The following is a 71,692-nucleotide window of genomic DNA, read 5'->3' as shown; positions in this document are numbered from 1 at the left end:
GGGGGATTGCTAGCTCCTGGCAACATTCCAGCACTCAGCATCCTCAGCCAGCAACACCAAGTGCTGGCTGGTCAGGATCTTGCAGCTCTGTCTCGCACTAAAGACGGCACTAGCCACAACTGGCCCTTACGGGCTCAGAATGCTCAGCTTCTTCGCTGATTGCCACAGGAGGCTTCTGGTCCTTTTGCGCCTCTTTTGCCTCGTCTCCAGGAATTGAGGTAGTCACTTCAGAGTCTGTAATCGGTTCAGGGCTCTGTGGACAGAGAGAAGCATCAGGGACAGGCCATTGCCTATCATTCCTAACCTTATTTCTCTTCAGCTCTACAAGTTGCTCCACTAAGGCAAAATCATCAACTGTCATAGCAATGGGACTCTGAAGTCACTCCAGCCCAGTGAGGACGGGCTGACTGAACAGACGTGCACATGGCTCCCAATTCAGTAGTCCACCCTGGCTACTACCAGCAAGCAACCTTCTCTCTGAAAACTGGGCTTTGACTTGTGTAAAGCTCTGAAATGGAAAATTAGGAAATAGCCAGCTGTTGCTGCTGCAGACATGGAAAACTAAAACACTCTCAGAATGTCAGCCGGTGCTGCCAAAGGGGAGGAAGTCTTCAGCAAAAGCACTTCTGCTTGCTGCAAAAAGACAAAATGAGCGGGGCTTCTCCGAATGGCAAAGGAAGGAGCCCACCAAGCAAAGGATCCAAGTGCCCCCTACTCCAGTGTCTAAAGCATCTGGATGCAGTGAGGGCATTCTTGGAATGAGAACGGCCCTTGCGGGGAGCACTGTCATGTAGGCATTTCTGGAAGTGAGCCTGCAAGGTTGCTGATGAGCCTCCCTTTCCTCTGCCTAAAGCTCCCGCAGCACCTCCTCATTGGGCTTGTGCTCCCACCTGTCCCCAGCTGCCGTGTCCTTCTCTGGACACGCTCCAGCCCCTCAATGTCTTTCTGCTTCAGATGGGCCCAGAACGGCTCACAGCACTCCAGCTGCGGCCACAGCACCGATGCCCAGCACAGGGCACAGGTCACTGCCCTGCTCCTGCTGCCCCACTACTGCTGACACAGGCCACCATGCCCTTGGCCTTCTTGGCCACCAGGGCACACGGCGCCTCATGGTCAGCTGCTATTGACCGCAAGCCCTGGCTCCTTTTTCTCCCAGGCGGCTCCCCAGGTGCAAAGTTGCACCTTGGATTTAGGATCCGGCATCCGCAATTGCGAGATGTCTTTCCTGCTCTTAGCAACACAAGAAAGCAATCCAAGTCTTTCCGCCTTCTCCCCTCTCCAGGCTGCAATGCACATTTTCAAGGGCACTTATCAAGGCAGACCACACCACAGAAAGTATCAAGAGACACATGTTGCCGCTGGGTTTTGCCTCACAAATGGGTCCACAACTATGCAGTTCTTTTGCCACACTGGACAGGAACAGGCCCACAAGGACTCGTGAACAACACAATCAACTCGTTGCAGCTTATCAAATGACAGGAGGACTCAGAGTGGACGCTGCTACTGAGCGCTCTGCCAGAAGAGGCAAAGGAAGGACTTGGCAAGAAAGGCACCAAATCTCTCACTTCTAGCGGCAACTCCACAGTGTGTCTCGGAAATGCTCCCAAGTAAGCACGGCCCAGAAGCTCGTGGGGACCAAGCACCCCAAAGAGCCTCTGGGGTCAGATCAAGCCTTTCTGTGCCTCCAACTCCTTGACCACATTCTGGAGAGGGACCGGTCTCTTCAGACCACACTGGCCCCTACATATCCAACACGGCTGAGCTCAGTGTCTTGGACATGCTCCCTCCTCTGGGGCCCGGAAGCCTTCATGCTTCAGGCCGGCCCCTATCAGAATCCCAGCAAGCTGAGACCTAAACGGCACAGGTCAAAGCCTATTCTCCAGCTCTCACTGGCTGGGGGGATTGCTAGCTCCTGGCAGCATTCCAGCACTCAGCATCCTCAGCCAGCAACACCAAGTGCTGGCTGGTCAGGATCTTGCAGCTCTGTCTTGCACTAAATACAGCACCAGCCACAACTGGCACTTACCGGCTCAGAATGCTCAGCTTCTTCCGTGACTGCAGCCAGAGGCTTACAGTCCTTTTGCACCTCTTTGGCCTCATCTCCAGGAACTGAGTGAGTCACTTCAGAGTCTGTTATCGGTTCAGGGCTCTGTGGACAGAGAGAAGCATCAGGGACAGGCCATTGCCTATCATTCCTAACCTTATTTCTCTTCAGCTCTACAAGTTGCTCCACTAAGGCAAAATCATCAACTCTCATAGCAATGGGACTCTGAAGTCACTCCAGCCCAGTGAGGACGGGCTGACTGAACAGACGTGCACATGGCTCCCAATTCAGTAGTCCACCCTGGCTACTACCAGCAAGCAACCTTCTCTCTGAAAACTGGGCTTTGACTTGTGTAAAGCTCTGAAATGGAAAATTAGGAAATAGCCAGCTGTTGCTGCTGCAGACATGGAAAACTAAAACACTCTCAGAATGTCAGCCGGTGCTGCCAAAGGGGAGGAAGTCTTCAGCAAAAGCACTTCTGCTTGAAGACAAAATGAGCGGGGCTTCTCCGACTGGCAAAGGGAGGAGCCCACCAAGCAAAGGATCCAAGTGCCCCCTACTCCAGTGTCTAAAGCATCTGGATGCAGTGAGGGCATTCTTGGAATGAGATCGGCCCTTGCGGGGAGCACTGTCATGTAGGCATTTCTGGAAGTGAGCCTGCAAGGTTGCTGATGAGCCTCCTTTTCCCCTGCCTAAAGTTCCCGCAGCACCTCCTCATTGGGCTTGTGCTCCCACCTGTCCCCAGCTGCCGTGTCCTTCTCTGGACACGCTCCAGCCCCTCAATGTCTTTCTGCTTCAGATGGGCCCAGAACTGCTCACAGCACTCCAGCTGCGGCCACAGCACCGATGCCCAGCACAGGGCACAGGGCACTGCCCTGCTCCTGCTGCCCCACTACTGCTGACACAGGCCACCATGCCCTTGGCCTTCTCGGCCAGCTGGGATCACACCGCCTCATGTTCAGCTGCTGTTGACCACAAGCCCTGACTCCTTTATCTCCCAGGTGGCTCCCCCAGTGCAGAGTTGCACCTTGGATTTAGGATGCAGCATCCGCAATTGCGAGATGCCTATCCTGTTCTTAGCAACACAAGAAAGCAGTCCAAGTCTTTCCGCCTTCTCCCCTCTCCAGGCTGCAATGCGCATTTTCAAGGGCAGTTATCAAGGCAGACCACACCACAGAAAGTATCAAGAGACACATGTTGCCGCTGGGTTTTGCCTCACAAATGGGTCCAGAACTATGCAGTTCTTTTGCCACACCGGACAGGACCAGGCCCACAAGGACTCGTGAACAACACAATCAACTCGTTGCAGCTTATCAAATGACAGGAGGACTCAGAGTGGATGCTGCTACTGAGCGCTCTGCCAGAAGAGGCAAAGGAAGGACTTGGCAAGAAAGGCACCAAATCTCTCACTTCTAGCGGCAACTCCACAGTGTGTCTCGGAAATGCTCCCAAGTAAGCATGGCCCAGAAGCTCGTGGGGACCAAGCACCTCAAAGAGCCTCTGGGGTCAGATCACGCCTTTCTCTGCCTGCAGCCCCTTGACCAGACTCTGGGGACGGACCGGTCTCTTCAGACCACACTGGCCCCTACATATCCAACACGGCTGAGCTCAGTGTCTTGGACATGCTCCCTCCTCTGGGGCCGGGAAGCCTTCATGCTTCAGGCCTGTCCCTATCAGAATCCCAGCAGGCAGGGACCTAAACGGCACAGGTCAAAGCCCATTCTCCAGCTCTCACTGGCTGGGGGGATTGCTAGCTCCTCGCAGTATTCCAGCACTCAGCATCCTCAGCCAGCAACACCAAGTGCTGGCTGGTCAGGATCTTGCAGCTCTGTCTCGCACTAAAGATGGCACCAGCCACAACTGGCACTTACGGGCTCAGAATGCTCAGCTTCTTCGCTGATTGCCACAGGAGGCTTCTGGTCCTTTTGTGCCTCTTTTGCCTCGTCTCCAGGAATTGAGGTAGTCACTTCAGAGTCTGTAATCGGTTCAGGGCTCTGTGGACAGAGAGAAGCATCAGGGACAGGCCATTGCCTATCATTCCTAACCTTATTTCTCTTCAGCTCTACAAGTTGCTCCACTAAGGCAAAATCATCAACTCTCATAGCAATGGGACTCTGAAGTCACTCCAGTCCAGTGAGGACGGGCTGACTGAACAGACGTGCACATGGCTCCCAATTCAGTAGTCCACCCTGGCTACTACCAGCAAGCAACCTTCTCTCTGAAAACTGGGCTTTGACTTGTGTAAAGCTCTGAAATGGAAAATTAGGAAATAGCCAGCTGTTGCTGCTGCAGACATGGAAAACTAAAACACTCTCAGAATGTCAGCCGGTGCTGCCAAAGGGGAGGAAGTCTTCAGCAAAAGCACTTCTGCTTGAAGACAAAATGAGCGGGACTTCTCCGACTGGCAAAGGAAGGAGCCCACCAAGCAAAGGATCCAAGTGCCCCCTACTCCAGTGTCTAAAGCATCTGGATGCAGTGAGGGCATTCTTGGAATGAGAACGGCCCTTGCGGGGAGCACTGTCATGTAGGCATTTCTGGAAGTGAGCCTGCAAGGTTGCTGATGAGCCTCCCTTTCCCCTGCCTAAAGCTCCCGCAGCACCTCCTCATTGGGCTTGTGCTCCCACCTGTCCCCAGCTGCCGTGTCCTTCTCTGGACACGCTCCAGCCCCTCAATGTCTTTCTGCTTCAGATGGGCCCAGAACGGCTCACAGCACTCCAGCTGCGGCCACAGCACCGATGCCCAGCACAGGGCACAGGTCACTGCCCTGCTCCTGCTGCCCCACTACTGCTGACACAGGCCACCATGCCCTTGGCCTTCTTGGCCACCAGGGCACACGGCGCCTCATGGTCAGCTGCTATTGACCGCAAGCCCTGGCTCCTTTTTCTCCCAGGCAGCTCCCCAGGTGCTACGTTGCACCTTGGATTTAGGATCCGGCATCCGGAATTCCGAGATGTCTTTCCTGCTCTTAGCAACACAAGAAAGCAATCCAAGTCTTTCCGCCTTCTCCCCTCTCCAGGCTGCAATGCACATTTTCAAGGGCACTTATCAAGGCAGACCACACCACAGAAAGTATCAAGAGACACATGTTGCCGCTGGGTTTTGCCTCACAAATGGGTCCACAACTATGCAGTTCTTTTGCCACACCGGACAGGAACAGGCCCACAAGGACTCGTGAACAACACAATCAACTCGTTGCAGCTTATCAAATGACAGGAGGACTCAGAGTGGACGCTGCTACTGAGCGCTCTGCCAGAAGAGGCAAAGGAAGGACTTGGCAAGAAAGGCACCAAATCTCTCACTTCTAGCGGCAACTCCACAGTGTGTCTCGGAAATGCTCCCAAGTAAGCACGGCCCAGAAGCTCGTGGGGACCAAGCACCCCAAAGAGCCTCTGGGGTCAGATCAAGCCTTTCTGTGCCTCCAACTCCTTGACCACATTCTGGAGAGGGACCGGTCGCTTCAGACCACACTGGCCCCTACATATCCAACACGGCTGAGCTCAGTGTCTTGGACATGCTCCCTCCTCTGGGGCCCGGAAGCCTTCATGCTTCAGGCCGGCCCCTATCAGAATCCCAGCAAGCTGAGACCTAAACGGCACAGGTCAAAGCCTATTCTCCATCTCTCACTGGCTGGGGGGATTGCTAGCTCCTGGCAGCATTCCAGCACTCAGCATCCTCAGCCAGCAACACCAAGTGCTGGCTGGTCAGGATCTTGCAGCTCTGTCTTGCACTAAATACAGCACCAGCCACAACTGGCACTTACCGGCTCAGAATGCTCAGCTTCTTCCGTGACTGCAGCCAGAGGCTTACAGTCCTTTTGCACCTCTTTGGCCTCATCTCCAGGAACTGAGTGAGTCACTTCAGAGTCTGTTATCGGTTCAGGGCTCTGTGGACAGAGAGAAGCATCAGGGACAGGCCATTGCCTATCATTCCTAACCTTATTTCTCTTCAGCTCTACAAGTTGCTCCACTAAGGCAAAATCATCAACTCTCATAGCAATGGGACTCTGAAGTCACTCCAGCCCAGTGAGGACGGGCTGACTGAACAGACGTGCACATGGCTCCCAATTCAGTAGTCCACCCTGGCTACTACCAGCAAGCAACCTTCTCTCTGAAAACTGGGCTTTGACTTGTGTAAAGCTCTGAAATGGAAAATTAGGAAATAGCCAGCTGTTGCTGCTGCAGACATGGAAAACTAAAACACTCTCAGAATGTCAGCCGGTGCTGCCAAAGGGGAGGAAGTCTTCAGCAAAAGCACTTCTGCTTGAAGACAAAATTAGCGGGGCTTCTCCGACTGGCAAAGGGAGGAGCCCACCAAGCAAAGGATCCAAGTGCCCCCTACTCCAGTGTCTAAAGCATCTGGATGCAGTGAGGGCATTCTTGGAATGAGATCGGCCCTTGCGGGGAGCACTGTCATGTAGGCATTTCTGGAAGTGAGCCTGCAAGGTTGCTGATGAGCCTCCTTTTCCCCTGCCTAAAGTTCCCGCAGCACCTCCTCATTGGGCTTGTGCTCCCACCTGTCCCCAGCTGCCGTGTCCTTCTCTGGACACGCTCCAGCCCCTCAATGTCTTTCTGCTTCAGATGGGCCCAGAACTGCTCACAGCACTCCAGCTGCGGCCACAGCACCGATGCCCAGCACAGGGCACAGGGCACTGCCCTGCTCCTGCTGCCCCACTACTGCTGACACAGGCCACCATGCCCTTGGCCTTCTCGGCCAGCTGGGATCACACCGCCTCATGTTCAGCTGCTGTTGACCACAAGCCCTGACTCCTTTTTCTCCCAGGCAGCTCCCCCAGTGCAGAGTTGCACCTTGGATTTAGGATGCAGCATCCGCAATTGCGAGATGCCTATCCTGTTCTTAGCAACACAAGAAAGCAGTCCAAGTCTTTCCGCCTTCTCCCCTCTCCAGGCTGCAATGCGCATTTTCAAGGGCAGTTATCAAGGCAGACCACACCACAGAAAGTATCAAGAGACACATGTTGCCGCTGGGTTTTGCCTCACAAATGGGTCCAGAACTATGCAGTTCTTTTGCCACACCGGACAGGACCAGGCCCACAAGGACTCGTGAACAACACAATCAACTCGTTGCAGCTTATCAAATGACAGGAGGACTCAGAGTGGATGCTGCTACTGAGCGCTCTGCCAGAAGAGGCAAAGGAAGGACTTGGCAAGAAAGGCACCAAATCTCTCACTTCTAGCGGCAACTCCACAGTGTGTCTCGGAAATGCTCCCAAGTAAGCACGGCCCAGAAGCTCGTGGGGACCAAGCACCTCAAAGAGCCTCTGGGGTCAGATCACACCTTTCTCTGCCTGCAGCCCCTTGACCAGACTCTGGGGACGGACCGGTCTCTTCAGACCACACTGGCCCCTACATATCCAACACGGCTGAGCTCAGTGTCTTGGACATGCTCCCTCCTCTGGGGCCGGGAAGCCTTCATGCTTCAGGCCTGTCCCTATCAGAATCCCAGCAGGCAGGGACCTAAACGGCACAGGTCAAAGCCCATTCTCCATCTCTCACTGGCTGGGGGGATTGCTAGCTCCTCGCAGTATTCCAGCACTCAGCATCCTCAGCCAGCAACACCAAGTGCTGGCTGGTCAGGATCTTGCAGCTCTGTCTCGCACTAAAGATGGCACCAGCCACAACTGGCACTTACGGGCTCAGAATGCTCAGCTTCTTCGCTGATTGCCACAGGAGGCTTCTGGTCCTTTTGTGCCTCTTTTGCCTCGTCTCCAGGAATTGAGGTAGTCACTTCAGAGTCTGTAATCGGTTCAGGGCTCTGTGGACAGAGAGAAGCATCAGGGACAGGCCATTGCCTATCATTCCTAACCTTATTTCTCTTCAGCTCTACAAGTTGCTCCACTAAGGCAAAATCATCAACTGTCATAGCAATGGGACTCTGAAGTCACTCCAGCCCAGTGAGGACGGGCTGACTGAACAGACGTGCACATGGCTCCCAATTCAGTAGTCCACCCTGGCTACTACCAGCAAGCAACCTTCTCTCTGAAAACTGGGCTTTGACTTGTGTAAAGCTCTGAAATGGAAAATTAGGAAATAGCCAGCTGTTGCTGCTGCAGACATGGAAAACTAAAACACTCTCAGAATGTCAGCCGGTGCTGCCAAAGGGGAGGAAGTCTTCAGCAAAAGCACTTCTGCTTGAAGACAAAATGAGCGGGACTTCTCCGACTGGCAAAGGAAGGAGCCCACCAAGCAAAGGATCCAAGTGCCCCCTACTCCAGTGTCTAAAGCATCTGGATGCAGTGAGGGCATTCTTGGAATGAGAACGGCCCTTGCGGGGAGCACTGTCATGTAGGCATTTCTGGAAGTGAGCCTGCAAGGTTGCTGATGAGCCTCCCTTTCCCCTGCCTAAAGCTCCCGCAGCACCTCCTCATTGGGCTTGTGCTCCCACCTGTCCCCAGCTGCCGTGTCCTTCTCTGGACACGCTCCAGCCCCTCAATGTCTTTCTGCTTCAGATGGGCCCAGAACGGCTCACAGCACTCCAGCTGCGGCCACAGCACCGATGCCCAGCACAGGGCACAGGTCACTGCCCTGCTCCTGCTGCCCCACTACTGCTGACACAGGCCACCATGCCCTTGGCCTTCTTGGCCACCAGGGCACACGGCGCCTCATGGTCAGCTGCTATTGACCGCAAGCCCTGGCTCCTTTTTCTCCCAGGCAGCTCCCCAGGTGCTACGTTGCACCTTGGATTTAGGATCCGGCATCCGGAATTCCGAGATGTCTTTCCTGCTCTTAGCAACACAAGAAAGCAATCCAAGTCTTTCCGCCTTCTCCCCTCTCCAGGCTGCAATGCACATTTTCAAGGGCACTTATCAAGGCAGACCACACCACAGAAAGTATCAAGAGACACATGTTGCCGCTGGGTTTTGCCTCACAAATGGGTCCACAACTATGCAGTTCTTTTGCCACACCGGACAGGACCAGGCCCACAAGGACTCGTGAACAACACAATCAACTTGTTGCAGCTTATCAAATGACAGGAGGACTCAGAGTGGACGCTGCTACTGAGCGCTCTGCCAGAAGAGGCAAAGGAAGGACTTGGCAAGAAAGGCACCAAATCTCTCACTTCTAGCGGCAACTCCACAGTGTGTCTCGGAAATGCTCCCAAGTAAGCACGGCCCAGAAGCTCGTGGGGACCAAGCACCCCAAAGAGCCTCTGGGGTCAGATCAAGCCTTTCTGTGCCTCCAACTCCTTGACCACATTCTGGAGAGGGACCGGTCGCTTCAGACCACACTGGCCCCTACATATCCAACACGGCTGAGCTCAGTGTCTTGGACATGCTCCCTCCTCTGGGGCCCGGAAGCCTTCATGCTTCAGGCCGGCCCCTATCAGAATCCCAGCAAGCTGAGACCTAAACGGCACAGGTCAAAGCCTATTCTCCAGCTCTCACTGGCTGGGGGGATTGCTAGCTCCTGGCAGCATTCCAGCACTCAGCATCCTCAGCCAGCAACACCAAGTGCTGGCTGGTCAGGATCTTGCAGCTCTGTCTTGCACTAAATACAGCACCAGCCACAACTGGCACTTACCGGCTCAGAATGCTCAGCTTCTTCCGTGACTGCAGCCAGAGGCTTACAGTCCTTTTGCACCTCTTTGGCCTCATCTCCAGGAACTGAGTGAGTCACTTCAGAGTCTGTTATCGGTTCAGGGCTCTGTGGACAGAGAGAAGCATCAGGGACAGGCCATTGCCTATCATTCCTAACCTTATTTCTCTTCAGCTCTACAAGTTGCTCCACTAAGGCAAAATCATCAACTGTCATAGCAATGGGACTCTGAAGTCACTCCAGCCCAGTGAGGACGGGCTGACTGAACAGACGTGCACATGGCTCCCAATTCAGTAGTCCACCCTGGCTACTACCAGCAAGCAACCTTCTCTCTGAAAACTGGGCTTTGACTTGTGTAAAGCTCTGAAATGGAAAATTAGGAAATAGCCAGCTGTTGCTGCTGCAGACATGGAAAACTAAAACACTCTCAGAATGTCAGCCGGTGCTGCCAAAGGGGAGGAAGTCTTCAGCAAAAGCACTTCTGCTTGAAGACAAAATGAGCGGGACTTCTCCGACTGGCAAAGGAAGGAGCCCACCAAGCAAAGGATCCAAGTGCCCCCTACTCCAGTGTCTAAAGCATCTGGATGCAGTGAGGGCATTCTTGGAATGAGAACGGCCCTTGCGGGGAGCACTGTCATGTAGGCATTTCTGGAAGTGAGCCTGCAAGGTTGCTGATGAGCCTCCCTTTCCCCTGCCTAAAGCTCCCGCAGCACCTCCTCATTGGGCTTGTGCTCCCACCTGTCCCCAGCTGCCGTGTCCTTCTCTGGACACGCTCCAGCCCCTCAATGTCTTTCTGCTTCAGATGGGCCCAGAACGGCTCACAGCACTCCAGCTGCGGCCACAGCACCGATGCCCAGCACAGGGCACAGGTCACTGCCCTGCTCCTGCTGCCCCACTACTGCTGACACAGGCCACCATGCCCTTGGCCTTCTTGGCCACCAGGGCACACGGCGCCTCATGGTCAGCTGCTATTGACCGCAAGCCCTGGCTCCTTTTTCTCCCAGGCAGCTCCCCAGGTGCTACGTTGCACCTTGGATTTAGGATCCGGCATCCGGAATTCCGAGATGTCTTTCCTGCTCTTAGCAACACAAGAAAGCAATCCAAGTCTTTCCGCCTTCTCCCCTCTCCAGGCTGCAATGCACATTTTCAAGGGCACTTATCAAGGCAGACCACACCACAGAAAGTATCAAGAGACACATGTTGCCGCTGGGTGTTGCCTCACAAATGGGTCCACAACTATGCAGTTCTTTTGCCACACCGGACAGGACCAGGCCCACAAGGACTCGTGAACAACACAATCAACTCGTTGCAGCTTATCAAATGACAGGAGGACTCAGAGTGGACGCTGCTACTGAGCGCTCTGCCAGAAGAGGCAAAGGAAGGACTTGGCAAGAAAGGCACCAAATCTCTCACTTCTAGCGGCAACTCCACAGTGTGTCTCGGAAATGCTCCCAAGTAAGCACGGCCCAGAAGCTCGTGGGGACCAAGCACCCCAAAGAGCCTCTGGGGTCAGATCAAGCCTTTCTGTGCCTCCAACTCCTTGACCACATTCTGGAGAGGGACCGGTCGCTTCAGACCACACTGGCCCCTACATATCCAACACGGCTGAGCTCAGTGTCTTGGACATGCTCCCTCCTCTGGGGCCCGGAAGCCTTCATGCTTCAGGCCGGCCCCTATCAGAATCCCAGCAAGCTGAGACCTAAACGGCACAGGTCAAAGCCTATTCTCCAGCTCTCACTGGCTGGGGGGATTGCTAGCTCCTGGCAGCATTCCAGCACTCAGCATCCTCAGCCAGCAACACCAAGTGCTGGCTGGTCAGGATCTTGCAGCTCTGTCTTGCACTAAATACAGCACCAGCCACAACTGGCACTTACCGGCTCAGAATGCTCAGCTTCTTCCGTGACTGCAGCCAGAGGCTTACAGTCCTTTTGCACCTCTTTGGCCTCATCTCCAGGAACTGAGTGAGTCACTTCAGAGTCTGTTATCGGTTCAGGGCTCTGTGGACAGAGAGAAGCATCAGGGACAGGCCATTGCCTATCATTCCTAACCTTATTTCTCTTCAGCTCTACAAGTTGCTCCACTAAGGCAAAATCATCAACTCTCATAGCAATGGGACTCTGAAGTCACTCCAGCCCAGTGAGGACGGGCTGACTGAACAGACGTGCACATGGCTCCCAATTCAGTAGTCCACCCTGGCTACTACCAGCAAGCAACCTTCTCTCTGAAAACTGGGCTTTGACTTGTGTAAAGCTCTGAAATGGAAAATTAGGAAATAGCCAGCTGTTGCTGCTGCAGACATGGAAAACTAAAACACTCTCAGAATGTCAGCCGGTGCTGCCAAAGGGGAGGAAGTCTTCAGCAAAAGCACTTCTGCTTGAAGACAAAATTAGCGGGGCTTCTCCGACTGGCAAAGGGAGGAGCCCACCAAGCAAAGGATCCAAGTGCCCCCTACTCCAGTGTCTAAAGCATCTGGATGCAGTGAGGGCATTCTTGGAATGAGATCGGCCCTTGCGGGGAGCACTGTCATGTAGGCATTTCTGGAAGTGAGCCTGCAAGGTTGCTGATGAGCCTCCTTTTCCCCTGCCTAAAGTTCCCGCAGCACCTCCTCATTGGGCTTGTGCTCCCACCTGTCCCCAGCTGCCGTGTCCTTCTCTGGACACGCTCCAGCCCCTCAATGTCTTTCTGCTTCAGATGGGCCCAGAACTGCTCACAGCACTCCAGCTGCGGCCACAGCACCGATGCCCAGCACAGGGCACAGGGCACTGCCCTGCTCCTGCTGCCCCACTACTGCTGACACAGGCCACCATGCCCTTGGCCTTCTCGGCCAGCTGGGATCACACCGCCTCATGTTCAGCTGCTGTTGACCACAAGCCCTGACTCCTTTATCTCCCAGGTGGCTCCCCCAGTGCAGAGTTGCACCTTGGATTTAGGATGCAGCATCCGCAATTGCGAGATGCCTATCCTGTTCTTAGCAACACAAGAAAGCAGTCCAAGTCTTTCCGCCTTCTCCCCTCTCCAGGCTGCAATGCGCATTTTCAAGGGCAGTTATCAAGGCAGACCACACCACAGAAAGTATCAAGAGACACATGTTGCCGCTGGGTTTTGCCTCACAAATGGGTCCAGAACTATGCAGTTCTTTTGCCACACCGGACAGGACCAGGCCCACAAGGACTCGTGAACAACACAATCAACTCGTTGCAGCTTATCAAATGACAGGAGGACTCAGAGTGGATGCTGCTACTGAGCGCTCTGCCAGAAGAGGCAAAGGAAGGACTTGGCAAGAAAGGCACCAAATCTCTCACTTCTAGCGGCAACTCCACAGTGTGTCTCGGAAATGCTCCCAAGTAAGCACGGCCCAGAAGCTCGTGGGGACCAAGCACCTCAAAGAGCCTCTGGGGTCAGATCACACCTTTCTCTGCCTGCAGCCCCTTGACCAGACTCTGGGGACGGACCGGTCTCTTCAGACCACACTGGCCCCTACATATCCAACACGGCTGAGCTCAGTGTCTTGGACATGCTCCCTCCTCTGGGGCCGGGAAGCCTTCATGCTTCAGGCCTGTCCCTATCAGAATCCCAGCAGGCAGGGACCTAAACGGCACAGGTCAAAGCCCATTCTCCAGCTCTCACTGGCTGGGGGGATTGCTAGCTCCTGGCAGCATTCCAGCACTCAGCATCCTCAGCCAGCAACACCAAGTGCTGGCTGGTCAGGATCTTGCAGCTCTGTCTCGCACTAAATACAGCACCAGCCACAACTGGCACTTACCGGCTCAGAATGCTCAGCTTCTTCGCTGATTGCCACAGGAGGCTTCTGGTCCTTTTGCGCCATTTTGGCCTCGTTCCCAGGAATTGAAAGAGTCACTTCAGAGTTTGTTATCGGTTCAGGGCTCTGTGGACAGAGAGAAGCATCAGGGACAGGCCATTGCCTATCATTCCTAACCTTATTTCTCTTCAGCTCTACAAGTTGCTCCACTAAGGCAAAATCATCAACTGTCATAGCAATGGGACTCTGAAGTCACTCCAGCCCAGTGAGGACGGGCTGACTGAACAGACGTGCACATGGCTCCCAATTCAGTAGTCCACCCTGGCTACTACCAGCAAGCAACCTTCTCTCTGAAAACTGGGCTTTGACTTGTGTAAAGCTCTGAAATGGAAAATTAGGAAATAGCCAGCTGTTGCTGCTGCAGACATGGAAAACTAAAACACTCTCAGAATGTCAGCCGGTGCTGCCAAAGGGGAGGAAGTCTTCAGCAAAAGCACTTCTGCTTGAAGACAAAATGAGCGGGACTTCTCCGACTGGCAAAGGAAGGAGCCCACCAAGCAAAGGATCCAAGTGCCCCCTACTCCAGTGTCTAAAGCATCTGGATGCAGTGAGGGCATTCTTGGAATGAGAACGGCCCTTGCGGGGAGCACTGTCATGTAGGCATTTCTGGAAGTGAGCCTGCAAGGTTGCTGATGAGCCTCCCTTTCCCCTGCCTAAAGCTCCCGCAGCACCTCCTCATTGGGCTTGTGCTCCCACCTGTCCCCAGCTGCCGTGTCCTTCTCTGGACACGCTCCAGCCCCTCAATGTCTTTCTGCTTCAGATGGGCCCAGAACTGCTCACAGCACTCCAGCTGCGGCCACAGCACCGATGCCCAGCACAGGGCACAGGTCACTGCCCTGCTCCTGCTGCCCCACTACTGCTGACACAGGCCACCATGCCCTTGGCCTTCTTGGCCACCAGGGCACACGGCGCCTCATGGTCAGCTGCTATTGACCGCAAGCCCTGGCTCCTTTTTCTCCCAGGCAGCTCCCCAGGTGCAAAGTTGCACCTTGGATTTAGGATCCGGCATCCGGAATTCCGAGATGTCTTTCCTGCTCTTAGCAACACAAGAAAGCAATCCAAGTCTTTCCGCCTTCTCCCCTCTCCAGGCTGCAATGCACATTTTCAAGGGCACTTATCAAGGCAGACCACACAACACAAAGTATCAAGAGACACATGTTGCCGCTGGGTTTTGCCTCACAAATGGGTCCAGAACTATGCAGTTCTTTTGCCACACTGGACAGGAACTGGCCCACAAGGACTCGTGAACAACACAATCAACTCGTTGCAGCTTATCAAAAGACAGGTGCACTCAGAGGGGACGCTGCTACTGAGCGCTCTGCCAGAAGAGGCAAAGGAAGGACTTGGCAAGAAAGGCACCAAATCTCTCACTTCTAGCGGCAACTCCACAGTGTGTCTCGGAAATGCTCCCAAGTAAGCACGGCCCAGAAGCTCGTGGGGACCAAGCACCCCAAAGAGCCTCTGGGGTCAGATCAAGCTTTTCTGTGCCTCCAACTCCTTGACCACATTCTGGAGAGGGACCGGTCGCTTCAGACCACACTGGCCCCTACGTATCCAACACGGCTGAGCTCAGTGTCTTGGACATGCTCCCTCCTCTGGGGCCCGGAAGCCTTCATGCTTCAGGCCGGCCCCTATCAGAATCCCAGCAATCTGAGACCTAAACGGCACAGGTCAAAGCCTATTCTCCATCTCTCACTGGCTGGGGGGATTGCTAGCTCCTGGCAGCATTCCAGCACTCAGCATCCTCAGCCAGCAACACCAAGTGCTGGCTGGTCAGGACCTTGCAGCTCTGTCTTGCACTAAATACAGCACCAGCCACAACTGGCACTTACCGGCTCAGAATGCTCAGCTTCTTCCGTGACTGCAGCCAGAGGCTTACAGTCCTTTTGCACCTCTTTGGCCTCATCTCCAGGAACTGAGTGAGTCACTTCAGAGTCTGTTATCGGTTCAGGGCTCTGTGGACAGAGAGAAGCATCAGGGACAGGCCATTGCCTATCATTCCTAAAGTTATTTCTCTTCAGCACTACAAGTTGCTCCACTAAGGCAAAATCATCAACTCTCATAGCAATGGGACTCTGAAGTCACTCCAGTCCAGTGAGGACGGGCTGACTGAACAGACGTGCACATGGCTCCCAATTCAGTAGTCCACCCTGGCTACTACCAGCAAGCAACCTTCTCTCTGAAAACTGGGCTTTGACTTGTGTAAAGCTCTGAAATGGAAAATTAGGAAATAGCCAGCTGTTGCTGCTGCAGACATGGAAAACTAAAACACTCTCAGAATGTCAGCCGGTGCTGCCAAAGGGGAGGAAGTCTTCAGCAAAAGCACTTCTGCTTGAAGACAAAATGAGCGGGACTTCTCCGACTGGCAAAGGAAGGAGCCCACCAAGCAAAGGATCCAAGTGCCCCCTACTCCAGTGTCTAAAGCATCTGGATGCAGTGAGGGCATTCTTGGAATGAGAACGGCCCTTGCGGGGAGCACTGTCATGTAGGCATTTCTGGAAGTGAGCCTGCAAGGTTGCTGATGAGCCTCCCTTTCCCCTGCCTAAAGCTCCCGCAGCACCTCCTCATTGGGCTTGCGCTCCCACCTGTCCCCAGCTGCCGTGTCCTTCTCTGGACACGCTCCAGCCCCTCAATGTCTTTCTGCTTCAGATGGGCCCAGAACGGCTCACAGCACTCCAGCTGCGGCCACAGCACCGATGCCCAGCACAGGGCACAGGTCACTGCCCTGCTCCTGCTGCCCCACTACTGCTGACACAGGCCACCATGCCCTTGGCTTCTTGGCCACCAGGGCACACGGCGCCTCATGGTCAGCTGCTATTGACCGCAAGCCCTGGCTCCTTTTTCTCCCAGGCAGCTCCCCAGGTGCAAAGTTGCACCTTGGATTTAGGATCCGGCATCCGGAATTCCGAGATGTCTTTCCTGCTCTTAGCAACACAAGAAAGCAATCCAAATCTTTCCGCCTGCTCCCCTCTCCAGGCTGCAATGCACATTTTCAAGGGCACTTATCAAGGCAGACCACACAACACAAAGTATCAAGAGACACATGTTGCCGCTGGGTTTTGCCTCACAAATGGGTCCACAACTATGCAGTTCTTTTGCCACACTGGACAGGAACAGGCCCACAAGGACTCGTGAACAACACAATCAACTCGTTGCAGCTTATCAAAAGACAGGTGCACTCAGAGGGGACGCTGCTACTGAGCGCTCTGCCAGAAGAGGCAAAGGAAGGACTTGGCAAGAAAGGCACCAAATCTCTCACTTCTAGCGGCAACTCCACAGTGTGTCTCGGAAATGCTCCCAAGTAAGCACGGCCCAGAAGCTCGTGGGGACCAAGCACCCCAAAGAGCCTCTGGGGTCAGATCAAGCTTTTCTGTGCCTCCAACTCCTTGACCACATTCTGGAGAGGGACCGGTCGCTTCAGACCACACTGGCCCCTACGTATCCAACACGGCTGAGCTCAGTGTCTTGGACATGCTCCCTCCTCTGGGGCCCGGAAGCCTTCATGCTTCAGGCCGGCCCCTATCAGAATCCCAGCAATCTGAGACCTAAACGGCACAGGTCAAAGCCTATTCTCCAGCTCTCACTGGCTGGGGGGATTGCTAGCTCCTGGCAGCATTCCAGCACTCAGCATCCTCAGCCAGCAACACCAAGTGCTGGCTGGTCAGGACCTTGCAGCTGTGTCTCGCACTAAATACAGCACCAGCCACAACTGGCACTTACCGGCTCAGAATGCTCAGCTTCTTCCGTGACTGCAGCCAGAGGCTTACAGTCCTTTTGCACCTCTTTGGCCTCATCTCCAGGAACTGAGTGAGTCACTTCAGAGTCTGTTATCGGTTCAGGGCTCTGTGGACAGAGAGAAGCATCAGGGACAGGCCATTGCCTATCATTCCTAAAGTTATTTCTCTTCAGCACTACAAGTTGCTCCACTAAGGCAAAATCATCAACTGTCATAGCAATGGGACTCTGAAGTCACTCCAGCCCAGTGAGGACGGGCTGACTGAACAGACGTGCACATGGCTCCCAATTCAGTAGTCCACCCTGGCTACTACCAGCAAGCAACCTTCTCTCTGAAAACTGGGCTTTGACTTGTGTAAAGCTCTGAAATGGAAAATTAGGAAATAGCCAGCTGTTGCTGCTGCAGACATGGAAAACTAAAACACTCTCAGAATGTCAGCCGGTGCTGCCAAAGGGGAGGAAGTCTTCAGCAAAAGCACTTCTGCTTGAAGACAAAATGAGCGGGGCTTCTCCGACTGGCAAAGGAAGGAGCCCACCAAGCAAAGGATCCAAGTGCCCCCTACTCCAGTGTCTAAAGCATCTGGATGCAGTGAGGGCATTCTTGGAATGAGAACGGCCCTTGCGGGGAGCACTGTCATGTAGGCATTTCTGGAAGTGAGCCTGCAAGGTTGCTGATGAGCCTCCCTTTCCCCTGCCTAAAGCTCCCGCAGCACCTCCTCATTGGGCTTGCGCTCCCACCTGTCCCCAGCTGCCGTGTCCTTCTCTGGACACGCTCCAGCCCCTCAATGTCTTTCTGCTTCAGATGGGCCCAGAACGGCTCACAGCACTCCAGCTGCGGCCACAGCACCGATGCCCAGCACAGGGCACAGGTCACTGCCCTGCTCCTGCTGCCCCACTACTGCTGACACAGGCCACCATGCCCTTGGCTTCTTGGCCACCAGGGCACACGGCGCCTCATGGTCAGCTGCTATTGACCGCAAGCCCTGGCTCCTTTTTCTCCCAGGCAGCTCCCCAGGTGCAAAGTTGCACCTTGGATTTAGGATCCGGCATCCGGAATTCCGAGATGTCTTTCCTGCTCTTAGCAACACAAGAAAGCAATCCAAATCTTTCCGCCTGCTCCCCTCTCCAGGCTGCAATGCACATTTTCAAGGGCACTTATCAAGGCAGACCACACCACAGAAAGTATCAAGAGACACATGTTGCCGCTGGGTTTTGCCTCACAAATGGGTCCAGAACTATGCCATTTCTGTCTCTTTTTTGCACACCAGACAGGACCAGGCCCACAAGGACTCGTGAACAACACAATCAACTCGTTGCAGCTTATCAAATGACAGGAGGACTCAGAGGGGACGCTGCTACTGAGCGCTCTGCCAGAAGAGGCAAAGGAAGGACTTGGCAAGAAAGGCACCAAATCTCTCACTTCTAGCGGCAACTCCACAGTGTGTCTCGGAAATGCTCCCAAGTAAGCACGGCCCAGAAGCTCGTGGGGACCAAGCACCCCAAAGAACCTCTGGGGTCAGATCACACCTTTCTCTGCCTGCAGCCCCTTGACCAGACTCTGGAGAGGGACCGGTCTCTTCAGACCACACTGGCCCCGACATATCCAACACGGCTGAGCTCAGTGTCTTGGACATGCTCCCTCCTCTGGGGCCGGGAAGCCTTCATGCTTCAGGCCTGTCCCTATCAGAATCCCAGCAGGCAGGGACCTAAACGGCACAGGTCAAAGCCCATTCTCCAGCTCTCACTGGCTGGGGGGATTGCTAGCTCCTGGCAGCATTCCAGCACTCAGCATCCTCAGCCAGCAACACCAAGTGCTGGCTGGTCAGGATCTTGCAGCTCTGTCTCGCACTAAATACAGCACCAGCCACAACTGGCACTTACCGGCTCAGAATGCTCAGCTTCTTCGCTGATTGCCACAGGAGGCTTCTGGTCCTTTTGCGCCATTTTGGCCTCGTTCCCAGGAATTGAAAGAGTCACTTCAGAGTTTGTTATCGGTTCAGGGCTCTGTGGACAGAGAGAAGCATCAGGGACAGGCCATTGCCTATCATTCCTAACCTTATTTCTCTTCAGCTCTACAAGTTGCTCCACTAAGGCAAAATCATCAACTCTCATAGCAATGGGACTCTGAAGTCACTCCAGCCCAGTGAGGACGGGCTGACTGAACAGACGTGCACATGGCTCCCAATTCAGTAGTCCACCCTGGCTACTACCAGCAAGCAACCTTCTCTCTGAAAACTGGGCTTTGACTTGTGTAAAGCTCTGAAATGGAAAATTAGGAAATAGCCAGCTGTTGCTGCTGCAGACATGGAAAACTAAAACACTCTCAGAATGTCAGCCGGTGCTGCCAAAGGGGAGGAAGTCTTCAGCAAAAGCACTTCTGCTTGAAGACAAAATGAGCGGGGCTTCTCCGACTGGCAAAGGGAGGAGCCCACCAAGCAAAGGATCCAAGTGCCCCCTACTCCAGTGTCTAAAGCATCTGGATGCAGTGAGGGCATTCTTGGAATGAGATCGGCCCTTGCGGGGAGCACTGTCATGTAGGCATTTCTGGAAGTGAGCCTGCAAGGTTGCTGATGAGCCTCCCTTTCCCCTGCCTAAAGCTCCCGCAGCACCTCCTCATTGGGCTTGTGCTCCCACCTGTCCCCAGCTGCCGTGTCCTTCTCTGGACACGCTCCAGCCCCTCAATGTCTTTCTGCTTCAGATGGGCCCAGAACTGCTCACAGCACTCCAGCTGCGGCCACAGCACCGATGCCCAGCACAGGGCACAGGGCACTGCCCTGCTCCTGCTGCCCCACTACTGCTGACACAGGCCACCATGCCCTTGGCCTTCTCGGCCAGCTGGGATCACACCGCCTCATGTTCAGCTGCTGTTGACCACAAGCCCTGACTCCTTTTTCTCCCAGGTGGCTCCCCCAGTGCAGAGTTGCACCTTGGATTTAGGATGCAGCATCCGCAATTGCGAGATGCCTTTCCTGTTCTTAGCAACACAAGAAAGCAGTCCAAGTCTTTCCGCCTTCTCCCCTCTCCAGGCTGCAATGCGCATTTTCAAGGGCAGTTATCAAGGCAGACCACACAACAGAACGTATCAAGAGACACATGTTGCCGCTGGGTTTTGCCTCACAAATGGGTCCAGAACTATGCAGTTCTTTTGCCACACCGGACAGGACCAGGCCCACAAGGACTCGTGAACAACACAATCAACTCGTTGCAGCTTATCAAATGACAGGAGGACTCAGAGTGGATGCTGCTACTGAGCGCTCTGCCAGAAGAGGCAAAGGAAGGACTTGGCAAGAAAGGCACCAAATCTCTCACTTCTAGCGGCAACTCCACAGTGTGTCTCGGAAATGCTCCCAAGTAAGCACGGCCCAGAAGCTCGTGGGGACCAAGCACCCCAAAGAGCCTCTGAGGTCAGATCACACCTTTCTCTGCCTGCAGCCCCTTGACCAGACTCTGGGGACGGACCGGTCTCTTCAGACCACACTGGCCCCTACATATCCAACACGGCTGAGCTCAGTGTCTTGGACATGCTCCCTCCTCTGGGGCCGGGAAGCCTTCATGCTTCAGGCCTGTCCCTATCAGAATCCCAGCAGGCAGGGACCTAAACGGCACAGGTCAAAGCCCATTCTCCATCTCTCACTGGCTGGGGGGATTGCTAGCTCCTGGCAGTATTCCAGCACTCAGCATCCTCAGCCAGCAACACCAAGTGCTGGCTGGTCAGGATCTTGCAGCTCTGTCTCGCACTAAAGACGGCACCAGCCACAACTGGCACTTACGGGCTCAGAATGCTCAGCTTCTTCGCTGATTGCCACAGGAGGCTTCTGGTCCTTTTGCGCCTCTTTTGCCTCGTCTCCAGGAATTGAGGTAGTCACTTCAGAGTCTGTAATCGGTTCAGGGCTCTGTGGACAGAGAGAAGCATCAGGGACAGGCCATTGCCTATCATTCCTAACCTTATTTCTCTTCAGCTCTACAAGTTGCTCCACTAAGGCAAAATCATCAACTCTCATAGCAATGGGACTCTGAAATCACTCCAGCCCAGTGAGGACGGGCTGACTGAACAGACGTGCACATGGCTCCCAATTCAGTAGTCCACCCTGGCTACTACCAGCAAGCAACCTTCTCTCTGAAAACTGGGCTTTGACTTGTGTAAAGCTCTGAAATGGAAAATTAGGAAATAGCCAGCTGTTGCTGCTGCAGACATGGAAAACTAAAACACTCTCAGAATGTCAGCCGGTGCTGCCAAAGGGGAGGAAGTCTTCAGCAAAAGCACTTCTGCTTGCTGCAAAAAGACAAAATGAGCGGGGCTTCTCCGAATGGCAAAGGAAGGAGCCCACCAAGCAAAGGATCCAAGTGCCCCCTACTCCAGTGTCTAAAGCATCTGGATGCAGTGAGGGCATTCTTGGAATGAGAACGGCCCTTGCGGGGAGCACTGTCATGTAGGCATTTCTGGAAGTGAGCCTGCAAGGTTGCTGATGAGCCTCCCTTTCCCCTGCCTAAAGCTCCCGCAGCACCTCCTCATTGGGCTTGTGCTCCCACCTGTCCCCAGCTGCCGTGTCTTTCTCTGGACACGCTCCAGCCCCTCAATGTCTTTCTGCTTCAGATGGGCCCAGAACTGCTCACAGCACTCCAGCTGCGGCCACAGCACCGATGCCCAGCACAGGGCACAGGTCACTGCCCTGCTCCTGCTGCCCCACTACTGCTGACACAGGCCACCATGCCCTTGGCCTTCTCGGCCAGCTGGGATTACACCGCCTCATGTTCAGCTGCTGTTGACCACAAGCCCTGGCTCCTTTTTCTCCCAGGTGGCTCCCCCAGTGCAAAGTTGCACCTTGGATTTAGGATGCAGCATCCGCAATTGCGAGATGCCTTTCCTGTTCTTAGCAACACAAGAAAGCAATCCAAGTCTTTCCGCCTTCTCCCCTCTCCAGGCTGCAATGCACATTTTCAAGGGCACTTATCAAGGCAGACCACACCACAGAAAGTATCAAGAGACACATGCAGCCTCTGGGTTTTGCCTCACAAATGGGTCCAGAACTATGCAGTTCTTTTGCCACACCGGACAGAAGTAGGCCCACAACGACTCGTGAACAACACAATCAACTCGTTGCAGCTTATCAAATGACAGGTGCACACACACTAGACTCTACTACTGAGTGCTCTGCCAGAAGAGGCAAAGGAAGGACTTGGCAAGAAGGCACCAAATCTCTCACTTCTAGCGGCAACTCCACAGTGTGTCTCGGAAATGCTCCCAAGTAAGCACGGCCCAGAAGCTCATGGGGACCAAGCACCCCAAAGAGCCTCTGGGGTCAGATCAAGCCTTTCTGTGCCTCCAACTCCTTGACCACATTCTGGAGAGGGACCGGTCTCTTCAGACCACACTGGCCCCTACATATCCATCTCGGCTGAGCTCAGTGTCTTGGACATGCTCCCTCCTCTGGGGCCGGGAAGCCTTCATGCTTCAGGCCGGCCCCTATCAGAATCCCAGCAGGCAGGGACCTAAACGGCACAGGTCAAAGCCCATTCTCCAGCGCTCACTGGCTGGGGGGATTGCTAGCTCCTGGCAGCATTCCAGCACTCAGCATCCTCAGCCAGCAACACCAAGTGCTGGCTGGTCAGGATCTTGCAGCTCTGTCTCGCACTAAAGACGGCACCAGCAACAACTGGCACTTACCAGCTCAGAATGCTCAGCTTCTTCCCTGACTGCAGCCAGAGGCTTGCGATCCTTTTGCACCTCTTTGGCCTCGTCTCCAGGAACTGAGTGAGTCACTTCAGAGGCTGTTATCGGTTCAGGGCTCTGTGGACAGAGAGAAGCATCAGGGACAGGCCATTGCCTATCATTCCTAACCTTATTTCTCTTCAGCTCTACAAGTTGCTCCACTAAGGCAAAATCATCAACTCTCATAGCAATGGGACTCTGAAGTCACTCCAGTCCAGTGAGGACGGGCTGATTGAACAGAATTGCACCTTGCTCCTAATTCAATAGTCCACCCTGGTTACTACCAGCAAGCAACGTTCCCTCTGAAAACTGAGCTTTGACTTGTGTAAAGCTCTGAAATGGAAAATTAGGAAATCGCCAGCTGTTGCTGCTGCAGGCATGGATATGTTTTGGCTTTCACTCCTCCCAGGTTAACCTCCACGCTCTCCTGCCATGGGCTAAGATTACTGTTTTCTTGTCATTTCTTAAACACGTGGATCATCAAACGTTCTTTTGTTACTCACCTCAGATTTGGCATCTATGTAGATATGTCTGAGGTGACCTGGAGTGGGCAAGGAAATTGAAGAAGTCTCTTTTAGACAAATGTCTGAACTGATGAATCCCACAGAGCCAGTCAACCCTATCGGAGAGCATTTTTTCATTCACCACAAGCATCCAGGTGGTGGATGAGAGAGAGGATGCGAATGACATAGATGAGGAGATGGTGGATAAAGAGATGATGGTTAAGGAGATATCTTTCACACTGCCATCAAGAGAACAGTGCAATATTCTTTGCTCTAATTATGCTTTGGCTTATCTTGCCAGCATATTTATGCAATTTTGACCACTATAATGGATATAGTTCTTTAACACTCAATGCTTCTTTTCTGCCCTATATCTAAAGCAGCCTTTTTTATGCTCTCCTTCAGGTACTTTTGGTTTTTTTAATTAGTTGCATCCACTAATTCTCATTGACTTGGTGAAAAGAGTTGGCCAGAAAATCTTGCCCAAAATCCCTCTGAGCTGTGGAAGTTCTGTTGGCAGCGAAGCAGGACAGCTGTTTTTCTGCCTGCAGCCCCCTGGCTACAGGCTCCTTGTTTTCAGCAGTACATGTTGACAGGAGCTTTGCCAGTGGCATCCTAATGCTCTTTCTGTTTCAAAATCAACCCAGTCACTAACAAAGAGCAGGAAGACATACAAAAGCCAGGTTAGGTTACACCCTGGGAAAATCTCTACTTACATGCCAGGTTAGTCAGGTAATAGGCCGAATAAGAGATACCATACACAGTGCAAACTGCAGCAACAAGTTGCTCAATCATTGTAGCACTGCTGTGCAAGTTTGCAGACTGTGCTGAAACACAAGAAAAAACAAGGCTCTTGTCAGTAGGCAGCTGCCCACTGACAATCAGGAGGATGCTCCTATGCTGAGCACACCCAAGGGCGGCTCTGGCACTGAGGCCTTCTGCACACCAAAGCAACCTTCTGATGTCACCACATCAACATGGCAACCATGCCCTGACATCACAAAGCAAACGTTCTGCATTGGTCTGTGAATTTATGCAAAGCAGCCCAACCTTCCACACAGCGAACACAAATTAGCATGGGAAGTTCTCAAAGCAGAACAAAGTCCCCTTGTGAGACAAACCCTGTTGTTCAAGGGATCCAAGAGCAACTCCAATAGTGCCCCAAGCACCCACAGCCTATACCTGAACTAAGCACTCAGATGGCACCAAATGGAAGGAAACCAGACCAAGAAAATGGCCCTAACCATTGCACGGAACTAGGAGAGAAGACACTGTTGGCATAAAATAATATTGTTGAAATAATTCCTAACAAATGTCTCCACGTAACTCCACGTTTATTGGACATGCCCAGGGCTCCTGTGTATGTACACCTCTTCCTTTATTCCACTTTGGAAGCAGTCAAACTGTCAAGATCTGCCAGGTAGGCAGTGAAATTTCAGGACATGCCCTGGATCAAATCAGTGTGCATCTCATCCTTCTCACCCCTCCACCCCCGAGCCAGGAGTGGAATTTTCCCAGTGCCAGCATCAGCTCACACATGGCTATCACGTGAGATGAGACCTCGACTGACTGCATGCCAACAATGGCTCCATCATGCATTGTTCCTTTTTCAAAGGTGAACTGACCACTGACTGAACAATACATTGCTTCTCTTTCAAGGACAACTTCCCAGTATTAAACAATACCGTTTTCTTCATTGTCTTGTCAACCTGCTGAAACATGGATCAAATATGGCAGGGCCTCAGTCACGACTCTGGTCCCTGAAACAATTGTTTGCGGACCATCCCATTCCTCAAATTCTCCTTTGGTGGTCAAGAGCCTCCTAAAATCACTTTCATCCCCTTGAATGCATTCCAGCTACCATCTTAACAGAACCACTCTCTTTATTCTCAAGGCAAAGACAGCCACTTGCACACTTTAATCACCGCAACGGAAGAATACAGGACTAAGCACTGTCTATTATAGGTAAAGGAATTCACAGTTTGCTACAGTCAAACATTTTCCCAACATTTTCCACTGCAATCTACTGTCAGCAGACATCCCCAGCCTTTTCCATTCCCCTGGCAGAACTCTGTACCGACTACCCATGGGCACCAGGGAAGGAGCAGCAGTCACAGAGGGGATGCATCCGCTGCCCTGGGCAGGAACCAAAATGTTCTTCAGAAACAGCTGCAGGCCTGTATCTGCACGGGATGCTCTGGCTCATTGGTTTTGGCATTTGGAAATGCAATTGCACTTTCTGTCTCATGGAGAAGCATCAAGGTTGCGAAAAAGTTGGGCAATGGGCTGCATTCCAAAGGCACTGCAGTGTGGAGGAAGCAATGCCCGAATGAGTGAGAAACAAAACACACTTTTGGGACAATATTAGTATAGGAAGTAATATCAAATCTGGTCTAACTGGAGGCCTCCAGGGGCAGATATGGAAAAATGTCCCCCCCACATAGGGCAAATTGGGTTTTCTAAGTTTGGAAAAGTAGCATAATTGACAAGAATTCCCAACTGTAAGCACAATAAGGAGGAAATCTCCCCCTTTTCATTCCACCTTCTCTGGAGTCCCTCTTTCTTGCTACTAACTGTACAGGCTACACCTACTTTATGAGAAAGTCTCCTGAGAACGTGTTTTACCCTTGGTTGCCAGAGGAGGCAAGATAGGATAGGAGCCTTTGGAATGTGTTTTGTCTTTCTGCCTATCAGAGGAGAAAAAGTACTGAACTGAACATAGGAACTCTGTAACTCTACAACAATAGTCATCTGTGAATATATATGAAGGAAATAAAATAGCAAAACTAATTTTGGCATCAGAAGGAGACCCCCAATTCCTAACCATACAAAAGCCACCACAAACAGGACTTTCCATCTTGAAAAAAAGCACTGAACAATCCAGGAAGTTAATGTAGAGCTTATTCACAGGATGACAAGGAAGGGAACCTTCCAACGGAGTTGATATAGTTTGATATAGTTTGAATTCTGAGTCCCACTCAGGACTTGAACTGGAGAGAGCCATCCTGAAATGGTCATCACCACCTCCTGAACCCTCTCCATTGATTCACTGAAATGATCAGATATCATGGGAGAGAAGCTCAGCTGGCTCCAAACAGGGATGCCATCTCAAATAGGCATGCTTTCCAAAGGGAAACAACAACAACAACAAAGGAACCATGACTTTGCAAACTCAGTGCCTCACAGGATCAAAAGAGATTCCTTGGTTTCCAGAAAAATGCAGAAATAGGACTGACAGGACCATCTGCACCTCTGCCTTCATGACCTTGCTATCACAGGCCAGTATGGCCCATAATCCCACTAATTCATTCATCAAGGCGTCAGCAGCAGCAGCAGCAGCAGCAGTGGCGCAGCTCAAAAAACATCAGGCAGCAGTTCCCATTCACTGTGAGGGCATAGCTGCAGGGCCAGGACTGCCAGGGCCAGGGTGGATAGAGAGCACGAGTAGCACCGATCCTAACGAGCCACTGCTCTGACACTGCCAACGGGATCCCCACTGAGACGAGGTGTCGGGAGGTGCCGCTGAGCACTGAGATGGTTTTTGCAGCGCAGCAAGGCAGCTCAGGTGCCTACCTGAGCCTTGAGTAGGCAACAGCCAGCTCTGCCAGCAGCACCATATGGCCAGAGAGCTCCTGTGTTTCAGACTCACAGCCAAGGCCACCCAGCAGGACAATTTCCACGTCAGAGCTGCAGAGACCTTTCCTCTTACCTTGCTGGATCCCTGGGAAAAATTCTAGAACCTGTGACAGAGAATCTGCTTCTCCAAGAGACTGATGACTCCACTCACAAGGAGCTCAGCACAACCAGATCTTGAGCAATCCCTGTGGGACCAGCTGAGGATTCCACTGCAGCTGAGGGGACAGGATCACTGCTTGTAAAAGGACAATTCCAGTGAAGTACTAAGGCCTGAACAACAAGGCCTAAGCCAAAGCTGGCTTCCAGATGAACTTTCCAACCAAACATTATATTTATATTCACTCATTAACAAAATATGCATGGTCATTACCAGTATATATATGAATCCACTTGTTAGTGAAACAGGTGTTTACCTTCCTACACTTAGAAGCCAGACAAGGCCACAAAATCAGATACCTCTATTTGGTTTTGTTGGAAGTTATATGGTCAAAGTAAACTCCTTTGGTTCCTCCCTGAGCCCAGGCCAAGAGGAGGATGAAACCAGATGTTCCCACACTAGAAGTTACGGTGGCTTGTTTATTCAACAGTATAAAATCTGGGCCCTCTTACAGCAACTTTGGCAGCCTCACCTGCAGGTGGGCAAACCGCACAGGAACTCCCAGTTACTGGGAGTGCCTCTGCAATCCTTTGCTATGACAGGGGCTGCCCAGGTGACGTGTGGGTCAGGACGATGGGCAGGTATTAGGGTAACTGGTGATGTATCTTTCTTAATCCCTATAGGCAAGTTTTTTGTAGTAATAATCAGGTTCATTGCTGAGCTTATCCATTTGTATTTCTTTGCTGCTTTGCACTTCATTAAACGACACTTATTCCATAAGCTGCTGGTGGTGACTTTGCTACTGATGCTGCCTGCTGGCCAATCAGCAACCCACTCCCTTCAGAGTTGGACTTGGTGGAGGCACCAGATGGTGGCCAGGGCTGAAGCAGCCACACACAAGATGGTGGCCAGGGCTGAGGCTATCGCTCCCTTCGTGCTCTGCAGCCTCTGCTGGCCCAGCCCTGACCCCGGAGCAGCGCAGGGTGGGCAGAGCCCCCCCCTTTCAGCCCTCTGTTTAAATGGACATTAACAGTCACCTGGGGGCAGACACAGTGTGGCACCTTTGGTCTGTGCACACAAACATGCACCAGACAGTTTGTAATATTGGCTGGCAGTATTTTGATGTCAAGGCAGTTCAAGTAGGTGAAAATAGGAAGAAACTCCAGGGTTTCAATATTTTTTTTCCCCCCAAAAGAGTGCCAAAAGCATCTCCTGTGCAAATGGACAGTATTTGGCACAAGGAGGCATCACAGACTGTTTTTCTCCATGCTGGAGCCATAGTGACTGTGAGGTGATGAAGACGGAGATGGCATCTACTTGAAGCAGACTACTAGAGCAGCGGGTGCTCACCTGGAATGTGTATCCCTCAGGGTACCTATTAATTTAGAACAGTACGAAGACTCTGTAGAATTGAAATGCAAACCAAATCTGTGCTTTAGGTTGTTCTTAATGAGATTCTTCAGGTGGAGCACAGACTTTCTCTTCAGCAGATGCACAGGCAGGGCCTTCTTGGACCACTGCTCTGGCAGCCATTAGTTTGAGTAGGGGATTGCAGGAATAAAAGAGTAGAAGCCCATCAACTACTGAAGAGAAACAGTCACTGACAGGAACCAGTGGGTGAAGAAATGTGAGGGGGAAAAAGGCAGAAAATGTGAGGTGACAAGTATGAGAAATGTGAGTGGAAGTAGGAGAGAAGCGGGAGGAAGAAAAGGGTAGGAAACCTGAGTGGGAAAGGGAGAGAAAACTGAGGTGAAAAATGCTGAGAAATATGAGTGAAAATAGGAGAGGAAGGTTAGAGGAGAAAAGGGCAGGAAATAGGATGGGAAAATTCTGAGAAACATGAGCAGAGAAGGGTGAGAAATATCAGAGAAAATGGAGGGAAATGTGAGGGGAAGAGAATGAGAAACTTTACTGGCAAAGAGAGAGAAACGGGCAGAAAATGTGAGGGGAACATTGAGAGAATACTGAGGGGGAAAGAGTGAGAAACCTGAGGGCAGAAAAAAGCAGAAAACATGAGTGAAACAAGGGCACAAACTGTGAGAGAGAAACTGCAAGGAAGTTGGGCGGAAAGAATGATAAATATGAAGGGGGAAGGTGTGAGAACTGTGAGAGGGAAAAGGGTGAAAAACATGACGGGAAAAGTGAGAAATGTGAGGAGAAAACTGAGAAACATGACTGAGAAAAGGAGACAAACATGAGGGCACAAAAGGACAGGATATGTGAGAGAAAATCTGTGAGAAACACGAGGGAAGGAAAAGAACAGGAAACGAATGGGATGGTGTGGAAATGTGAGATGAAAAGTGTGAGGAAACGGAGCTGAAAAGGGTGGGGGAAATGAGTGAAATTTGGGAGGGAAACATGACCAGAAAACTGTGAGAGTTGTGAGTGGGAACAGGTGGAAATGTGAAGAGAGAAAAGGGCAGGAGAGAAGGCAGTATTGGCATAACAGCTATAATAATTCCTAACGCATTCCCCTATACATCTGCCTATTTGGACAGGCCCAGGGCTTCTGTGTATGTATGTGTCTACCTCTGCCTTTATTCCTATTTGGAAGCAGTCAGGCAGGATTTGCCTGCCTGCAGGAGCTGCTCCAAGCTGGGAACATGACTGGCGGTGCTGATTTCCAGAGGCTTCCGTCTCCCAGGTGAAGCCAAGGCAGGAGTGAGTTGAAAGGTGCTGGCGCTGCTGCTGCTCTGTGGCAGAGAGCCCCGGCTGGGCAGGGCATGGCGCCCACTGCACGGTGGGCTCTTTCTGCTGCCAGAGCTGGGCACACCTGGGAACAGGTAAGGATGACCTGTGGGAAAGCCGAGGGGTTTGTGGGGCTGTGTTGCTCTGCACACACCCAGGCTACCTGCGGTACAGAGGTTTGGGTCGTAATAAATGTAACCCTGAGGGAACGGCTGGAAAAGATTTAATTTTCACCTTTCCACAGAAGTGACTACAATGAAAGTTACCCAAGCAGGGCCCCATCCCCACTGACAGGTCAGTGTGAGAAATGACACTTTATTTCAGCTCTGGGTGCATGGGGAATCACTTTTCTAACATGTGCTCACTCAGAAATCTCACTTACAAGCTTGTAACCATGGAATTAAGACACACTCATTGCTGAAACTCACAAGCTCAACATTTCCCCAAATTATTTGACAGATTTAAATCACTTCTCAGAAGTTATTGACACGAGAGTAGGGATCTCTTGAGGGACTCTGGTGGGCATTTGAGGAACTTGCCATTCCTCAAGTTCTCCTGTGATGGTCAAAAGCCTTCTCAAACCACTTTCTTCCCCTTGAATGCATTCCAGCTACCTTCTTAAGAGGACCAAACGCTTTATTCTCAAGGCTAAGTTAGCCACTTGCACACATTCATCACTGCACTGAAGGAATAGTGGGCTCAACACCGTCTTTTAAAGGTCAAGGGATTAATGACTTGTTAAACATTTTCACACCACCTTCCTTCTCTGGGAATTGTACACAAGCAATTTTTCAATGCACCTTGAAATTGCTTTTGCAGACTGAAACCACTTTGCATCATTCCTTCAGAAATTAATAACGAAAACAAATTGCCTACTGAAACCCTTCTGCTCCCTTCCAAATCAGTTCACTATTCAAGCACAAGCCTCAGGCTCATCCCCAATTCCCTCTTGTAAGATACGAGGTAATAGTTTGGTGCAGCCAAAAGGTTATTAGAAAAGAGAACAAAAGCTGATGCTTCTAGGCACTGTTATTTTTATGGTTTGGATTTGTTCTACTCAATTTCTCGGGCGTTCCTGTGAGCTGGGAGTGGGGCGGGATTGAACACCGGACCAAAAAGGAAGTAGGATAAGGGGGGAGGAGGGGACAGACAGAAAAGTAGGAAGCCAGGAGGGAATGTTGATTTCCCTCTGTATGCAGCGAATGGGAAAGGCAATAAAAAGAAGCATTTTGTTGGGAGTGTGAGTCTGAGTGTGTGTGTCTGTGTGCGTGTGCACCGGCGTGCGTGCCTGTGTGCGCGCGCGCTCCTGAGAGCACAAAGCAGGCTGGACTGCTGCCCCTGAATATTTCTGCAAAACACTCTGCATTTCCTACCTTTGCTCTGGCTCAGTGCACAACTCCAGGACTGCAGGCGCTTCCTCCCAGAGCTGTGGGAGGCAGTGTGTCCTGCAGATGTGACCTGCCGAGCTGACAGCGCCTCCCGCTGGCCTTGGTTTCCCTGGCAGAACTGCCGTGCCTGAAGGATGCTGCCCTGGGCTGGAGCCTGCGCAGCAGCCGGGCTCCCTCCCCCTGTGCCCAGAGTGCTGCACACACCGCTGACCTTTCCCAGGAGTTACAGGGCACCTGGCACAAGAGTAGCAATCCTCAGCCAGGGAGCTAGCCCTCGGCTGCTCTTTGCCTTTCTCTCCTCCTGGCCACACTCCAGACGGCCAATGCCAGCAGTCTGTGCTGTGCCCAGCACGGCTGCGCTTCCCCATGGGACCAGCCAGCTGCCAGTTCGGCTCTGAGAGCAGAGGATATGCCCGGTGCCAGGAGGAGGCACCCAGAGCCGGGCTGCTGCCTCTTGCAGCTACAAGGGCCTCCTTCAAGCCTGCCTCTGCCTGGGCTGAGGCTGCTCCGGGCTCTGCCAGGGCTCTGCTGGGGCTCCACCCTGGACAAGGCTGGGCTCACTCTCACCTTGCAGTCGTTGTCAGCTCTGCACCAGATCCTGGAGACCTTTCAGAGCACCCTCACCGGTCTTCCTGCTTTCTCAGTTGAGCAAGACTCTCCTCCAGCCAAAGAGATTGCACTGAGGGATGCAAATCCAAGTGGCAGGAACCCAAATGCTCTTGAGTCACGACCGAAGGCTGTCACAGTTGAGATGTACAAGACACGACACTCCGTAGTTCCCACAATAACAGCCAATTTTACTGAGTGCAGTTCTTTTTTATACGGTTGTCAAAAACCTGCGCGGTTGCTCTCCTAACTGGCTGAATGTGGTTACCACCACCCAGCTCAGTGGCCAAGAGCTTCCTGTGTCCACGCTTGCCAGGGATTGGCTGGCGTTGTTTGTATTTAAATCTCCCAGCTTTCAAATGCCTTCCTCCTAGGGATGTTTACATCTTTTCCCTAATGGCACAGACTGGTGGATATATAATTACGGTATCTCTGACTGTGAAGCCTCCAGGCCAGATGTTAGCCATCATGGAAGGCCTGCATCCACACAGGATGGCTTGGCTGCTGCCTCCTCCTTTGGTTTTGCCTGCAAATGCCATTGCCCTTTCTGCCTCAAAGAGAAGTTCCTTGGCTGGGCAAAAAAAAAAAAAAAACAAAAACAAACAGGCCAGTGGGCCATATTCCAAAGGCAGTGTATTCTGGTGAAGATAAATGAAGAAGAACCTTCCCCACATAGAAACCACAGCAAAAAAAAAAACAACAGGCCATAAGTGTGACTTAGCACCATTAAGAAACAACTGGCAATCCAGAAGGAAATGTTGAATTTTCTGAATGATTCAGAAGGTGGGGAATCTTCCAAGTGAGTTGAGGTTTGAGAAACTTTATTTATTTAAAATCCTATTGTACAGTCCTAATCTACAATCTTGCTCTGTGCTGGTTGTGAAGCTAATGTCTTGATGTGATTGTTACATTCTTGTCTCCACCTTCCTCTTCATTGAAATGATGAGTGGTGCCAGAGTTGATGCTGGCTTGGCTGATGTAACAAATGGATGCTGTCGACAGGAAAAACAAACAAACGAACAAACAATGAATCATGATTTTCCAAGTACAGTGCTTTATAGGCTCAATCAGGATTCCTCTGGTGCATGAAAGATGCAGCAAGAGGACCAACGGGGCCATTTGCACCTCAACCTTCATGTGCAGGACCTTGCCATCACAGGCAAACCTGGCCCAGAATCCCACTCATCTCTGTTCTGGTGTCTTCATCTTGCTAGGATTTTTGCCCTGCCAGGGCTCTGGAAATGGTGCTTTCTGTCCTTGGGGTTTCTTCCTTTCAGGAAACTCCAAAGACTCACATAGGTGCCTCTCTTTGAAAGACGGGCATCATGCTAATTTCCACAAAGTGAGAGAGCAGTGTCTACCTTTCCATGCCCTGCCCCTCCTGTGCTGGATGGCACAGGATGGCTCCTTTCCTTCTTTCCTTCCCAGCAGGGACAGCCGAGTGGCACTGGGTCCTGCAGTTCCCTCTCTGCCACACAACCTGGCAGTAACCCTGGGGCAGTTCCTGTCTGCTTGACCATGCCAGGCAGCAGATGGGGCTGGGAAAAGTCTCTTTCAGCTGCTTCTGTTTGTGTGGCAGAAACCTCTAAGAGTGGGGTGGGGGGCACAAAGCAGGGCCCCTCAGAGGCTCACAGTGAGCCTGCCACAGCCGCTCTTTCCCACAGCCAAATCTCTGACTGCTCGGCCAGGACTGGCTTCCTTGGGTTCTTCCACCACCATTTCATGCCTCTGGACCCTGCACTGCTCTACTTCAAGTCTTTTGCCGTTAGATAAAACTGAACACACCACCAAATTACACAATTGTAATGTGACAGAAACAGTCAGAGGACAGAGCACCTCTCCTCTTAGGACAGACTGAGAGACCTGGAGTTATTCAGCCTGGAGAAGAATAGGTCCCGGGGAGACTTTATTGACACCTTCCAAACCTTCAATGTGGTCTCTGAGGGAGTGCAAGACACCTTTTTTTAACAGGTCCAGTTACAATAGGATGTGGGCTACCATTTTTAAACAAAAAGGGAATCGAGTTACAGTAGGTCTGAGGAAGAACTTGTTTACTAGGAGCATGGTGCAACACTGGCACAAGATACCCTGAGAGCTGGTAGGTGCCCCATCCCTGGAACCGTCCCAGATCAGGTGGCACAGGGCTCAGAGCAACCTGATCTCCTTAAAGATGTCCCTGCTCGTTGCAGGCCACTTGGACCACATGACATATAGAGCTCCCTGCCAGCCCAGCCCAGCCCAGTCCAGGATTCCTCACCCATTTTCATTTTAGCAGCACCAAGATTGGAGGTGGGGAGGAGCGGGGCTTATCTGATGCCTTGGACTTCAGAGGAGGAGGAGCCCATCCCTTGGACACTGTTTCACCTGCAGCCCTTTCACATTTTACCTGCAGGAGCTCCATGGCAGACCAGCGCCGAGCCTCGTCAGTCTGCAGGCAGCAGCTCAGGAAGTCCCGCAGCTGAAGCGAGAAGAGGTTGGGCTGCTGCAGCTTTGGTCTCCCTCCTTTGGCTATCTGGAGTTGAGGCTGGAGAAAAAGGAAACACGAGGCTAGGCCTGCTTCTTTCACATCTGTAACTGCTCTCCCAGACCCCGTTGTTGAACCTCCACTCTGCAGTGGCAGTTTTTGTCCTGGCAGAGAGGCAGAGATGACTCTCCTGTACCAAGAAACACCATCTGCAAAGCGGCCACAGCTCTTCCGACATCCAGGAAATGGATGCCTTGGCAGCTGATTTCATGGACTGACCTGGTTAGGGGAAATTACATCACCAAAAGCGTGTTTGGTTCCTTGAGGATTCACACAGCTTGACAAGCTTTTTGGGAGAGGGATTTAGTTACATTAACTCTGTTTCAAAGAATTATTACAAGAAAGGCATTTCTGCAGGGATTGTTGGTCCCTTAAGTACAGCTGCCACAAACCGAAACTCATCAAGCTTTCTCTCCTGTTCTGGAAAACAATGGTAATTGGAAGAAAAAAAAAAGGGAAATCCACCAGGTATTCCTCAGGTAAGGAAACAAACATCTGGAATCTCTTATTCAACACAGACACATTAAGATGCATGCACAAATATATTGGGATGAAAATGCTTGTTTGGGCACACAAACGGGAAACACCTGCAGCTCTTTTTCTCAGCAGTCTGCAAGTTTCATCTTCTTTATGTGGCAAGAGGAAACCTTTTCATGGGCAAATCAGAAGAAGGAGAAGGGCTACCCCTATGGTTCCCCTCTGCTCATTTGGATGCTCTAGTTGATGCATTAATGGTATGCCATCTTAGAAAGTGCCAGGCAAGAAATGCGAGGTTTGGGCAAGCTCTCCATGATACCAGGCTCCAGCCTGGTCTTCATAAAAATGTCCATCGCAATACCAACAGCTCAGTGCTGGTGGCACTGAAATAGATGGTGACCAAAGAGACTCTGTTATTATCCTCTTCAACCCAGAGGGAAATTTCCAAGCCTAAAAAAGCAAACACACTCCCCTTGAGTAAAAATAATTATGGCAGCTTTCTTTCCTTTTCCCATACAGCCAGAGGTCACAAAGGGGGTTTTATCCTGTCCCTCTGCAGCTGAGCTCAGCCACTAGACATGGTGGGGAGCTGAAATCCTCACTGTCATTAGAACTGTGCAAGTCAGGGAATGACCCTGCTCCTGCAGTAAAGGAACACAGCACCCGCATCAACCCCACACCTTGGATCCCAGCCACAGGCACCTGACTGCAGCTCATCAACTTGTTAAAGTACCAAGAAACAGCCAAGGGTTTGGAGTGCAATTCTAACTGCAGTCAGAGAAAAATGCATCCTAAAGCTATCCAGGCCACCCAGAGACATGACAGAAGAATGTACAAATTATTTGAAAGACTGGAAGCTCCAAAGACACACAGGATTTGGAAAATGTGCTACAGTATGCAGGAAAATTGATGTGCTGTGGTTAGAAAATGAAAAAGCTAGCAGAATTGCTTGGGCACTGCTTTGGTGGTTGTTTTTGATCTATTTTTCATTTTCTTTTTTATCCTTTTTTCTTACTTTTTCTATAAAATTGAACCTCAGAAGATTCAACCTCCATTTTGAAGGATTTTTATCACATATCTAACCATTTCATTAAATAATTCCTTTCCTCCCGAAACAAAGCTCCAACAGTGTTCAAAAAGCAAATGAGAAATGTCAGGCATGGCTGGAGGCAAAAATGGCAGGCTGCTGAACTGGTTACCTGCCACTTCCCTTCTGATGCAACCAAAACTCTACAGCAGATGCCAATGTGCTGCAGGGACATATTTAGAAAGGGACATTGGTGGAAGTGGTGCCAGCACATGGCAATGGGATTTTGTCCAGTGGCACACAGAACATGGGACAGGTGAGAAGGGCAGTGAGATCAGTAAGTGTTTGCACCTTACCCAGACAGGAGTTTGCCTCTGGCAAGGAACTTCTTGTTCCACCATTTCAATGCCCATGATTCCAAAAGACCATATGTCTGCTTTGGGGCCATATGGTTGACCTGTCATGACTTCAGGTGCCATCCACTCAGAAGTGCTGGTCACTGAGCTCCATCTACTCTGCTCAGGGGTGAGCTGAGCAAAGAGGCCAAAATCAGCTGTGGAGAAAACAACACACCATAAAAGCCAGCTCAAATTATGAAAGCAAGCAAAAGAATTCCACACTCTCAGTCTAAGAATGTGCTGTTGATGAATCTCCTGGAGAACTGTCCATGCTCCGTTTCCCTGGGGCTTTAGCCAAGGAAGTAGGAAACTGGCCACTTCCAGAAAAACCGAGGTTTTTAAACGCAGCTCACAGCAGTAGCCTTTATTCCCCTGAAGGTTTAGATTGTGCCTCCCTCCCTCCGGAAGGGACACATGCAGACCAACGCCACTCTTGTCTGCTTTTGGTTCCTTATTGTACCTCTGTGCACATTGCAACTTCAAGCCTTCAGCTTGCAGCCTGGGCCCTTGCACTCCCACCAGCACCATTTTTGGAGAGCTGGCAGTCACTCAAAGAAGACCCACACCCCACATCCCTGGAATACTGCTCCTGACCAGGAATATACTGACCCAGCTTGACAGAGCCATCGGTGCTGAGAAGGATGTTGCGGCTCTTCACATTTCGATGGATCACACGGTTTCTGTGAAGAAAATCCAGTCCTTGCAGGCACTGGGAAGGAAAACAGAAACAGGAGGGCAAAAATTAGTGATGGGAGTTCATCACACAAGACGGGAAACAACTCTAAATGATTCCCCTTCCAGGGGAATGGGGAGTAATGGCAGAACACACGGTGCCATTGAGAGGAAGAGCTTGCTGCTCCAACACTAGCAGAGCAGGACCTTTCTAAGGAGAGGCATGTCAGCTTTTGAAAGAGCAACAGCAACTGCTGTTGTAGACTGGCCCCCCGCAAACCAGCCAGAATGACTGCTCCCGCAGTGGATGTGCCCTCCATGCAGAGGACAAACAAGGGTTTGCCAAGAAAGAAAACATCCCTCCCTTTGGTGTGAAGTGGGTTACTTTGAGGTGGGAGGCTGCATGACAAAGGATTTATTGTTGGCCTCAGCACAGACTTGGAAACATCACATCAGTCACCTTTCAGAAGCAAACGTCATCCTGGGTGCACTACTGTGCTTTTTGAGACCTGTGAGAAACGAGTTGCTCTTTCTTTGCTATTAATTTCAAATCCTACCACAAGCACCTTTGCTTTTACAGGCGATGAATGCAGCGCAGACAGGCTCGAGGTAAGCATTTAGAGAGGCGAAGTGGAGCATAGAAAATACAAACACAAGAGACAGAGCAAGGATTTAACAGCAGGAGATCAGAGTATAAGAACAGAGTACAGTGAATGCAGGCACACTGCCACGCAATTCACTTGAAAGGCTCTTGCTTGCCCATAGCATTCTAGTAATACAGAAACAAAGCTTGGCACATGAAATCTCTCCAGTTCTGAGCCCCAGTTTCCCAGACAATCCTGCCCAAGCCCTTGGAAGCCCAGGTGGGATCCCTGACCTCCCGACTGACAGCTGCCATCTCATCTTCAGATAGGTAGGTCTTGCTGATGATATCTCTCAGAGTGCCTCCATCCATGTACTCCATAACCAGCCAGAGTTCCTCATCCACAAGGTAGCTGAAAGAAGGAAACAAGGGCGTGGATATGAACGTGCATGGCTACGTTGCTGTTTGGAAACGACAAGGGTTGATTCTTGTTTCCGGGTCCCTTTCTGACAAGGACAGAATGAAAGGAGTAGACATTCCCTCTATGCCGTGCAGTGTTTGCAGTCTATGTCGTCTCAAGGAGAAAGGTACAGCTATGAAAAAGAGATGTGTTAGATGACCAGCAAGTGAAAAATGCAGTTTAGTAACAGATAAAAAGCCTCTCACACTATGTGTTTCTGGAAAAAAAAGCACCTAGTCTTCCTGGCATGCAAAGCAATAGAAAAGAGGGAACACAATCAAGGGAAATCCTTGTTAGTTGATCCGCATGTAAGAGGACACTTGAAATAAATCAAGCCCCAGAACAACATGGTGGCAGTGAACTTACAGGCTTACGATTCATGATGAACTTACGATTTGGTAAGATATGGGTGATCCAGGTTTTTGAACAATTTTCAAACTACGTGTGCCAGGGAAAACTCATGCAGACAAGATGCACTCTCTTCCCATCCATTGGAGATGAGAAGAACAATAAGAAGTAATAATTAACAGCTCTGTTTTCTGCCAGGGACCAAAGTGGGTTTTTACCTTGCATATTTGCAGTAGTAAACAAACAGTCATGGGACAAAAGCATGACTCACCAGTCTAAACAGTTAACCAGGTTGGGATTCTTATGCTTATTCATGAGCATGAGTTCATTGACTAGTAGTTCCTTCTCTTTCAGTCTGTGGAGATTTATTTTCTTTATGGCCACCTAAAATGACATTGAAATTCAGTAACTTCAGAAGTTGGTGGCACGAGACCACAACACACACGGAGTGAGTGATTTTGGAATGACACAGCCAAGCTGAGCCAAAGCACCTTGTGATTAGACATTGGAATAATTAGGAACTGTCATTCCAACAGCCCATTTCTCTGCTCCCTTGGAGGCCAGTTTCAGGATGTGTGGCCACCGACATTTTACAATGTCCACCTGGTAGCAAAGATGTCTTAACCATAACCCACAAGGCTCTGACCACATTCCTTCCTGGGATTCAAAAGTAATGCCTGCCTTGGTACTCGGTGGATACATCCTGGGCTGCAAGCGGGGCTTCGGGCTTTTAGGGATGCCTTGCAGGTCTCTCCCTATGTGCAGTTCCCAGGTGCAGCCCTGCAGATGGCTAAGGAACTGCCAGTAACATTCAGATGTATTTGCTGGCAGCCAGAAATGAGAATACAACTCTGAAGCTGTAGCCGCAAAGAGCAGTGAGATGTTCTAAGGCACCACCTTTGTTTTAGCAATTGAGAGCGAGCGAGCGCGTCCTTCTCTGAAAGGAACCGCTGCCCTCCTCACCTTCCTTCTGGCAGCTGAGAAGGACAAAGAATGGCCCAAATACAGTTTGCAGGCTGGTGCCAGTCTGTGCTTCTTGTGCCTTTACTGCACAGCTCCACCCAAAGCTCCAGCCACAGCTGACACCAGAGGGGAAAGCCCTCAAGAGCTGCAGAGTCTGCAGGGGCTGTTGACATTTACCTCTCTTCCTGCTGCCTTGTCAAGTGCCCTACAAACCTCTCCAAAAGTCCTAGAAACAAAACAAAGCAAGGAAAGGAGAAGCCATTTAGATCGTGGAGTGAAAGCCAGCCCAGGAAGTGCCTAAAATCTGCAGGACGCAGGAAGGGTCTGCCGGAAGGCAGCTGATGCATTTTCCTCTCAAGTGCATGGGCACTGGGCCTGTTCCTGGAGTGTTGGGGTTTACTGCCTTAGCTCAAAGACAGAGCTTATTCTTTCATCTCAGGCTGCAGTTTCTAAACTGTTGCAGTTCTTCTCCTGACCTTGGAGTATGTGCTTCAGCAAACTCTTGGAAAGAAATGTTCCTGAGAACCGTAATCTGACAGCTATCCTAGTGGGTAGTTTGCTTTTTCAGGCAAGCAAGATTCTTCTCCTTTCATTACTCTGGCTGTATGATCTGGAGATATTAAAAAGTGCTAAGGAAAATAACACAGAGCTGTCCCACACTGTAGAGACAAGGAGATCTTCCAGGTCCTGTTTCTTGCTGCAGGCAAGACCTTAGAAGCATGGAGATGTCTTTGACAATGCCTTTTGACCTTGCTCACAAATTCTGGCCAGTACTGAGAGGTTGAGCAATCTAACCTCAGTGTCTGAATATGTTTGCAGCTTGCCTGACTTCACACTTGATAGACATTCTACCAGCAAATCACCTGCCCATGGTTGTGTAGAAGTAACTGTGGTTGGACTCACCCGCTGCCAATGTTTTCCAGTTCATTGTACTTTGTTGCAGGATTTTTCATGTTCACTATTTTCCCTGAGGGAAACAAAATGCAAGATGCTCACTTTAAAGCAGAGATCTCAGCTTCCAGAAGATAAAAAAGGCAGCCCCACTGGGTGGGTCTCTGAACCCTTTGTGGTTGGCTGAGGAACAACAACAATAACCAGACAGATAACTCTGTAGCACAGATGGCCAACACAGAGAGTGATTTTCTACAGCAGTTCCTACAGGGAATCCTAAATGTCCCTGTGCCACCAAACTGAGGAGGAACATTTGGTACAGCTCTACTGACACATGCACACAACACACTGTCCCTCAGACAAGAAATACACCAGACGTACTCAGTAGCTGCAAGTACTTCTTAGTCTCCTTTGGCCGAGCAGCAGCTGTGTCAGTGCTGGAGATGAACAAACTGCCCAGGCTCCACTTCTCAGGCTGGGGAGCAAAGGCTCCACTAGACAAGGCTGCTGCTGCAGCAGGTTCAGTAACACTGCCTGTGTAGATCTGAGACAAGTAAAGAGTTTGTGTTAGAAAGGTGGCTGGCAAAGTTTTAATTTAAGATCCCTTCTCAAATGCAAGCCCACAGGAAGATGTTGTCAGCCACATGCAGGGCTCTTAAAATGGATTATTTGGATGGCCCCTTCTCAAACTGGTGGGTCAGTATCAAAGGCTGGTTTTACTCGAGTTCAGAGCCAGATTCATGTTCCATTCTCATGGATTTTCTGAAGGATGGCTGCCACAATGACCATTCCACTTCCTCCCCAGGGATTCCTTTCCCTCTCCAAGGGCTGCAGACATGCTTGTTCAAATGCTTTACCTCCTTCCACTGAGTCCTCTTTTCCTGGCCCATCTTCAGGACATGCCCAACCTGCAGCATCTCCGGTTGGGACAGCTCTTGTGCCTCACGCTGACAACGGGGCTTTTTCTTTCCAGTCATTTGCTGGAAGTCTTTGCGGGCTGGCAGGTGAGATGTCAAGGCTTCCACCTCAAGTCAAACAGAACAAAGCAGTCAGAGACTACAGCTTGTCCCTGTCAGCCAAGAGTCATTGACTGTGAGGAAAGGGAGAGAACAGATTTACAAGACTACAGACAGCTTGTTTCAATCCTCCGTCTGGGTCACCATGTCCCACTGTAAAAAATACCTCAAGAAAGAAGGAGTGCAGGAACAGGCCAGCAGGAATCCATTTGAATGACTGTTAGCCAAAAGGCCAAAGGACTAGCCTCACTCTCCAGGGCAGATGTTGTGATTCAGCACACCAGAAAATGTCCTTCAGAGTGGCTGTGATGGACCCTACAGCAGGATGGCACTCAGAGGCACCACCCCACCCCCTGCTACTCTACACTGGAAAGGCAAGAAGGGCAGAAACCACTAGTCTGGTGACTGCATTGGCTATTGCTTTTTTCACTCACTTGCTTTTGTACAGCCTGAAGCAGGGGATTATGTTTCTCTCTGATCATTTTTATTTCTTCCTCCAGCCTCTTCTCTCTTGCCTTCATCCTAACCTCAATTTCCTTCAGCTCTGCACTGATGTTGTCCTTGAGGTTCTGTAAAAAAGAAGTGAAATGTTTCTTGAGTGGAGTGTGTGTCACTTTTGCACTAACCTGGTTTTGTTGATCGCCTCTCTGCTGATGGAGATTCATCTCCTCTTGGACACTTCTCATGTCTTCCTTGTTCCTCCTCTTCACTGCCATGATGGCAATCTGATCTTCAGGCAGCTCTACTTGTGGCTCTGCCTTGATGTTCTGTAGACACAAATGCAGAGCAAGTCACAGGAAGCTGTCACCAGCTCAGCTTTTCCTCTTTCAGCCTCAAAATCAAATTCATTCAGCCACTTCTTTCTGCTTCCCTACCCACCTGTGCTTCCATTTTAACCCTCCCATCCCAGTGCTGATCTCTGCAGATTACAAGGCTCTGTGCTTTCAGTGCCTGTGGGACTCCTGGCCTCCTCAGTCCCAGGAGCTCTGTTTTTTGCTCCTGCTTCTGCCCTTCAGTCTGTCATCTGGTGAGCCAGGCTTACCTGGCCATTCTCCTGTAGCTCTTCCACCTGCTGCCTGAGCTGCTCTTCCTGCTCTGGGGCTGGGAACACCTCTTCCTGAGTCTGCCATGGCACCTCTGATAAAGCAATCTGCTCACGCTCTTTCTCTAGAAGGGCCTGCACAGAAAGCAAAAGAAGATGCGTTTCAACTTCTCATACAACACTTGTGGGCCAAGTCTCTAAGCCGGATGGGCTCACATGTTCCCAAAGCACTGTGCTGCTGCTCTCTTGCATCATTCTCTGCCCATGGGGAGGCACAGATTCCAAAGTGACACTGGCAGTACAATCAGGGTCCATCTGGGACTGAAGCTCCAAGAGCCTCTCAGGCAGCTGACAGGGAAGGTGTGGCATTTCTCAAGGGTCTGGTGAGGACCTCCCTCCACTTCTGCTGTGTCCCGTTTGTCTTTCCTTTGTGACTGACACCCCGCCCTGTCCCACGGCTCCATCCTGGCTCTGCTTCCATTGTGGGCTCACTTCTTGTGAGAGACACTTCTGGAGTTCATGTTTTCTTCAGGCCACACCACTAGTCTCCTGCCTTTCTGACATCTACACTCTTGTTAGAAATCCTGCTCATTCAGGAGATAAGGATGCATGCACAACTCCTCTGATGGAGGCCAGAGAGCCTCTACAGCCACCTCAGTATATGGAGGAGGACCAAGGCATTCATTCTTGCTCATTTGTCACCTGAGAATTCACACCAGTGGTAACAGAAACCCTCATAAGAAAGATGGGGGTTTCTCAACAGAAACCCCCATCAACAAATGAACTTACACACCCTCAGGGGTTCCAATGAAGAAAATCATGTGCCATGTAATGGATGTATGACAAGAGTCACCAAACACCACCTAAAACATGGAATCGTTCCACATCACTAGGAAAGGGAGAAATTTAAAGAATAAAATAGGGCTTCAGGGCAGAAGAGGCAGGAGGAGGAAAACAACTCTGAGGGGGGAAAACAACCATCTCTGGAGGGGAGACATCTCTGACTGCTCGGGATCAGTTGATAGAACATGCCTCTCCTCTTCTGCTGAAGGGATGCCTTAAGGGTGAGCTTTGCACCTCCACCTGCCTCTAACCAGAATTGGGAAGAATCACTTATGGAAAAGTTAGATAGATGGATAGATAAATAGATAGATAGATAGATAGATAGATAGATAGATAGATAGATAGATAGATAAATAGATAGACAGATCGATCTCACTTATATATATTCTCTTACTATACTTTCTGTTATGACACACATCAACTCTTGGAAAGCCAGTGCCCCATTCAGCAGCAATCTTGAACTTGCTGTCTTGTTGCTTCAGCGAACCACACTCTCGAGGAATCTGGAGGGTGTAGCAGCTTATGGAATGACATCAGACCCAGAGCATGGCCCTTGGAACTGCACTCTTTATGCATCTGCGCTGGGGCAAGATCTACTGTATGTCACAGCCACACGGATGGTGCTAAAGTGCCTGTAATCAGAATCAAGCTGAGCCCCTCCAAACTAATCTGACATCTTAGGACCAGCTGGAATGCAAAGGAGATGATTTAATGCTCAATTCCCAGACTGAAAACCTGATTCTATAATTGGGCAATTCTGGATCTGCAAGCTTGCCAGAAGGAAAAGGCACTGTTAAAATGACACAGACGTGCAAGGTCCTAATGGCCGACCTGGCAAGAGAAAAGGACTTTCAACACCCAAATCCCTGACCAAACTGCATCTTCTCGTGAAAAAAACAGTTCAGGAATAGTACATATGCTAGCAGCAGGAAGAAAATAAAAAGGCCTTCTAAAACCATAGAAGCAATAACCCAAGAGAGCAAAGGATCCAAGTGCCCCCTACTCCAGTGTCTAAAGCATCTGGATGCAGTGAGAGCATTCTTGGAATGAGAACGGCCCTTGCGGGGAGCACTGTCATGTAGGCATTTCTGGAAGTGAGCCTGCAAGGTTGCTGATGAGCCTCCCTTTCCCCTGCCTAAAGCTCCCGCAGCACCTCCTCATTGGGCTTGTGCTCCCACCTGTCCCCAGCTGCCGTGTCCTTCTCTGGACACGCTCCAGCCCCTCAATGTCTTTCTGCTTCAGATGGGCCCAGAACTGCTCACAGCACTCCAGCTGCGGCCACAGCACCGATGCCCAGCACAGGGCACAGGGCACTGCCCTGCTCCTGCTGCCCCACTACTGCTGACACAGGCCACCATGCCCTTGGCCTTCTTGGCCACCAGGGCACACGGCACCTCATGGTCAGCGGCTATTGACCGCAAGCCCTGGCTCCTTTTTGTCCCAGGCAGCTCCCCAGGTGCAAAGTTGCACCTTGGATTTAGGATGCAGCATCCGGAATTGCAAGATGCCTTTCCTGTTCTTAGCAACACAAGAAAGCAATCCAAGTCTTTCCGCCTGCTCCCCTCTCCAGGCTGCAATGCACATTTTCAAGGGCACTTATCAAGGCAGGCCACACCACAGAAAGTATCAAGAGACACATGTTGCCGCTGGGTTTTGCCTCACAAATGGGTCCAGAACTATGCCATTTCTGTCTCTTTTTTGCACAACAGACAGGACCAGGCCCACAAGGACTCGTGAACAACACAATCAACTCGTTGCAGCTTATCAAATGACAGGAGGACTCAGAGGGGACGCTGCTACTGAGCGCTCTGCCAGAAGAGGCAAAGGAAGGACTTGGCAAGAAAGGCACCAAATCTCTCACTTCTAGCGGCAACTCCACAGTGTGTCTCGGAAATACTCCCAAGTAAGCACGGCCCAGAAGCTCGTGGGGACCAAGCACCCCAAAGAACCTCTGGGGTCAGATCACACCTTTCTCTGCCTGCAGCCCCTTGACCAGACTCTGGAGAGGGACCGGTCTCTTCAGACCACACTGGCCCCGACATATCCAACACGGCTGAGCTCAGTGTCTTGGACATGCTCCCTCCTCTGGGGCCGGGAAGCCTTCATGCTTCAGGCCTGTCCCTATCAGAATCCCAGCAGGCAGGGACCTAAACGGCACAGGTCAAAGCCCATTCTCCAGCTCTCACTGGCTGGGGGGATTGCTAGCTCCTGGCAGCATTCCAGCACTCAGCATCCTCAGCCAGCAACACCAAGTGCTGGCTGGTCAGGATCTTGCAGCTCTGTCTCGCACTAAAGATGGCACCAGCCACAACTGGCACTTACGGGCTCAGAATGCTCAGCTTCTTCGCTGATTGCCACAGGAGGCTTCTGGTCCTTTTGCGCCATTTTGGCCTCGTTCCCAGGAATTGAAAGAGTCACTTCAGAGTTTGTTATCGGTTCAGGGCTCTGTGGACAGAGAGAAGCATCAGGGACAGGCCATTGCCTATCATTCCTAACCTTATTTCTCTTCAGCTCTACAAGTTGCTCCACTAAGGCAAAATCATCAACTCTCATAGCAATGGGACTCTGAAGTCACTCCAGTCCAGTGAGGACGGGCTGACTGAACAGACGTGCACATGGCTCCCAATTCAGTAGTCCACCCTGGCTACTACCAGCAAGCAACCTTCTCTCTGAAAACTGGGCTTTGACTTGTGTAAAGCTCTGAAATGGAAAATTAGGAAATAGCCAGCTGTTGCTGCTGCAGACATGGAAAACTAAAACACTCTCAGAATGTCAGCCGGTGCTGCCAAAGGGGAGGAAGTCTTCAGCAAAAGCACTTCTGCTTGAAGACAAAAAGACCAAATGAGCGGGGATTCTCCGACTGGCAAAGGAAGGAGCCCACCAAGCAAAGGATCCAAGTGCCACCTACTCCAGTGTCTAAAGCATCTGGATGCAGTGAGGGCATTCTTGGAATGAGAACGGCCCTTGCGGGGAGCACTGTCATGTAGGCATTTCTGGAAGTGAGCCTGCAAGGTTGCTGATGAGCCTCCCTTTCCCCTGCCTAAAGCTCCCGCAGCACCTCCTCATTGGGCTTGTGCTCCCACCTGTCCCCAGCTGCCGTGTCCTTCACTGGACACGCTCCAGCCCCTCAATGTATTTCTGCTTCAGATGGGCCCAGAACGGCTCACAGCACTCCAGCTGCGGCCACAGCACCAATGCCCAGCACAGGACAAACGGCACATGGCACAGGGCAGAGGGCACAGGGAACAGGGAACAGGGAACATGGAACAGGGAACAGGGCACAGGTCACTGCCCTGCTCCTGCTGCCCCACTACTGCTGACACAGGCCACCATGCCCTTGGCCTTCTTGGCCACCAGGGCACACGGCTCCTCATGGTCAGCTGCTATTGACCGCAAGCCCTGGATCCTTTTTGTCCCAGGCAGCTCCCCAGGTGCAAAGTTGCACCTTGGATTTAGAATCCGGCATCCGGAATTGCGAGATATCTTTCCTGCTCTTAGCAACACAAGAAAGCAATCCAAGTCTTTCCGCCTTCTCCCCTCTCCAGGCTGCAATGCACATTTTCAAGGGCACTTATCAAGGCAGACCACACCACAGAAAGTATCAAGAGACACATGTTGCCGCTGGGTTTTGCCTCACAAATGGGTCCAGAACTATGCCATTTCTGTCTCTTTTTTGCACAACAGACAGGACCAGGCCCACAAGGACTCGTGAACAACACAATCAACTCGTTGCAGCTTATCAAATGACAGGAGGACTCAGAGGGGACGCTGCTACTGAGCGCTCTGCCAGAAGAGGCAAAGGAAGGACTTGGCAAGAAAGGCACCAAATCTCTCACTTCTAGCGGCAACTCCACAGTGTGTCTCGGAAATGCTCCCAAGTAAGCACGGCCCAGAAGCTCGTGGGGACCAAGCACCCCAAAGAACCTCTGGGGTCAGATCACACCTTTCTCTGCCTGCAGCCCCTTGACCAGACTCTGGAGAGGGACAGGTCTCTTCAGACCACACTGGCCCAGACATATCCAACACGGCTGAGCTCAGTGTCTTGGACATGCTCCCTCCTCTGGGGCCGGGAAGCCTTCATGCTTCAGGCCTGTCCCTATCAGAATCCCAGCAGGCAGGGACCTAAACGGCACAGGTCAAAGCCCATTCTCCAGCTCTCACTGGCTGGGGGGATTGCTAGCTCCTGGCAGCATTCCAGCACTCAGCATCCTCAGCCAGCAACACCAAGTGCTGGCTGGTCAGGATCTTGCAGCTCTGTCTCGCACTAAAGATGGCACCAGCCACAACTGGCACTTACGGGCTCAGAATGCTCAGCTTCTTCGCTGATTGCCACAGGAGACTTCTGGTCCTTTTGCGCCATTTTGGCCTCGTTCCCAGGAATTGAAAGAGTCACTTCAGAGTTTGTTATCGGTTCAGGGCTCTGTGGACAGAGAGAAGCATCAGGGACAGGCCATTGCCTATCATTCCTAACCTTATATCTCTTCAGCTCTACAAGTTGCTCCACTAAGGCAAAATCATCAACTCTCATAGCAATGGGACTCTGAAGTCACTCCAGTCCAGTGAGGACGGGCTGACTGAACAGACGTGCACATGGCTCCCAATTCAGTAGTCCACCCTGGCTACTACCAGCAAGCAACCTTCTCTCTGAAAACTGGGCTTTGACTTGTGTAAAGCTCTGAAATGGAAAATTAGGAAATAGCCAGCTGTTGCTGCTGCAGACATGGAAAACTAAAACACTCTCAGAATGTCAGCCGGTGCTGCCAAAGGGGAGGAAGTCTTCAGCAAAAGCACTTCTGCTTGAAGACAAAAAGACAAAATGAGCGGGGATTCTCCGAATGGCAAAGGAAGGAGCCCACCAAGCAAAGGATCCAAGTGCCCCCTACTCCAGTGTCTAAAGCATCTGGATGCAGTGAGGGCATTCTTGGAATGAGAACGGCCCTTGCGGGGAGCACTGTCATGTAGGCATTTCTGGAAGTGAGCCTGCAAGGTTGCTGATGAGCCTCCCTTTCCCCTGCCTAAAGCTCCCGCAGCACCTCCTCATTGGGCTTGTGCTCCCACCTGTCCCCAGCTGCCGTGTCCTTCTCTGGACACGCTCCAGCCCCTCAATGTCTTTCTGCTTCAGATGGGCCCAGAACGGCTCACAGCACTCCAGCTGCGGCCACAGCACCGATGCCCAGCACAGGGCACAGGGCACTGCCCTGCTCCTGCTGCCCCACTACTGCTGACACAGGCCACCATGCCCTTGGCCTTCTTGGCCACCAGGGCACACGGCGCCTCATGGTCAGCTGCTATTGACCGCAAGCCCTGGCTCCTTTTTGTCCCAGGCAGCTCCCCAGGTGCAAAGTTGCACCTTGGATTTAGGATCCGGCATCCGGAATTGCGAGATGTCTTTCCTGCTCTTAGCAACACAAGAAAGCAATCCAAGTCTTTCCGCCTTCTCCCCTCTCCAGGCTGCAATGCACATTTTCAAGGGCACTTATCAAGGCAGACCACACCACAGAAAGTATCAAGAGACACATGTTGCCGCTGGGTTTTGCCTCACAAATGGGTCCAGAACTATGCCATTTCTGTCTCTTTTTTGCACACCAGACAGGACCAGGCCCACAAGGACTCGTGAACAACACAATCAACTCGTTGCAGCTAATCAAATGACAGGAGGACTCAGAGGGGATGCTGCTACTGAGTGCTCTGCCAGAAGAGGCAAAGGAAGGACTTGGCAAGAAAGGCACCAAATCTCTCACTTCTAGCGGCAACTCCACAGTGTGTCTCGGAAATGCTCCCAAGTAAGCACGGCCCAGAAGCTCGTGGGGACCAAGCTCCCCAAAGGGCCTCTGAGGTCAGATCACACCTTTCTCTGCCTGCAGCCCCTTGACCAGACACTGGAGAGGGACCGGTCTCTTCAGACCACACTGGCCACTACATATCCAACACGGCTGAGCTCAGTGTCTTGGACATGCTCCCTCCTCTGGGGCCGGGAAGCCTTCATGCTTCAGGCCGGCCCCTATCAGAATCCCAGCAGGCAGGGACCTAAACGGCACAGGTCCAAGCCCATTCTCCAGCTCTCACTGGCTGGGGTGATTGCTAGCTCCTGGCAACATTCCAGCACTCAGCATCCTCAGCCAGCAACACCAAGTGCTGGCTGGTCAGGATCTTGCAGCTCTGTCTCGCACTAAAGATGGCACCAGCCACAACTGGCACTTACCGGCTCAGAATGCTCAGCTTCTTCGCTGATTGTCACAGGAGGCTTCTGGTCCTTTTGCGCCTCTTTGGCCTCGTCCCCAGGAATTGAAAGAGTCACTTCAGAGTTTGTTATCGGTTCAGGGCTCTGTGGACAGAGAGAAGCATCAGGGACAGGCCATTGCCTATCATTCCTAACCTTATTTCTCTTCAGCTCTACAAGTTGCTCCACTAAGGCAAAATCATCAACTCTCATAGCAATGGGACTCTGAAGTCACTCCAGTCCAGTGAGGACGGGCTGACTGAACAGACGTGCACATGGCTCCCAATTCAGTAGTCCACCCTGGCTACTACCAGCAAGCAACCTTCTCTCTGAAAACTGGGCTTTGACTTGTGTAAAGCTCTGAAATGGAAAATTAGGAAATAGCCAGCTGTTGCTGCTGCAGACATGGAAAACTAAAACACTCTCAGAATGTCAGCCGGTGCTGCCAAAGGGGAGGAAGTCTTCAGCAAAAGCACTTCTGCTTGAAGACAAAAAGTCAAAATGAGCGGGGATTCTCCGAATGGCAAAGGAAGGAGCCCACCAAGCAAAGGATCCAAGTGCCCCCTACTCCAGTGTCTAAAGCATCTGGATGCAGTGAGGGCATTCTTGGAATGAGAACGGCCCTTGCGGGGAGCACTGTCATGTAGGCATTTCTGGAAGTGAGCCTGCAAGGTTGCTGATGAGCCTCCCTTTCCCCTGCCTAAAGCTCCCGCAGCACCTCCTCATTGGGCTTGTGCTCCCACCTGTCCCCAGCTGCCGTGTCCTTCTGTGGACACGCTCCAGCCCCTCAATGTCTTTCTGCTTCAGATGGGCCCAGAACGGCTCACAGCACTCCAGCTGCGGCCACAGCACCGATGCCCAGCACAGGGCACAGGGCACTGCCCTGCTCCTGCTGCCCCACTACTGCTGACACAGGCCACCATGCCCTTGGCCTTCTTGGCCACCAGGGCACACGGCGCCTCATGGTCAGCTGCTATTGACCGCAAGCCCTGGCTCCTTTTTGTCCCAGGCAGCTCCCCAGGTGCTACGTTGCACCTTGGATTTAGGATCCGGCATCCGGAATTGCGAGATGTCTTTCCTGCTCTTAGCAACACAAGAAAGCAATCCAAGTCTTTCCGCCTTCTCCCCTCTCCAGGCTGCAATGCACATTTTCAAGGGCACTTATCAAGGCAGACCACACCACAGAAAGTATCAAGAGACACATGTTGCCGCTGGGTTTTGCCTCACAAATGGGTCCAGAACTATGCCATTTCTGTCTCTTTTTTGCACACCAGACAGGACCAGGCCCACAAGGACTCGTGAACAACACAATCAACTCGTTGCAGCTAATCAAATGACAGGAGGACTCAGAGGGGATGCTGCTACTGAGCGCTCTGCCAGAAGAGGCAAAGGAAGGACTTGGCAAGAAAGGCACCAAATCTCTCACTTCTAGCGGCAACTCCACAGTGTGTCTCGGAAATGCTCCCAAGTAAGCACGGCCCAGAAGCTCGTGGGGACCAAGCTCCCCAAAGAGCCTCTGAGGTCAGATCACACCTTTCTCTGCCTGCAGCCCCTTGACCAGACGCTGGAGAGGGACCGGTCTCTTCAGACCACACTGGCCACTACATATCCAACACGGCTGAGCTCAGTGTCTTGGACATGCTCCCTCCTCTGGGGCCGGGAAGCCTTCATGCTTCAGGCCGGCCCCTATCAGAATCCCAGCTGGCAGGGACCTAAACGGCACAGGTCCAAGCCCATTCTCCGTCTCTCACTGGCTGGGGGGATTGCTAGCTCCTGGCAACATTCCAGCACTCAGCATCCTCAGCCAGCAACACCAAGTGCTGGCTGGTCAGGATCTTGCAGCTCTGTCTCGCACTAAAGATGGCACCAGCCACAACTGGCACTTACCGGCTCAGAATGCTCAGCTTCTTCGCTGATTGTCACAGGAGGCTTCTGGTCCTTTTGCGCCTCTTTGGCCTCGTCCCCAGGAATTGAAAGAGTCACTTCAGAGTTTGTTATCGGTTCAGGGCTCTGTGGACAGAGAGAAGCATCAGGGACAGGCCATTGCCTATCATTCCTAACCTTATTTCTCTTCAGCTCTACAAGTTGCTCCACTAAGGCAAAATCATCAACTCTCATAGCAATGGGACTCTGAAGTCACTCCAGTCCAGTGAGGACGGGCTGACTGAACAGACGTGCACATGGCTCCCAATTCAGTAGTCCACCCTGGCTACTACCAGCAAGCAACCTTCTCTCTGAAAACTGGGCTTTGACTTGTGTAAAGCTCTGAAATGGAAAATTAGGAAATAGCCAGCTGTTGCTGCTGCAGACACGGAAAACTAAAACACTCTCAGAATGTCAGCCGGTGCTGCCAAAGGGGAGGAAGTCTTCAGCAAAAGCACTTCTGCTTGAAGACAAAATGAGCGGGGCTTCTCCGACTGGCAAAGGAAGGAGCCCACCAAGCAAAGGATCCAAGTGCCCCCTACTCCAGTGTCTAAAGCATCTGGATGCAGTGAGGGCATTCTTGGAATGAGAACGGCCCTTGCGGGGAGCACTGTCATGTAGGCATTTCTGGAAGTGAGCCTGCAAGGTTGCTGATGAGCCTCCTTTTCCCCTGCCTAAAGCTCCCGCAGCACCTCCTCATTGGGCTTGTGCTCCCACCTGTCCCCAGCTGCCATGTCCTTCTCTGGACACGCTCCAGCCCCTCAATGTCTTTCTGCTTCAGATGGGCCCAGAACTGCTCACAGCACTCCAGCTGCGGCCACAGCACCGATGCCCAGCACAGGGCACAGGTCACTGCCCTGCTCCTGCTGCCCCACTACTGCTGACACAGGCCACCATGCCCTTGGCCTTCTTGGCCACCAGGGCACACGGCGCCTCATGGTCAGCTGCTATTGACCGCAAGCCCTGGCTCCTTTTTCTCCCAGGCAGCTCCCCAGGTGCAAAGTTGCACCTTGGATTTAGGATCCGGCATCCGGAATTGCGAGATGTCTTTCCTGCTCTTAGCAACACAAGAAAGCAATCCAAGTCTTTCCGCCTTCTCCCCTCTCCAGGCTGCAATGCACATTTTCAAGGGCACTTATCAAGGCAGACCACACCACAGAAAGTATCAAGAGACACATGTTGCCGCTGGGTTTTGCCTCACAAATGGGTCCACAACTATGCAGTTCTTTTGCCACACTGGACAGGACCAGGCCCACAAGGACTCGTGAACAACACAATCAACTCGTTGCAGCTTATCAAAAGACAGGTGCACTCAGAGGGGACGCTGCTACTGAGCGCTCTGCCAGAAGAGGCAAAGGAAGGACTTGGCAAGAAAGGCACCAAATCTCTCACTTCTAGCGGCAACTCCACAGTGTGTCTCGGAAATGCTCCCAAGTAAGCACGGCCCAGAAGCTCGTGGGGACCAAGCACCCCAAAGAGCCTCTGGGGTCAGATCAAGCCTTTCTGTGCCTCCAACTCCTTGACCACATTCTGGAGAGGGAGCGGTCGCTTCAGACCACACTGGCCCCTACGTATCCAACACGGCTGAGCTCAGTGTCTTGGACATGCTCCCTCCTCTGGGGCCCGGAAGCCTTCATGCTTCAGGCCGGCCCCTATCAGAATCCCAGCAAGCTGAGACCTAAACGGCACAGGTCAAAGCCTATTCTCCAGCTCTCACTGGCTGGGGGGATTGCTAGCTCCTGGCAGCATTCCAGCACTCAGCATCCTCAGCCAGCAACACCAAGTGCTGGCTGGTCAGGACCTTGCAGCTGTGTCTCGCACTAAATACAGCACCAGCCACAACTGGCACTTACCGGCTCAGAATGCTCAGCTTCTTCCGTGACTGCAGCCAGAGGCTTACAGTCCTTTTGCACCTCTTTGGCCTCATCTCCAGGAACTGAGTGAGTCACTTCAGAGTTTGTTATCGGTTCAGGGCTCTGTGGACAGAGAGAAGCATCAGGGACAGGCCATTGCCTATCATTCCTAACCTTATTTCTCTTCAGCTCTACAAGTTGCTCCACTAAGGCAAAATCATCAACTCTCATAGCAATGGGACTCTGAAGTCACTCCAGTCCAGTGAGGACGGGCTGACTGAACAGACGTGCACATGGCTCCCAATTCAGTAGTCCACCCTGGCTACTACCAGCAAGCAACCTTCTCTCTGAAAACTGGGCTTTGACTTGTGTAAAGCTCTGAAATGGAAAATTAGGAAATAGCCAGCTGTTGCTGCTGCAGACATGGAAAACTAAAACACTCTCAGAATGTCAGCCGGTGCTGCCAAAGGGGAGGAAGTCTTCAGCAAAAGCACTTCTGCTTGAAGACAAAAAGACAAAATGAGCGGGGATTCTCCGAATGGCAAAGGAAGGAGCCCACCAAGCAAAGGATCCAAGTGCCCCCTACTCCAGTGTCTAAAGCATCTGGATGCAGTGAGGGCATTCTTGGAATGAGAACGGCCCTTGCGGGGAGCACTGTCATGTAGGCATTTCTGGAAGTGAGCCTGCAAGGTTGCTGATGAGCCTCCCTTTCCCCTGCCTAAAGCTCCCGCAGCACCTCCTCATTGGGCTTGTGCTCCCACCTGTCCCCAGCTGCCGTGTCCTTCTCTGGACACGCTCCAGCCCCTCAATGTCTTTCTGCTTCAGATGGGCCCAGAACGGCTCACAGCACTCCAGCTGCGGCCACAGCACCGATGCCCAGCACAGGGCACAGGGCACTGCCCTGCTCCTGCTGCCCCACTACTGCTGACACAGGCCACCATGCCCTTGGCCTTCTTGGCCACCAGGGCACACGGCGCCTCATGGTCAGCTGCTATTGACCGCAAGCCCTGGCTCCTTTTTGTCCCAGGCAGCTCCCCAGGTGCAAAGTTGCACCTTGGATTTAGGATCCGGCATCCGGAATTGCGAGATGTCTTTCCTGCTCTTAGCAACACAAGAAAGCAATCCAAGTCTTTCCGCCTTCTCCCCTCTCCAGGCTGCAATGCACATTTTCAAGGGCACTTATCAAGGCAGACCACACCACAGAAAGTATCAAGAGACACATGTTGCCGCTGGGTTTTGCCTCACAAATGGGTCCAGAACTATGCCATTTCTGTCTCTTTTTTGCACACCAGACAGGACCAGGCCCACAAGGACTCGTGAACAACACAATCAACTCGTTGCAGCTAATCAAATGACAGGAGGACTCAGAGGGGATGCTGATACTGAGCGCTCTGCCAGAAGAGGCAAAGGAAGGACTTGGCAAGAAAGGCACCAAATCTCTCACTTCTAGCGGCAACTCCACAGTGTGTCTCGGAAATGCTCCCAAGTAAGCACGGCCCAGAAGCTCGTGGGGACCAAGCTCCCCAAAGAGCCTCTGAGGTCAGATCACACCTTTCTCTGCCTGCAGCCCCTTGACCAGACTCTGGAGAGGGACCGGTCTCTTCAGACCACACTGGCCACTACATATCCAACACGGCTGAGCTCAGTGTCTTGGACATGCTCCCTCCTCTGGGGCCGGGAAGCCTTCATGCTTCAGGCCGGCCCCTATCAGAATCCCAGCAGGCAGGGACCTAAACGGCACAGGTCCAAGCCCATTCTCCGTCTCTCAATGGCTGGGGGGATTGCTAGCTCCTGGCAACATTCCAGCACTCAGCATCCTCAGCCAGCAACACCAAGTGCTGGCTGGTCAGGATCTTGCAGCTCTGTCTCGCACTAAAGATGGCACCAGCCACAACTGGCACTTACCGGCTCAGAATGCTCAGCTTCTTCGCTGATTGTCACAGGAGGCTTCTGGTCCTTTTGCGCCTCTTTGGCCTCGTCCCCAGGAATTGAAAGAGTCACTTCAGAGTTTGTTATCGGTTCAGGGCTCTGTGGACAGAGAGAAGCATCAGGGACAGGCCATTGCCTATCATTCCTAACCTTATTTCTCTTCAGCTCTACAAGTTGCTCCACTAAGGCAAAATCATCAACTCTCATAGCAATGGGACTCTGAAGTCACTCCAGTCCAGTGAGGACGGGCTGACTGAACAGACGTGCACATGGCTCCCAATTCAGTAGTCCACCCTGGCTACTACCAGCAAGCAACCTTCTCTCTGAAAACTGGGCTTTGACTTGTGTAAAGCTCTGAAATGGAAAATTAGGAAATAGCCAGCTGTTGCTGCTGCAGACATGGAAAACTAAAACACTCTCAGAATGTCAGCCGGTGCTGCCAAAGGGGAGGAAGTCTTCAGCAAAAGCACTTCTGCTTGAAGACAAAATGAGCGGGGCTTCTCCGACTGGCAAAGGAAGGAGCCCACCAAGCAAAGGATCCAAGTGCCCCCTACTCCAGTGTCTAAAGCATCTGGATGCAGTGAGGGCATTCTTGGAATGAGAACGGCCCTTGCGGGGAGCACTGTCATGTAGGCATTTCTGGAAGTGAGCCTGCAAGGTTGCTGATGAGCCTCCCTTTCCCCTGCCTAAAGCTCCCGCAGCACCTCCTCATTGGGCTTGTGCTCCCACCTGTCCCCAGCTGCCGTGTCCTTCTCTGGACACGCTCCAGCCCCTCAATGTCTTTCTGCTTCAGATGGGCCCAGAACTGCTCACAGCACTCCAGCTGCGGCCACAGCACCGATGCCCAGCACAGGGCACAGGTCACTGCCCTGCTCCTGCTGCCCCACTACTGCTGACACAGGCCACCATGCCCTTGGCCTTCTTGGCCACCAGGGCACACGGCGCCTCATGGTCAGCTGCTATTGACCGCAAGCCCTGGCTCCTTTTTGTCCCAGGCAGCTCCCCAGGTGCAAAGTTGCACCTTGGATTTAGGATCCGGCATCCGGAATTGCGAGATGTCTTTCCTGCTCTTAGCAACACAAGAAAGCAATCCAAGTCTTTCCGCCTTCTCCCCTCTCCAGGCTGCAATGCACATTTTCAAGGGCACTTATCAAGGCAGACCACACCACAGAAAGTATCAAGAGACACATGTTGCCGCTGGGTTTTGCCTCACAAATGGGTCCACAACTATGCAGTTCTTTTGCCACACTGGACAGGACCAGGCCCACAAGGACTCGTGAACAACACAATCAACTCGTTGCAGCTTATCAAAAGACAGGTGCACTCAGAGGGGACACTGCTACTGAGCGCTCTGCCAGAAGAGGCAAAGGAAGGACTTGGCAAGAAAGGCACCAAATCTCTCACTTCTAGCGGCAACTCCACAGTGTGTCTCGGAAATGCTCCCAAGTAAGCACGGCCCAGAAGCTCGTGGGGACCAAGCACCCCAAAGAGCCTCTGGGGTCAGATCAAGCCTTTCTGTGCCTCCAACTCCTTGACCACATTCTGGAGAGGGACCGGTCGCTTCAGACCACACTGGCCCCTACGTATCCAACACGGCTGAGCTCAGTGTCTTGGACATGCTCCCTCCTCTGGGGCCCGGAAGCCTTCATGCTTCAGGCCGGCCCCTATCAGAATCCCAGCAAGCTGAGACCTAAACGGCACAGGTAAAAGCCTATTCTCCAGCTCTCACTGGCTGGGGGGATTGCTAGCTCCTGGCAGCATTCCAGCACTCAGCATCCTCAGCCAGCAACACCAAGTGCTGGCTGGTCAGGATCTTGCAGCTCTGTCTCGCACTAAAGATGGCACCAGCCACAACTGGCACTTACCGGCTCAGAATGCTCAGCTTCTTCCGTGACTGCAGCCAGAGGCTTACAGTCCTTTTGCACCTCTTTGGCCTCATCTCCAGGAACTGAGTGAGTCACTTCAGAGTTTGTTATCGGTTCAGGGCTCTGTGGACAGAGAGAAGCATCAGGGACAGGCCATTGCCTATCATTCCTAACCTTATTTCTCTTCAGCTCTACAAGTTGCTCCACTAAGGCAAAATCATCAACTCTCATAGCAATGGGACTCTGAAGTCACTCCAGTCCAGTGAGGACGGGCTGACTGAACAGACGTGCACATGGCTCCCAATTCAGTAGTCCACCCTGGCTACTACCAGCAAGCAACCTTCTCTCTGAAAACTGGGCTTTGACTTGTGTAAAGCTCTGAAATGGAAAATTAGGAAATAGCCAGCTGTTGCTGCTGCAGACATGGAAAACTAAAACACTCTCAGAATGTCAGCCGGTGCTGCCAAAGGGGAGGAAGTCTTCAGCAAAAGCACTTCTGCTTGAAGACAAAAAGACAAAATGAGCGGGGATTCTCCGAATGGCAAAGGAAGGAGCCCACCAAGCAAAGGATCCAAGTGCCCCCTACTCCAGTGTCTAAAGCATCTGGATGCAGTGAGGGCATTCTTGGAATGAGAACGGCCCTTGCGGGGAGCACTGTCATGTAGGCATTTCTGGAAGTGAGCCTGCAAGGTTGCTGATGAGCCTCCCTTTCCCCTGCCTAAAGCTCCCGCAGCACCTCCTCATTGGGCTTGTGCTCCCACCTGTCCCCAGCTGCCGTGTCCTTCTCTGGACACGCTCCAGCCCCTCAATGTCTTTCTGCTTCAGATGGGCCCAGAACGGCTCACAGCACTCCAGCTGCGGCCACAGCACCGATGCCCAGCACAGGGCACAGGGCACTGCCCTGCTCCTGCTGCCCCACTACTGCTGACACAGGCCACCATGCCCTTGGCCTTCTTGGCCACCAGGGCACACGGCGCCTCATGGTCAGCTGCTATTGACCGCAAGCCCTGGCTCCTTTTTGTCCCAGGCAGCTCCCCAGGTGCTACGTTGCACCTTGGATTTAGGATCCGGCATCCGGAATTGCGAGATGTCTTTCCTGCTCTTAGCAACACAAGAAAGCAATCCAAGTCTTTCCGCCTTCTCCCCTCTCCAGGCTGCAATGCACATTTTCAAGGGCACTTATCAAGGCAGACCACACCACAGAAAGTATCAAGAGACACATGTTGCCGCTGGGTTTTGCCTCACAAATGGGTCCAGAACTATGCCATTTCTGTCTCTTTTTTGCACACCAGACAGGACCAGGCCCACAAGGACTCGTGAACAACACAATCAACTCGTTGCAGCTAATCAAATGACAGGAGGACTCAGAGGGGATGCTGCTACTGAGCGCTCTGCCAGAAGAGGCAAAGGAAGGACTTGGCAAGAAAGGCACCAAATCTCTCACTTCTAGCGGCAACTCCACAGTGTGTCTCGGAAATGCTCCCAAGTAAGCACGGCCCAGAAGCTCGTGGGGACCAAGCTCCCCAAAGAGCCTCTGAGGTCAGATCACACCTTTCTCTGCCTGCAGCCCCTTGACCAGACGCTGGAGAGGGACCGGTCTCTTCAGACCACACTGGCCACTACATATCCAACACGGCTGAGCTCAGTGTCTTGGACATGCTCCCTCCTCTGGGGCCGGGAAGCCTTCATGCTTCAGGCCGGCCCCTATCAGAATCCCAGCAGGCAGGGACCTAAACGGCACAGGTCCAAGCCCATTTACCGTCTCTCACTGGCTGGGGGGATTGCTAGCTCCTGGCAACATTCCAGCACTCAGCATCCTCAGCCAGCAACACCAAGTGCTGGCTGGTCAGGATCTTGCAGCTCTGTCTCGCACTAAAGATGGCACCAGCCACAACTGGCACTTACTGGCTCAGAATGCTCAGCTTCTTCGCTGATTGTCACAGGAGGCTTCTGGTCCTTTTGCGCCTCTTTGGCCTCGTCCCCAGGAATTGAAAGAGTCACTTCAGAGTTTGTTATCGGTTCAGGGCTCTGTGGACAGAGAGAAGCATCAGGGACAGGCCATTGCCTATCATTCCTAACCTTATTTCTCTTCAGCTCTACAAGTTGCTCCACTAAGGCAAAATCATCAACTCTCATAGCAATGGGACTCTGAAGTCACTCCAGTCCAGTGAGGACGGGCTGACTGAACAGACGTGCACATGGCTCCCAATTCAGTAGTCCACCCTGGCTACTACCAGCAAGCAACCTTCTCTCTGAAAACTGGGCTTTGACTTGTGTAAAGCTCTGAAATGGAAAATTAGGAAATAGCCAGCTGTTGCTGCTGCAGACACGGAAAACTAAAACACTCTCAGAATGTCAGCCGGTGCTGCCAAAGGGGAGGAAGTCTTCAGCAAAAGCACTTCTGCTTGAAGACAAAATGAGCGGGGCTTCTCCGACTGGCAAAGGAAGGAGCCCACCAAGCAAAGGATCCAAGTGCCCCCTACTCCAGTGTCTAAAGCATCTGGATGCAGTGAGGGCATTCTTGGAATGAGAACGGCCCTTGCGGGGAGCACTGTCATGTAGGCATTTCTGGAAGTGAGCCTGCAAGGTTGCTGATGAGCCTCCTTTTCCCCTGCCTAAAGCTCCCGCAGCACCTCCTCATTGGGCTTGTGCTCCCACCTGTCCCCAGCTGCCATGTCCTTCTCTGGACACGCTCCATCCCCTCAATGTCTTTCTGCTTCAGATGGGCCCAGAACTGCTCACAGCACTCCAGCTGCGGCCACAGCACCGATGCCCAGCACAGGGCACAGGTCACTGCCCTGCTCCTGCTGCCCCACTACTGCTGACACAGGCCACCATGCCCTTGGCCTTCTTGGCCACCAGGGCACACGGCGCCTCATGGTCAGCTGCTATTGACCGCAAGCCCTGGCTCCTTTTTGTCCCAGGCAGCTCCCCAGGTGCAAAGTTGCACCATGGATTTAGGATCCGGCATCCGGAATTGCGAGATGTCTTTCCTGCTCTTAGCAACACAAGAAAGCAATCCAAGTCTTTCCGCCTTCTCCCCTCTCCAGGCTGCAATGCACATTTTCAAGGGCACTTATCAAGGCAGACCACACCACAGAAAGTATCAAGAGACACATGTTGCCGCTGGGTTTTGCCTCACAAATGGGTCCACAACTATGCAGTTCTTTTGCCACACTGGACAGGACCAGGCCCACAAGGACTCGTGAACAACACAATCAACTCGTTGCAGCTTATCAAAAGACAGGTGCACTCAGAGGGGACGCTGCTACTGAGCGCTCTGCCAGAAGAGGCAAAGGAAGGACTTGGCAAGAAAGGCACCAAATCTCTCACTTCTAGCGGCAACTCCACAGTGTGTCTCGGAAATGCTCCCAAGTAAGCACGGCCCAGAAGCTCGTGGGGACCAAGCACCCCAAAGAGCCTCTGGGGTCAGATCAAGCCTTTCTGTGCCTCCAACTCCTTGACCACATTCTGGAGAGGGAGCGGTCGCTTCAGACCACACTGGCCCCTACGTATCCAACACGGCTGAGCTCAGTGTCTTGGACATGCTCCCTCCTCTGGGGCCCGGAAGCCTTCATGCTTCAGGCCGGCCCCTATCAGAATCCCAGCAAGCTGAGACCTAAACGGCACAGGTCAAAGCCTATTCTCCAGCTCTCACTGGCTGGGGGGATTGCTAGCTCCTGGCAGCATTCCAGCACTCAGCATCCTCAGCCAGCAACACCAAGTGCTGGCTGGTCAGGACCTTGCAGCTGTGTCTCGCACTAAATACAGCACCAGCCACAACTGGCACTTACCGGCTCAGAATGCTCAGCTTCTTCCGTGACTGCAGCCAGAGGCTTACAGTCCTTTTGCACCTCTTTGGCCTCATCTCCAGGAACTGAGTGAGTCACTTCAGAGTTTGTTATCGGTTCAGGGCTCTGTGGACAGAGAGAAGCATCAGGGACAGGCCATTGCCTATCATTCCTAACCTTATTTCTCTTCAGCTCTACAAGTTGCTCCACTAAGGCAAAATCATCAACTCTCATAGCAATGGGACTCTGAAGTCACTCCAGTCCAGTGAGGACGGGCTGACTGAACAGACGTGCACATGGCTCCCAATTCAGTAGTCCACCCTGGCTACTACCAGCAAGCAACCTTCTCTCTGAAAACTGGGCTTTGACTTGTGTAAAGCTCTGAAATGGAAAATTAGGAAATAGCCAGCTGTTGCTGCTGCAGACATGGAAAACTAAAACACTCTCAGAATGTCAGCCGGTGCTGCCAAAGGGGAGGAAGTCTTCAGCAAAAGCACTTCTGCTTGAAGACAAAAAGACAAAATGAGCGGGGATTCTCCGAATGGCAAAGGAAGGAGCCCACCAAGCAAAGGATCCAAGTGCCCCCTACTCCAGTGTCTAAAGCATCTGGATGCAGTGAGGGCATTCTTGGAATGAGAACGGCCCTTGCGGGGAGCACTGTCATGTAGGCATTTCTGGAAGTGAGCCTGCAAGGTTGCTGATGAGCCTCCCTTTCCCCTGCCTAAAGCTCCCGCAGCACCTCCTCATTGGGCTTGTGCTCCCACCTGTCCCCAGCTGCCGTGTCCTTCTCTGGACACGCTCCAGCCCCTCAATGTCTTTCTGCTTCAGATGGGCCCAGAACGGCTCACAGCACTCCAGCTGCGGCCACAGCACCGATGCCCAGCACAGGGCACAGGGCACTGCCCTGCTCCTGCTGCCCCACTACTGCTGACACAGGCCACCATGCCCTTGGCCTTCTTGGCCACCAGGGCACACGGCGCCTCATGGTCAGCTGCTATTGACCGCAAGCCCTGGCTCCTTTTTGTCCCAGGCAGCTCCCCAGGTGCTACGTTGCACCTTGGATTTAGGATCCGGCATCCGGAATTGCGAGATGTCTTTCCTGCTCTTAGCAACACAAGAAAGCAATCCAAGTCTTTCCGCCTTCTCCCCTCTCCAGGCTGCAATGCACATTTTCAAGGGCACTTATCAAGGCAGACCACACCACAGAAAGTATCAAGAGACACATGTTGCCGCTGGGTTTTGCCTCACAAATGGGTCCAGAACTATGCCATTTCTGTCTCTTTTTTGCACACCAGACAGGACCAGGCCCACAAGGACTCGTGAACAACACAATCAACTCGTTGCAGCTAATCAAATGACAGGAGGACTCAGAGGGGATGCTGATACTGAGCGCTCTGCCAGAAGAGGCAAAGGAAGGACTTGGCAAGAAAGGCACCAAATCTCTCACTTCTAGCGGCAACTCCACAGTGTGTCTTGGAAATGCTCCCAAGTAAGCACGGCCCAGAAGCTCGTGGGGACCAAGCTCCCCAAAGAGCCTCTGAGGTCAGATCACACCTTTCTCTGCCTGCAGCCCCTTGACCAGACTCTGGAGAGGGACCGGTCTCTTCAGACCACACTGGCCACTACATATCCAACACGGCTGAGCTCAGTGTCTTGGACATGCTCCCTCCTCTGGGGCCGGGAAGCCTTCATGCTTCAGGCCGGCCCCTATCAGAATCCCAGCAGGCAGGGACCTAAACGGCACAGGTCCAAGCCCATTCTCCGTCTCTCAATGGCTGGGGGGATTGCTAGCTCCTGGCAACATTCCAGCACTCAGCATCCTCAGCCAGCAACACCAAGTGCTGGCTGGTCAGGATCTTGCAGCTCTGTCTCGCACTAAAGATGGCACCAGCCACAACTGGCACTTACCGGCTCAGAATGCTCAGCTTCTTCGCTGATTGTCACAGGAGGCTTCTGGTCCTTTTGCGCCTCTTTGGCCTCGTCCCCAGGAATTGAAAGAGTCACTTCAGAGTTTGTTATCGGTTCAGGGCTCTGTGGACAGAGAGAAGCATCAGGGACAGGCCATTGCCTATCATTCCTAACCTTATTTCTCTTCAGCTCTACAAGTTGCTCCACTAAGGCAAAATCATCAACTCTCATAGCAATGGGACTCTGAAGTCACTCCAGTCCAGTGAGGACGGGCTGACTGAACAGACGTGCACATGGCTCCCAATTCAGTAGTCCACCCTGGCTACTACCAGCAAGCAACCTTCTCTCTGAAAACTGGGCTTTGACTTGTGTAAAGCTCTGAAATGGAAAATTAGGAAATAGCCAGCTGTTGCTGCTGCAGACATGGAAAACTAAAACACTCTCAGAATGTCAGCCGGTGCTGCCAAAGGGGAGGAAGTCTTCAGCAAAAGCACTTCTGCTTGAAGACAAAATGAGCGGGGCTTCTCCGACTGGCAAAGGGAGGAGCCCACCAAGCAAAGGATCCAAGTGCCCCCTACTCCAGTGTCTAAAGCATCTGGATGCAGTGAGGGCATTCTTGGAATGAGAACGGCCCTTGCGGGGAGCACTGTCATGTAGGCATTTCTGGAAGTGAGCCTGCAAGGTTGCTGATGAGCCTCCTTTTCCCCTGCCTAAAGCTCCCGCAGCACCTCCTCATTGGGCTTGTGCTCCCACCTGTCCCCAGCTGCCGTGTCCTTCTCTGGACACGCTCCAGCCCCTCAATGTCTTTCTGCTTCAGATGGGCCCAGAACTGCTCACAGCACTCCAGCTGCGGCCACAGCACCGATGCCCAGCACAGGGCACAGGGCGCTGCCCTGCTCCTGCTGCCCCACTACTGCTGACACAGGCCACCATGCCCTTGGCCTTCTTGGCCACCAGGGCACACGGCGCCTCATGGTCAGCTGCTATTGACCGCAAGCCCTGGCTCCTTTTTCTCCCAGGCAGCTCCCCAGGTGCAAAGTTGCACCTTGGATTTAGGATCCGGCATCCGGAATTCCGAGATGTCTTTCCTGCTCTTAGCAACACAAGAAAGCAATCCAAGTCTTTCCGCCTTCTCCCCTCTCCAGGCTGCAATGCACATTTTCAAGGGCACTTATCAAGGCAGACCACACCACAGAAAGTATCAAGAGACACATGTTGCCGCTGGGTTTTGCCTCACAAATGGGTCCACAACTATGCAGTTCTTTTGCCACACTGGACAGGAACAGGCCCACAAGGACTCGTGAACAACACAATCAACTCGTTGCAGCTTATCAAAAGACAGGTGCACTCAGAGGGGACGCTGCTACTGAGCGCTCTGCCAGAAGAGGCAAAGGAAGGACTTGGCAAGAAAGGCACCAAATCTCTCACTTCTAGCGGCAACTCCACAGTGTGTCTCGGAAATGCTCCCAAGTAAGCACGGCCCAGAAGCTCGTGGGGACCAAGCACCCCAAAGAGCCTCTGGGGTCAGATCAAGCCTTTCTGTGCCTCCAACTCCTTGACCACATTCTGGAGAGGGACCGGTCTCTTCAGACCACACTGGCCCCTACGTATCCAACACGGCTGAGCTCAGTGTCTTGGACATGCTCCCTCCTCTGGGGCCCGGAAGCCTTCATGCTTCAGGCCGGCCCCTATCAGAATCCCAGCAAGCTGAGACCTAAACGGCACAGGTCCAAGCCCATTCTCCAGCTCTCACTGGCTGGGGGGATTGCTAGCTCCTGGCAGCATTCCAGCACTCAGCATCCTCAGCCAGCAACACCAAGTGCTGGCTGGTCAGGATCTTGCAGCTCTGTCTCGCACTAAAGACGGCACCAGCCACAACTGGCACTTACCGGCTCAGAATGCTCAGCTTCTTCCGTGACTGCAGCCAGAGGCTTACAGTCCTTTTGCACCTCTTTGGCCTCATCTCCAGGAACTGAGTGAGTCACTTCAGAGTTTGTTATCGGTTCAGGGCTCTGTGGACAGAGAGAAGCATCAGGGACAGGCCATTGCCTATCATTCCTAACCTTATTTCTCTTCAGCTCTACAAGTTGCTCCACTAAGGCAAAATCATCAACTCTCATAGCAATGGGACTCTGAAGTCACTCCAGCCCAGTGAGGACGGGCTGACTGAACAGACGTGCACATGGCTCCCAATTCAGTAGTCCACCCTGGCTACTACCAGCAAGCAACCTTCTCTCTGAAAACTGGGCTTTGACTTGTGTAAAGCTCTGAAATGGAAAATTAGGAAATAGCCAGCTGTTGCTGCTGCAGACATGGAAATCTAAAACACTCTCAGAATGTCAGCCGGTGCTGCCAAAAGGGAGGAAGTCTTCAGCAAAAGCACTTCTGCTTGAAGACAAAATGAGCGGGGCTTCTCCGACTGGCAAAGGAAGGAGCCCACCAAGCAAAGGATCCAAGTGCCCCCTACTCCAGTGTCTAAAGCATCTGGATGCAGTGAGGGCATTCTTGGAATGAGATCGGCCCTTGCGGGGAGCACTGTCATGTAGGCATTTCTGGAAGTGAGCCTGCAAGGTTGCTGATGAGCCTCCTTTTCCCCTGCCTAAAGGTCCCGCAGCACCTCCTCATTGGGCTTGTGCTCCCACCTGTCCCCAGCTGCCGTGTCCTTCTGTGGACACGCTCCAGCCCCTCAATGTCTTTCTGCTTCAGATGGGCCCAGAACGGCTCACAGCACTCCAGCTGCGGCCACAGCACCGATGCCCAGCACAGGGCACAGGGCACTGCCCTGCTCCTGCTGCCCCACTACTGCTGACACAGGCCACCATGCCCTTGGCCTTCTCGGCCAGCTGGGATCACACCGCCTCATGTTCAGCTGCTGTTGACCACAAGCCCTGACTCCTTTATCTGCCAGGTGGCTCCCCCAGTGCAGAGTTGCACCTTGGATTTAGCATGCAGCATCCGCAATTGCGAGATGCCTTTCCTGTTCTTAGCAACACAAGAAAGCAGTCCAAGTCTTTCCGCCTTCTCCCCTCTCCAGGCTGCAATGCGCATTTTCAAGGGCAGTTATCAAGGCAGACCACACAACAGAACGTATCAAGAGACACATGTTGCCGCTGGGTTTTGCCTCACAAATGGGTCAACAACTACGCAGTTCTTTTGCCACACCGGACAGGACCAGGCCCACAAGGACTCGTGAACAACACAATCAACTCGTTGCAGCTTATCAAATGACGGGAGGACTCAGAGTGGATGCTGCTACTGAGCGCTCTGCCAGAAGAGGCAAAGGAAGGACTTGGCAAGAAAGGCACCAAATCTCTCACTTCTAGCGGCAACTCCACAGTGTGTCTCGGAAATGCTCCCAAGTAAGCACGGCCCAGAAGCTCGTGGGGACCAAGCACCCCAAAGAGCCTCTGGGGTCTGATCACACCTTTCTCTGCCTGCAGCCCCTTGACCAGACTCTGGGGACGGACCGGTCTCTTCAGACCACACTGGCCCCTACATATCCAACACGGCTGAGCTCAGTGTCTTGGACATGCTCCCTCCTCTGGGGCCGGGAAGCCTTCATGCTTCAGGCCTGTCCCTATCAGAATCCCAGCAGGCAGGGACCTAAACGGCACAGGTCAAAGCCCATTCTCCAGCTCTCACTGGCTGGGGGGATTGCTAGCTCCTGGCAGCATTCCAGCACTCAGCATCCTCAGCCAGCAACACCAAGTGCTGGCTGGTCAGGATCTTGCAGCTCTGTCTCGCACTAAAGACGGCACCAGCCACAACTGGCACTTACGGGCTCAGAATGCTCAGCTTCTTCGCTGATTGCCACAGGAGGCTTCTGGTCCTTTTGCGCCTCTTTTGCCTCGTCTCCAGGAATTGAGGTAGTCACTTCAGAGTCTGTAATCGGTTCAGGGCTCTGTGGACAGAGAGAAGCATCAGGGACAGGCCATTGCCTATCATTCCTAACCTTATTTCTCTTCAGCTCTACAAGTTGCTCCACTAAGGCAAAATCATCAACTCTCATAGCAATGGGACTCTGAAATCACTCCAGCCCAGTGAGGACGGGCTGACTGAACAGACGTGCACATGGCTCCCAATTCAGTAGTCCACCCTGGCTACTACCAGCAAGCAACCTTCTCTCTGAAAACTGGGCTTTGACTTGTGTAAAGCTCTGAAATGGAAAATTAGGAAATAGCCAGCTGTTGCTGCTGCAGACATGGAAAACTAAAACACTCTCAGAATGTCAGCCAGTGCTGCCAAAGGGGAGGAAGTCTTCAGCAAAAGCACTTCTGCTTGCTGCAAAAAGACAAAATGAGCGGGGCTTCTCCGACTGGCAAAGGAAGGAGCCCACCAAGCAAAGGATCCAAGTGCCCCCTACTCCAGTGTCTAAAGCATCTGGATGCAGTGAGGGCATTCTTGGAATGAGAACGGCCCCTGCGGGGAGCACTGTCATGTAGGCATTTCTGGAAGTGAGCCTGCAAGGTTGCTGATGAGCCTCCCTTTCCCCTGCCTAAAGCTCCCGCAGCACCTCCTCATTGGGCTTGTGCTCCCACCTGTCCCCAGCTGCCGTGTCCTTCTGTGGACACGCTCCAGCCCCTCAATGTCTTTCTGCTTCAGATGGGCCCAGAACGGCTCACAGCACTCCAGCTGCGGCCACAGCACCAATGCCCAGCACAGGGCACAGGTCCCTGCCCTGCTCCTGCTGCCCCACTACTGCTGACACAGGCCACCATGCCCTTGGCCTTCTTGGCCAGCTGGGATCACACCGCCTCATGTTCAGCTGCTGTTGACCACACGCCCTGGCTCCTTTTTCTCCCAGGCGGCTCTCCCAGTGCAGAGTTGCACCTTGGATTTAGGATGCAGCATCCGCAATTGCGAGATGCCTTTCCTGTTCTTAGCAACACAAGAAAGCAATCCAAGCCTTTCCGCCTTCTCCCCTCTCCAGGCTGCAATGCACATTTTCAAGGGCACTTATCAAGGCAGACCACACAACAGAAAGTATCAAGAGACACATGCAGCCTCTGGGTTTTGCCTCACAAATGGATCCAGAACTATGCATTTCTTTTGCCACACTGGACAGGACCAGGCCCACAAGGACTCGTGAACAACACAATCAACTCGTTGCAGCTTATCAAAAGACAGGTGCACTCAGACTGGACTCTACTACTGAGTACTCTTCCAGAAGAGGCAAAGGAAGGACTTGGCAAGAAAGGCACCAAATCTCTCACTTCTAGCGGCAACTCCACAGTGTCTCAGAAATACTCCCAAGTAAGCACGGCCCAGAAGCTCGTGGGCACCAAGCACCCCAAAGAGCCTCTGGGGTCAGATCACACCTTTCTCTGCCTGCAGCCCCTTGACCAGACTCTGGAGAGGGACCGGTCTCTTCAGACCACACTGGCCCCTATGTATCCAACACGGCTGAGCTCAGTGTCTTGGACATGCTCCCTCCTCTGGGGCCGGGAAGCCTTCATGCTTCAGGCAGGCCCCTATCAGAATCCCAGCAAGCTGAGACCTAAACGGCACAGGTCAAAGCCTATTCTCCAGCGCTCACTGGCTGGGGGGATTGCTAGCTCCTGGCAGCATTCCAGCACTCAGCATCCTCAGCCAGCAACACCAAGTGCTGGCTGGTCAGGATCTTGCAGCTCTGTCTCGCACTAAAGACGGCACCAGCCACAACTGGCACTTACCAGCTCAGAATGCTCAGCTTCTTCGCTGATTGCCACAGGAGGCTTCTGGTCATTTTGCACTTCTTTGGCCTCGTCTCCAGGAATTGAGGTAGTCACTTCAGAGTCTGTTATCGGTTCAGGGCTCTGTGGACAGAGAGAAGCATCAGGGACAGGCCATTGCCTATCATTCCTAACCTTATTTCTCTTCAGCACTACAAGTTGCTCCACTAAGGCAAAATCATCAACTCTCATAGCAATGGGACTCTGAAATCACTCCAGCCCAGTGAGGACGGGCTGACTGAACAGACGTGCACATGGCTCCCAATTCAGTAGTCCACCCTGGCTACTACCAGCAAGCAACCTTCTCTCTGAAAACTGGGCTTTGACTTGTGTAAAGCTCTGAAATGGAAAATTAGGAAATAGCCAGCTGTTGCTACTGCAGACATGGAAAACTAAAACACTCTCAGAATGTCAGCCGGTGCTGCCAAAGGGGAGGAAGTCTTCAGCAAAAGCACTTCTGCTTGCTGCAAAAAGACAAAATGAGCGGGGCTTCTCCGACTGGCAAAGGGAGGAGCCCACCAAGCAAAGGATCCAAGTGCCCCCTACTCCAGTGTCTAAAGCATCTGGATGCAGTGAGGGCATTCTTGGAATGAGAACGGCCCTTGCGGGGAGCACTGTCATGTAGGCATTTCTGGAAGTGAGCCTGCAAGGTTGCTGATGAGCCTCCCTTTCCCCTGCCTAAAGCTCCCGCAGCACCTCCTCATTGGGCTTGTGCTCCCACCTGTCCCCAGCTGCCGTGTCCTTCTCTGGACACGCTCCAGCCCCTCAATGTCTTTCTGCTTCAGATGGGCCCAGAACTGCTCACAGCACTCCAGCTGCGGCCACAGCACCGATGCCCAGCACAGGGCACAGGGCACTGCCCTGCTCCTGCTGCCCCACTACTGCTGACACAGGCCACAATGCCCTTGGCCTTCTCGGCCAGCTGGGATCACACCGCCTCATGTTCAGCTGCTGTTGACCGCAAGCCCTGGCTCCTTTTTCTCCCAGGCGGCTCTCCCAGTGCAGAGTTGCACCTTGGATTTAGGATGCAGCATCCGCAATTCCGAGATGCCTTTCCTGTTCTTAGCAACACAAGAAAGCAATCCAAGTCTTTCCGCCTTCTCCCCTCTCCAGGCTGCAATGCACATTTTCAAGGGCACTTATCAAGGCAGACCACACAACAGAAAGTATCAAGAGACACATGCAGCCTCTGGGTTTTGCCTCACAAATGGATCCAGAACTATGCAGTTCTTTTGCCACACCAGACAGAAGTAGGCTCACAAGGACTCGTGAACAACACAATCAACTCGTTGCAGCTTATCAAAAGACAGGTGCACTCAGACTAGACTCTGCTACTGAGTGCTCTGCCAGAAGAGGCAAAGGAAGGACTTGGCAAGAAAGGCACCAAATCTCTCACTTCTAGCGGCAACTCCACAGTGTGTCTCGGAAATGCTCCCAAGTAAGCACGGCCCAGAAGCTCATGGGGACCAAGCACCCCAAAGAGCCTCTGGGGTCAGATCAAGCCTTTCTGTGCCTCCAACTCCTTGACCACACTCTGGAAAGGGACCGGTCTCTTCAGACCACACTGGCCCCTACGTATCCAACACGGCTGAGCTCAGTGTCTTGGACATGCTCCCTCCTCTGGGGCCGGGAAGCCTTCATGCTTCAGGCCGGCCCCTATCAGAATCCCAGCAAGCTGAGACCTAAACGGCACAGGTCAAAGCCTATTCTCCAGCGCTCACTGGCTGGGGGGATTGCTAGCTCCTGGCAACATTCCAGCACTCAGCATCCTCAGCCAGCAACACCAAGTGCTGGCTGGTCAGGATCTTGCAGCTCTGTCTCGCACTAAAGACGGCACCAGCCACAACTGGCACTTACCGGCTCAGAATGCTCAGCTTCTTCCGTGACAGCAGCCATAGGCTTGCGATCCTTCTGCACCTCTTTGGCCTCGTCTCCAGGAACTGAGTGAGTCACTTCAGAGTCTGTTATCGGTTCAGGGCTCTGTGGACAGAGAGAAGCATCAGGGACAGGCCATTGCTTATCATTCCTAACCTTATTTCTCTTCAGCTCTACAAGTTGCTCCACTAAGGTAAAATCATCAACTCTCATAGCAATAGGACTCTAAAGTCACTCCCGTCCAGTGAGGACAGGCTGACTGAACAGACGTGCACATGGCTCCCAATTCAGTAGTCCACCCTGGCTACTACCAGCAAGCAACCTTCTCTCTGAAAACTGAGCTTTGACTTGTGTAAAGCTCTGAAATGGAAAATTAGGAAATAGCCAGCTGTTGCTGCTGCAGACATGGAAAACTAAAACACTCTCAGAATGTCAGCCGGTGCCGCAAAAGTGGAGGAAATCTTGAGCAAAAGAACTTTTGCTTGATGCTAAAAGACCAAATGAACGGGGCTTCTCCGAATGGCAAAGGAAGGAGCCCACCAAGCAAAGGATCCAAGTGCCCCCTACTCCAGTGTCTAAAGCATCTGGATACAGTGAGGGCATTCTTGGAATGAGATCGGCCATTGCGGGGAGCACTGTCATGTAGGCATTTCTGGAAGTGAGCCTGCAAGGTTGCTGATGAGCCTCCCTTTCCCCTGCCTAAAGCTCCCGCAGCACCTCCTCATTGGGCTTGTGCTCCCACCTGTCCCCAGCTGCCGTGTCCTTCTCTGGACACGCTCCAGCCCCTCAATGTCTTTCTGCTTCAGATGGGCCCAGAACTGCTCACAGCACTCCAGCTGCGGCCACAGCACCGATGCCCAGCACAGGGCACAGGGCACTGCCCTGCTCCTGCTGCCCCACTACTGCTGACACAGGCCACCATGCCCTTGGCCTTCTCGGCCAGCTGGGATCACACCGCCTCATGTTCAGCTGCTGTTGACCGCAAGCCCTGGCTCCTTTTTCTCCCAGGCAGCTCCCCAGGTGCAGAGTTGCACCTTGGATTTAGGATGCAGCATCCGCAATTCCGAGATGCCTTTCCTGTTCTTAGCAACACAAGAAAGCAGTCCAAGTCTTTCCGCCTTCTCCCCTCTCCAGGCTGCAATGCACATTTTCAAGGGTAGTTATCAAGGTAGACAACACAACAGAAAGTATCAAGAGACACATGCAGCCTCTGGGTTTTGCCTCACAAATGGATCCAGAACTATGCAGTTCTTTTGCCACACCAGACAGAAGTAGGCTCACAAGGACTCGTGAACAACACAATCAACTCTTTGCAGCTTATCAAAAGACAGGTGCACTCAGACTAGACTCTACTACCGAGTGCTCTGCCAGAAGAGGCAAAGGAAGGACTTGGCAAGAAGGCACCAAATCTCTCACTTCTAGCGGCAACTCCACAGTGTCTCGGAAATGCTCCCAAGTAAGCACGGCCCAGAAGCTCATGGGGACCAAGCACCCCAAAGAGCCTCTGGGGTCAGATCAAGCTTTTCTGTGCCTCCAACTCCTTGACCACACTCTGGAAAGGGACCGGTCTCTTCAGACCACACTGGCCCCTAC

The sequence above is a fragment of the Cinclus cinclus genome, chromosome Z (genome assembly GCF_963662255.1).
Source record: "Cinclus cinclus chromosome Z, bCinCin1.1, whole genome shotgun sequence".
Lineage (NCBI taxonomy): Eukaryota > Metazoa > Chordata > Aves > Passeriformes > Cinclidae > Cinclus > Cinclus cinclus.
This window is presented reverse-complemented; position numbering follows the sequence as displayed.